At 34.6% G+C, this 72089-nt stretch overlaps 1 protein-coding gene and 1 pseudogene across 1 annotated transcript; both read right to left on the bottom strand.

Moving 5' to 3' along the window:
• Positions 1 to 35546: 35546 nt before the first annotated feature.
• On the bottom strand, positions 35547 to 37628 carry LOC116111645 (pentatricopeptide repeat-containing protein At4g21065). The gene has a single exon (XM_031397802.1). The coding sequence runs from the start codon at positions 37541 to 37543 to the stop codon at positions 35744 to 35746; it is 1800 nt and encodes a 599-aa protein (XP_031253662.1). The 5' UTR covers positions 37544 to 37628; the 3' UTR covers positions 35547 to 35743.
• A 7647-nt stretch (positions 37629 to 45275) lies between these two features.
• LOC116111642 lies at positions 45276 to 46107 on the bottom strand (annotated as a pseudogene).
• Positions 46108 to 72089: the final 25982 nt, after the last annotated feature.

Raw genomic sequence — 72089 nt, 5'->3', positions numbered from 1 at the left:
TGTCCGTTTGGAAACTAGCATCACTGTATCCTCTACAGAGCCATCTTCCCCCCATAAACCAGAAACTTATCCTTAGTCCTCTTCAGGTACTTAAGATAATTCTTGATAGCCATCCAGTGATGCTTACCTGGATCCAATTGATATCTACTACCAGTGCTCAAGGCACATGAGACATCAATCCGAGTACATAGCTTGGCATACATGATGGATCCAAACTGATGCATATGGGATCCTCTTCATCCTATCTCTCTCATCTTGTGTTCTAGGATAAATTTTCTTGAGAGATAAACACCATTTGACATTGAAGAAATCCCTTCTTGGATTCTTCCATACTGAATCTTTTCAGTACTTTGTCAATATATGCACTCTGACTTAGGCCAAGTAACCTATGCGATCTATCACGATAGATCTTTATTCCAAGGATGAAAGCTGCTTCCCCGAAGTCCTTCATGGAGAAGTACTTGGATAACAAAGTCTTTACTGACTGCAGTTCGGTGTATCATCTCCCATCAGAGTAGATCATCGACATACAACACTAGGAATGCCACTGCGCTCCCACTCACTTCTTGTAAACTAAGGCTCATCTTCATTCTGATAAAACCGAATTCTTTTACGGCTTCATCAAAATGAATGTTCCAGCTCCTTGAAGCTTGCTTGAGTCCATATATGGATCTCTGTAACTTGCATACCCTACGAGCTTGCCTATCAAGAACGAAACCATCAGGTTGTGTCATATACACATCCTCCTCAAGGTTTCTATTAGAAATCTGTTTTGACATCCATTGGCCAAATCTCATAGTCATGATATTAGCAATCGCAAGCATAACCGGATGGATTTAATCATGGCAACTGCGAAAAGGTTTCTTCATAGTCATGCCATGAATTTGTTTGAAACCTTTGGCAACCAGTCATGCTTTATAAGTATGCACCTTGCCATCCATGTCAGTCTTCTTCTTGAAGACCCTTTACACCCTATGGGTTTTACCCCTTAGGTGGTTCCACCAGAGACCACACTTGGTGCTAGTACATGGTCCAATTCAGATTTCAAGGCTTCAAGCCATTTATGGAATCTAGATCCATATAGCGTCTTCGTAGGTTCTGGGTTCATCGTCTTGGTAGACTAGTACGTCACCACTTAGTCACGAGATAACCGTATCTCTCGGGCTCATGGCATACTCCCCAGATCTACGTAGCTCCTATGCTACCTGAGGTGGTTCACTTTGATCCACAAGTTGTGGAGTAACCTCCTCTTGATGTTTAACCACTTCCTATGGCACATCATCTCATCCTTCGTCTAGTATATCTTGTGGTTCTAAAACTTCATCAAGTTCTACTTTTCTCCCACTAGTACTTCTTAGAAAATATTCCTTTTCTAGGAAGACACTAGATCGAGCAACAAAATTTTGCGCTCTCTGTTGGTAGAAGTAGTATTCTTTGGTCTACTTTGGATACCCCACAAATATACATTTACAGGATTTTGGGCCTAGCTTGTTCGAAGTCAATTTCTTAACATAAGCTTCGCAACCCCAAATCCAAGATAGACAAGCTGGGCTTTCGCCCACTCCATAGCTCTATGGAGTCTTATCTACAGACTTTGACAGCACACAGTTCAAAACGTGAGTTGCAGTTTCTAACGCATAACCCCCAACAAGCATGTAAATCATGAAAACTCATCATGGCCTACCATGTCAGTAGGGTCCTCTTCCTCCTTTCTGATACTCTATTGTGTTAGGGTGTATAAGGAGAGGTGAGTTGTGATACTATCCACTATTCCTCCAGTACTCTGAAAACCCTGAGCTTAAGTATTCATCTCCTCGATCTGACCGAAGAGCTTTAATACTTTTGCCCAACATATCTTGTACCTCATTCCTGAATTCCTTGAATTTATCAAAGGCTTTAGATTTATGTCTCATATAGACATAACCATATCTACTAAATCATCAATAATGTGATGAAGTATGAATATCCACCTCTGGCTTCAACTATTAGTGACCACATACATCACTATGGATGATGCCTAACAGTTCAGTAGCCCTTTCACCTTGTCCTGTGAAAGGAACTTGGTCATCTTGCCTAACAAGCATGACTCACATACCTCAAATGACTGAAAGTCAAAGGGTCCAAAACTCCATCCCTTTCAAGTTTTGCAATGCGAGTTTTATTAACATGACATAATCTACATTGCCAGAGATATGTCTGGTTTTGATCACTATGTTCAACTTTCTTGTTTCAATATTGAGACATCTTTATTGTTTATCAAGACCATATAATCCATTATATAACCTTTTAATTCCAAATAGAATACCATTCAAACTAAAGGACAACAATCCATTAGATATCTCAAAATGATACCCCATATTATCCAAAGCGGATACTGAAATAATATTTCTAGAAATAGAAGGTATGTGATAACAGTTATGTAATTCGAACAACAAGCCCATAGGCAAACAACATAAATAAGTCCCTACAGCCATTCAGCCCATGTCTTTATTTCCAACTCGTTATCACCTCTCCCTTGGCGAGTTCTACTCTGCCTTTCCTTACACATCAGTACAAATGTGAGTACCAAATCCGTGTCAATGACCCAAGATGTTGAGGAGAGAAGTTAATATCAATCATAAACATACCTGAAGTCGTAGCATCTGACTTCTTCTTGCTTGCAAGAAGCCTTGTAGTGTTTCCATCAGTGGCCAGGCTTGCCACAAAAGAAGCAGACTACTTTGCCTTCCCTATGCCACTCTCAGGCCCAAGAGTAACCTGTCCTTTGGCTTGGGCTTGGGTTTGGCCTTAGCCTTACCCTTGCTGCTACCCTTTCCTTTACTGGGCACACCAGTAAAATAGGCTTGGACTTCTTTAAGTCTTGCTCTGCAGTCCTCGCAATGTTCAAAGTTCCAACAGGTTTTCACCATCGTGTTCATATTAAAATTCATTATGAACATGCATAAGAGTCAGCCAAGGATTGCAGAATCATATCCATTTGTAATTTAGCATCCAACTCAAATCCCAAGTCTCAAGTCTCTCTATATGCTCATTATCTTGAGCACATGAGGACCAACTTGGGCTCCCTCGGTTAGAGAACTCCCAAACAGTGCTTTCGACACCCTGTACCTCTCATGTCGAGCATTTCCTTCGAAAAGCTCCTTGAGGTGTAGAATAATGGAAGCAGCGTCCATATTCTCATGCTATTTTGTAGCACTGTGTCATCGATGCCAACATCAAGCATTGAACGCCATCAGCATCATCAAGGAAATTTTGATAAGTTCATTTACTTCCTGAGTGCGTCAGGATCGGGCTCCCCCAAGTATGCCTTTTCAAGATATACAATTTATTTTTCGACTTAAGTATAATCCGAAGATTACGATACCAGTTTGAGAAATTGGATCCATCCAACTTGTTTTCTTTCTAGTTATCGTTCACAGTTCATAATGCTCATTTTGGTGAATCTACAATTGCAGAAAAGATAAAGTCATTAAGTTCATTATTCTTCAATATGGTCTTTTATTAACAATGCTCCCACTATTTTACTCAAGTCAATAGCCCTCACTATTAACTCGGGAAAGCCCGTTGACTTCCTAGTGGACCGAGTCCCATCCTGCCCATTTCAAACCTTCGCTTTGGCGAACAAGCCAAATAGTTGATTAGGTAGGCCAACAAACTAATCCACACCAGTTGATAGCTCCTATTACAACCCATGTGAAAAAGCCACAAGCCAATCACACAATCCAATGGCTCTACACAATTGTCCTCAGTGTGATTCTCAGTATCAGTAGAGTGGACACTACATGTCACCACGTACACACATATGTGTACTGCTCTACTAGGCCTATGATGCGTTATCAACCTTCGCTTTGGCGAACAAGCAAAACCATCATTTTAAGTCGACCCATCACCATTAAGAAAACTCCAATGCATTTAACCTCCACTGGTAGAAGTGTACCCCTCGCTTTGGCGAACGAGGTTTCGACAAACAGTGGTTTGATTAAAACCATGGTGATGGAAGGCTTACGTGACTTAATATACTTTAATTGAGGGTTTGTTATTTAATGTTTCACCAGATATTATCTTTGTTAGAATGACATTGTTTAGCATGTTATTCAACTTCAACCTTAGCATGCATTCTAAACACATATTAAAATGTGCCAGTACATAGCCCAACTAAATTGATTCCTCGAGCCCAGAGGAATCAGTGGGTCTCCTAGAGGTCCTATAATAAATATCTTGAGTCTTCGAGTATGGTTCCCTCGTCCTTTGCTCCGTTTTTAAGTACATTACAAATACATCATTTCTAAATTTTACAATTTTACAATAAAATTAATATTAAACTAATTTTACATCAACAAATTTAGAAATCTCGATTTACATTCGAGGGGAATGAGATGAGAAGAGAATGTACATTGAGAAGAGGAGAAAGGCAAGACATGCATGCCCTATTTAATCAATTACAACCATACATACCCAAAATTTTTTTTTTTAAAACATTCACCATATGTTTAAGGCTTATGTACCGGGCACCATGCAATATACAAACAAGTACATAGCATACATTTAAAAAACAATCAATTTTTTAAATTGGTGGGTTAATTATTAATTACCCCCTGATAATTTACAGATCTGTATTTGCTCCAAAAGTTTTGAAAACTTTACAATCTAGCCCCTACACACTCGAAAGTGCCCCCGCTGCAGTGATGAGTTAGATCACTGTAGCGTGCGCTGGTTAACTTAACGTTCATGCTCTACGTGCAATCACCGCGGCGATGGATTATATCACTGTGGCAAGCGCTGATTTTGTAATCAATCAAATACATGTAATCAACCATCCATATAAAACTGTAAAATCTGGTACCCTAGGCTCTGATACCACTGTTAGGAAACTATCCATTGAGGCAGCGGAAAAAAAAAATTAATAACAACACAGATCATTCCATAAAACCAAGATCAAGGTACGAATTAACAGTTTATATCAAAATAAGAATCTGCAGAAATTAGTTTAGAGTTTTAAGGAATCATACGCACGTTTGGAGGCTCCTCCAAGTTGTTTATGAATGTATTTTTCTACCGACCCAAGTGTAGGATCGAACCAATGTAGTCCACACGAAGACAATCGCAAGGAACTAAAAAGGGATTTGCTAGATCCTCTTTAGCCTTAAGAACAAAGAAGAAAAATCAAAGAAATTTGATTTTAGGCAAAAACCATTCTGACGTGGGAGAGTGTTTAAGGGGCTGGAGGTTTTTCTCTTTTTCAATGAATGAGTGAAATGAAAAATCTTACCCTTTTTCAATTAACCTTTTTTTCTTTTAAGGGGCGTTTGGATGATATAATATTTTTTTTATCTTAGTAATAAGATTACCTTGTAGATTACCAGGTTTAAATTATTATTGTGCTTGGTTCAATTGGGATGTATTAATAATTAATGTGCTTGGTTGACAGTAATAACAGATGTCCTTAAATACCCTTTTACTATAATGCCCTTGCAATGATTACTTGTATTACTAATTAATTTGTTTGGTTTGCTGTAACAATAGATGTCTTGATTACATTTTACTAAAATGCCCTTTAGATGATTACTGGGTGTAAATAGTTAACATGTTTGGTTAATAAAAGAAATTATCAATTAACAAAATATTTTTTCTTGTATTTTAGGGTTGTATTTTATTGTTAAGTTATTTATTGACAAATTTTCACAGACTACTGAAACTCCAAAAAAACCTATTGTATTTTCTGTTGGATATACATTCAACACCTGATCCTGGTATTACAACAAATATAGTTGGCATCTCCAAACTTAAAACTCTATCTAAAACTCAGATTTTTGTATTACCATAAATTATAATTCATACATGTTTATTTCTACATTAATTCAATTGAAACCAATTTTTATTTTTCAAGGCAACAGAAAAATTTACTTTTTTTTTTTGGTTTACACCATGGCTGGAATTTAGAAACAATTTTGCATATTTGAAGAAATCTGTTAACTTTTTCCACTTATCCTGGGCCGAAACTATGTGAAAATTGTGAGAATTATTGGTGCATTTGTGATATCACATATTTCGGAGTACCTGTGCATTTACATTATGCTGAATCAAAGTAATGTTCCAATAAATTAACTAGAAGCTGAATAATGATGCTCTATAAACCTGTGAACCAATAATATTACATAATTTTGCACTTCGCAACAGTGAACATAATCACCACCATTTTTTACATGAAATCCATTTTACATCCACAACTAATTACAAATACTCAATACACAATAAATATACATAAATGAATAAAATGCAGGCTATGCTACTGAACTTCACACAACAGTTTGTCACGAAAGGCTATAAATTCAGCTTGTGTAAACCAATCATGCGTCATCTGTGGAGAATAAAAATCAACAACAATAACCCACATATTATAATTGAATAGAGACTAAACAAATCAACCTGATTAATTAAAAGACTGACTGCAGTACTTACAAAGTAAGGACACCCGTCATTGATTGAAAAATCTTCTAGGGCAGCTTCCACAAACTTCATTATATAATACAGTATGAAATATCCACAATCCATTTGGTTCCGTTGTTGAGGGACCTGGTGAGTGCATTTATCTGTCACAACAAATACATGAAATACTGAACATATCAACCACTAATTACCATCAACCAACACAATATGTTGTTTTATCACCTTAGGCACTACCAAAGGCAGTTTGTCAACCAATGCTGGATGCTGGGGCATTGTTCCTGATTCATAAATATCCCTCACAAATCTGCATAATTAAGCTTGGACAATTTGAAACCCATCCCAGTACCACATCTCCAACAATAGAATTTCATCATGTGCTAAAATGTGCTTGCAAATAATTGTGAAAAAATCAAAGTTTACCATCGAATCAGAGGTTGCAGCGTCTTTCCATTTTCTTATCCAAGCGAATCAAGCAGCACCATGCATAGAGTTTTAATTTCCAAGTTTACATCTCCACCAAAGTTGCACAAAATCAGTAAACCCCAATGACCCCTGTTAGCATAATTGTTGCATATTATCAATGTCAACTCTTAAGTAACCAAAATCAACTCATGTCTGCATTTGGTAAGTATAAAACCAATGCGTACAGCCACAATATGAAAAAACTCACCACAGGACTACAGGAATGAACACATATTTCCTTGAGAATATGTTCAATTTGTGAATCCACTTTAGCACATTGGTTTTGTCACTTCTTCTATGTACATAAAAAACCACATGCAATCTAGGGTGATGAAATTGTGCAAGTTGTCTACTTTCAAACTCCTCCACAAGTTCCTGCAGATCAGTACATATGCAGTCTCATCATATGAGGTAAACATATTATGTAAATATGACATGAAGCCCACTCACCTTGCAATTCCAAATAGAATACCATTCAAACTAAAGGACAACAATCTGTTAGATATCTCAAAATGATACCCCATATTATCCAAAGCGGATACTGAAATAATATTTCTAGAAATAGAAGGTACGTGATAACAGTTATGTAGCTCCAATGACAAGCCCGTAGGCAAACATAAACAGTAAGTCCCTACAGCCAATGCAGCCACATGTGCTCCATTTCTAACTTGTAGGTCCACCTCTCCCTTGGTGAGCAATCTACTCTGCCTTAGTCCCTGCAAATCAGTACAAATGTGAGTACCATATCTTGTGTCAATGACCCAAGATGTTGAGGGAGAGAAGTTAATCTCAATCATAAACATACCTGAAGTCGTAGCATCTGACTTCTTCTTGCTTGCGAGGAAAGCCTTGTAGTGTTTTCTCCATTAGCTAGGCTTGCCACAATAGAAGCAACCTACTTTGCCCTTCCCAATGCCACTCTCAAGCCTAAGAGCAACCTGTCATTTGGGCTTGGGCTTGGGTTTTGCCTTGGCCTTACCCTTGTCATTACCCTTTCCTTTACTGGCAACAACCAGTAAGATAGACTTGGACTTCTTCAAGTCCTGCTCTGCAGTCCTCAACATATTCTCATGCCGCTTTTGCAGCACTGGTGTCATCGATGTTAACATCAAGCATTGAACGCCATCAGTGTCATCAAGGAACTTTTGATAAGTATCCTTTACTTCCTGAGTGGCATCAGGATCAGGCTCAGCCATGTATGGCTTTTTAAGAATATACAATTTCATTTTCGACTTGAGTATAATCCGAAGATTACGATACCAGTCTGAGAAATTGGATGTTTATAATGCTCATTTTGGTGAATCTACAATTACAAAAAAGATAAAGTCATTATAAAGTTCATTATTATTTAATATGGTCTTATATTAAACGATGCTCCCACTATTTTCCTCAAGTCAATAGCCCTCACTATTAACTCGGGAAAGCCTGTTGGCTTTCCTAGTGGACTGAGATCCCATCCAGCCCATTTTAAACCTTTGCTTTGGCAAACAAGCCAAAATGAGTTGATTAGGTAGGTTAACAAACTTAATCCACACTAGTTGATAGCTTCAACTATCAACCTCAAATGTGAAGAAGCCAACAAACCAACACACAATCCAATGGCCCCAACCATTGTCCTCAAGTGTGATTCTCAGTATCAGTAGAGTGGACACTACATGCCACCACATACACACAATATGTGTACTTCTCTACTATGCCTATAACGCGTTTATCAACCTTCGCTTTGGCTAACAAGCAAAACCATCATTTTAAGTCAACCTATCACCATTAAGGAAAACTCCAATGAATTTTAACCTCCCACTGGTAGAAGTGTACCCTTCGCTTTGGCGAACAAGGTTCCGACGAACAGTGGTTTGATTAAAACCATGGTGATGGAAGGCATATGTGACTTAATATACTTTAATTGAGGATATATTATTTAATTTCTCATCAGTTTATTATCTTCGTTAGAATGACATTGTTTGGCATGTTATTGATCATTCAACCTTAGCATGCATTCTAAACAAAATATTAAAACATGCCGGTACATGGCCCAACTAAAACTGATTTCCTCAAGCCTAGAGGAATTGGTGGGTCACCTAGGGGTCCTGTAATAAAAACTTGAGTCTTCAAGTATGATCGTCTCTTTCTCTGCTCCACTTCAAGTACATTACAAAAACACCATACTAAATTTACAATAAAATTAATCTTAAAGTAATTTTACATCAATAAATTTAGAAACCTCGATTTACATTCGAGGGGAATGAGATGAGAAGAGAATGTACATCAAGAAGGGGAAGGAAGGTAGGACACGCAGGCCCTATTTTTTAAAACTTACAACCATACATACCCAAAAATAATTTAAAACATTCACCATAGGTCATAGGGCTCATGTACCCGGCACCATGCAATATACAAACAAGTACATAGCATACATTTCAAAAACAATCAATTTTTGAATTGGGTGGGTTTATTAATTAATTACCGTCTTATATGTGCAGAATGGTTATTGGCTTTATAGGTTATTAAAAACTGCAGTTTGGTCCCTTCACGAAAAATACAGAATTGGAATAGTTCTAGTAAGTACTTTGCCGCGGCGCAGTCTAGAAATCCCAAAATGCACAGTTCGTGTTTTTGCAATTTTTCATGTAATAACACAAATCCAAATCAAATCGAATGCACAAACATTCGACCAGGATACCAACCAACCAATTCATCAACACATTATTAAACCAATTTATCAATTGAATCATTCATTCAACTGTAGATTTTTCAGATTTAACAAAATAACATGCTTTCATGGCAGATTTTGTGCAAATTCATCAAGGCAACATGTTATCAATTAAATACATGTAATCAACCATTCAAAAAAACTGTAAAATATGGTACCCTAGGCTCGATACACTGTTAGGAAATGATCCAGTTACACAGCGGAAAAACAAAAATATTTACAACAACGGATCGTTCCTTAGAACCAAGATCAGGGTACAAATTTACAATTTATTCAATAAATAAGAAGCTGTAGATTTTTAGTTTAAAGTTTAAGAAATCATACGCTCCTTTGGAGGCTCGTCCAACTTGTCTCTGAATGTATTTCGCTACGGACCCAAGTGTAGGATCGAATCGGTGTATTCCATACGAAGATAACCTCAATGAACTAAAGAGGGATTTGCTAGATCCTCTTTAGCCTTTAAGAACCAAGAAGAAATCAAAGTGTATTTGATTTTTAGCAAAAGCAAAACTGGTGTGAGAAGAGAAAAGGGGCTGGAAAATCTTTCTTTCAATGATTGAATGAGTTAATTAAATATTTCACAAAGTGTGCACTTATATAGTGCACACTATACCCTATTCCATCATGGAATGGGCTTGGGCTCCAACCCAAACACCCCTTGTATCTAAACATCCCCTTTAAGATATTTTAATTTTAATTTATCATTATCTCAATTAAATACAATTAATATATATATATACATATTAATATTTAACAATAATGATAATTTATTTAAATATATGCAAACACATATTTAAATGTAATCTCACCTATTTAATTTTAATATCAAATTAAATAAAGGCTACGAGCTCAACAAATTTAATAACATTGTGAAATTACCAAAATACCCTTTCACCTAAAAAGACGAAAACGCCCTTTTTCTAAGTTGGCTTTTAAATTATCTTCTATGTGTGTGACCCATAGGCTTCTCATCATACCGGTAGTGTGTAGTATCGCAATTAACACTAATTAATCGTCTCACTGCACACAGACCAAGATTGGCCCCTAGCAAGGCATCATGGCCACCCGATAGATTCGGATTCAGTGAAGCAGTTACCTGTCAACGATATGGTTACCGTATAATCCAATCCTTTCATCATCTGTTATCTCAACGAGAAGGAGGCATAGAAATAGTGTCAACCTTCAGTTACTCTCAATATTGTGTATTCAGTTACTAGACCAATGACCTGCATTATAAACTGGATAGAGCAACAACTCAATCCCACTGTGGTCACAGTTTTAGTGTCATTGCAATTTATTGAATTGCGCCGTGAGATAACTTCTCCCATACCGGGGAGTGATGAATACTTTGTCTATCCACCATAGTCCTGATACACTCATTGATGTAGCCAATCACCACCATATTGACAGCTCTGAACAGAACTGTGTTAGGCTAGTGTCAAACTACACCAATCAGTGCACAAGGCACTCTGGTGATCTCAAGTCTAAGGATCACATGCACCACCATTCGTTAGAGGATTTGTTCCGCAGACACTAGGGTTACCATCCATATGGAATCCTCTAGTGGGCTAGTCTAGTGAACTTGCCTACAGTAAGCACCCATGTGTTGCACTAGGTATTCACCAAACAACCTTGACAAGTGAGATCAGTAACTGCCTGTAACACCCCACTTGAAATATGTAGCCATTGTTTATGGTATGGCCTAAAGGATTACTGAATTGCCCCTAAAATTTTTAAAATTTACCTCGTAATACTCCCCTATCCAATAACCCAATACTATCCCTAAAATCCTATCCAAAATACTAAACCAAACGCACCCTAAGATTCTCTAATTTTGTTTGTAAACAATAAAATACTACGAAATATTTTTTATTATAAATAATATTTATTATTGATAATATAAAATGCGTTTAAATCATATAATGTTTTATTATATGAATGTTATATTAATGAAAAGATGAATTACTTTAAAGATTATTGAAAATGTTTAGTGAAATGTATTTGGTTGGTTCGAATAAATTGGTGAGTATGTTATATTTATATATTTGGTTGACAGGATAAATAGGTGGGTATGTTATATAGATTACTAAATTGTCGTCCTTTTTAAATATTAATATAACATTATTTTTTAAATCGTTTTTTAACCCTTTACATTTGAAATTTTGCTAAAAACACCCTAGCCATACAAAACTTTAATTTATAGCAAAGTCATCCTCACCCTCACCCACCCCAAGCTACTGTCAATAGCTAGCCACCACCGCTGGTTGCCACCAACAGTTGATGGAACGGCACAAGACTGGCCGTATATGGCCGGTCGTGCGTCGGCAAAGTCATTTTCGGCCATGGATCACAGATCCATGACTGTTTCACGACCATAGAAACGGCTTTATCGGCCCATGACCGGCCAAATCTCGCTGGTCATGTGCCATTACGGCGACTGTCGTTGGCAGCCGATGGTGGTCTTGGGTGATTGGGGGTATTTTGTTAACTTTTAAACTTTTTTTGTGGCTTGGGTGTTTTAGTTAAATTCTCAAATATAGGAGGGCTAGGGTTATAAGTAATTGATCAACCGTACGCAGCGGAAAAACAAAAATTCAATCGGAAAGTCAATTACCTTTTCGTCAAGATCCAGGTATAGATTATATCGTTTACATGTTGAAATAAAATATGTATAAAACCAAACACATACAAGGATTCAGAATACGTTACCAACGTTTGGAGGCTCCTTCAAATATCTCTGATTTTGATCTCGCTTCTCGATTCAATGTAAAATTGAACTCACGACATCCACATAAAGACAATTCGTAAAACCTTTGATCTATTTTGCTAGAATAATCAAAGGCTTTAAGAATCCAAAAGAATCAAAGAATAAAAATTCTTTGATTCAATCTATGAAAAACGTGAGAGAGGGAGAGAAAGAAAGGGTGGCTAGGGTTTTCTTTAAATTAAATAAGCTATAATGCAATTTAATTAAAACCTTATTCCACCTAGGAATAGTCATGGACTCCAACCCTAATCCACCCTTGCAACCAAACACCCCTTAATAATATTTTTAAATTTAATTAATTAATTATTATTATTATTATTAAAATCAATATATATTAAAAATATATTAACATTTAATTAACAATAATTATCCATTTAAATATATGCGCACATATATTTAAATAAAATCTCACTAATTTTAATTTCAATATTAAATTGAATACGGACAATAACCTCAGCAAATTTAATTGCACTGTGAGATTACCAAAATACCCTTTAGTCTTAAAGACGAAAATACCTCTTTTACAAACTAATTCTTAAATTATCTTCTAAGTGTGTGACTCGTAGGCTTCTTATCTTATCGGTAGTGAGTAGTATCGCGATTAATACCAATTAATCATCTCATTATACATAGACCAACATTGGCCCATAGCAAGGCATCATGGCCACTCGATAGATTCAGATTCAGCGAAATAGCTATCTATCAATGATATAGTTACCGTGCAATCAAATCTTTTTATCATTCGTTATCACATCAAGGTTGAGGTACAGAAACAGTGTCAACCTTCGTTATCCTCGATATATTTGTATTCAGTTACTAGACTAATGATCGGAGTAATAAATTGGATTAAGCAACAACTAAATCCCATTATGGCCACAGATTTTGTGTCATTGTCATTTACTGAATTGTGCAGTGAAATAACTTCTCCTGTACCCGAGAGTGATGAATCATTTGTCGATCTACCATAGTCTTGATACACTTCTCGATGTAGCTAATCACTACCGTTCTGATAGTCTTGAATAGGATAACGTCAGGCTAGTGTCAAACTACACCAATTGGTGCACAAGGCGCTCCGGTGATCTCAAGTCTAAGGATCACATGCACCATCATCCGTTAGAGGATTTATTCCATAGACACTACGGTTATCATCCATATGGAATCCTCTAGTGGGTTTGTCCAGTGAACTTGTCCACAACAAGCACCCATGTGTTGCACCAGGTTATCGATAAACAACCTTGACAAGTGAGATCAATCACTGTCTTTCGACATGATCATTCAACACTATGATATCTTTACCGTATTATCTATGTCCTTGGTTAAAATAATATTAGGGCTACAGACATTTCTAGAATGGCCACCATATGTGATCATAGGGTTCTTACTATCAAGATTTGAAACACTTGATACCCTTGTCACAGTTTTACCATCCTAAGGACATATATCAATACATATAACTATGATTTATATGATATAGTAGAATACCTTTTATTGATAAATAAAAATTATTATAAAGAGTCAATATTACAATAATTGATTGGCTTTAGGGCACCTACTCTAACAGGGTAATGGTTATTTGGTAGACATTTGAAAGTAATTGTGTCCGAAATGATATTTAATTAAGGGAAAAATAGTATAAAAATCAGATTACTTAGAGGGAGTTTGGATCATATAATGTTTTTTTATCTTAGTAATAAGATTACCAGAAAGAAAGATTATATTGTAGATTACTGGGTTTAAATTATTATTGTGCTTGGTTCAATTGGGATGTATTAATAATTAATGTGCTTGGTTGACAGTAATAACAGATGTCCTTAAATACCCTTTTACTAGAATGCCCTTGCAATGATTACTTGTAATACTAATTAATCTGTTTGGTTTGTTGTAACAGCAGATGTCTTGATTACATTTTACTAAAACGCTCTTTAGATGATTACTGGGTGTAAATAATTAACATGTTTGGTTAATAAAGGAAATTATCACTTAACAAAATATATTTTAGCCAAGTATTTTATTGTTAAGTTATTTATTGACAAATTTACACAGACTATTGAAACTCCAAAAAAAAAACCTATTGTATTTTCTGTTGGATATACATTCAACACCTAATCCTGGTATTGCAACAAATATAGTTGGCATCTCCGAATTTAAAACTTTATCTAAAACTCTGATTTTTGTATTACCACAAATTATAATTCGTACATGTTTATTTCTACTTTAATTCAATTGAAACCATTTTTTTTTTCAAGGCAACAGAAAAATTAACTTTTTTTTTTTTGTTTACACCATGTTTGGAATTTAGAAACAAGTTTGCATATTTAAGGAAATTTGTTAACTTTTTTCACTTATCCTGGGGCGAAACTATGTGTGAAAATTGTTAGAATTATTGGTGCATTTGTCATATCACATATTTCGGAGTACCTGTGCATTTACATTATGCTGAATCCATGTAATGTTCCAATAAATTAACTAGAAGCTGAATAATGATGCTCTTTAAACCTGTGAACCAATAATATTACATAATTTTGCACTTCGCAACAGTGAACATAATCACCACCATTTTTTAAATGAAATCCATTTTACATCCGCAACAACTAATTACACAATACTCAATACACAATAATTATACATAAATGAATAAAATGTAGGCTATGCTACTGAACTTCACACAACAGTTTGTCATGGAAGGCTATAAATTTAGCTTGTGTAAACCAATCATGCATCATCTGTGAAGAATAAAAATCAACAACAATAACCCACATATTATAATTGAATAGAGACTAAACAAATTAACTTGATCAATTAAAAGACTGTAGTACTTACAAAGTAAGGACACCCGTCATTGATTGAAAAATCTTCTAGGGCAGCTTCCACAAACTTCATTATATAATACAGTACGAAATATCCGTAATCCATCTAGTTTTGTTGTTGAGGCACCTGGTGAGTGCATTTATCGGTCACAACAAATTCATGAAATATGAACATATCAACCACTAATTACCATCAACCAACACAATATGCTGTTTTATCACCTTAGGCACTAGCAAAGGTAGTTTGTCAACCAATGCTGGGGCATTGTTCCTGATTCATAAATATCCCTCACAAACCTGCATAATTAAGCTTGGACAATTTGAAACCCATCCCAGTACCACATCTACAACAATACAATTTCATCATGTGCTGAAATGTGCTTGAAAATAATTGTGAAATAATCAAAGTTTACCGTCGAATTAGAGGTTGCAACGTTTTTTCGTTTTCTGATCCAAGCGAATCAAGCAGCACCATGCATTGAGTTTTAATTTCCAAGTTTACATCTCCACCAAAGTTGCACAAAATCAGTAAACTCCAATGACCCCTGTCAGCATAATTGTTGCATATTATCAATGTCAACTCTTAAGCAACCAAAATCACTCATGTCCGCGTTTGGTAAGTATAAAACCAATGCGTACAGCCACAATATCAAAAAACTCACCACAGGACTACAGGAATGAACACATATTTCCTTGAGAATATGTTCAATTCGTGAATCCACTTTAGCACGTTCCTTTTGTACACTTCTTTTGTGTACATAAAAAACCACATGCAGTCCAGGGTGACGAAATTGTGCAAGTTGTCTCCTTTCAAACTCCTCCACAAGTTCCTGCAGATCAGTACATATGCAGTCCCATCATATGAGGTAAACATATTATGTAAATATGACGTGAAGCATGTCAATTGCAAAACAGTTTTGTACCCCATGTGGAGGTCAAACATACTGCTGCTCAACATGCCCCCTCATCTTCTATTTGCCAATCGCCTACTTGACCTTCGTTGATTTATGGCACCTACATATATTCATCATTCATTTACATTAGCAAACCATTCCATACATCTTTCATAACTGAAAGCATTAGTCGGTTTAAGAGTTGCAAGGCTGGGTACCTTTGCATTTGCTGCCCTTTAAGGCTAAAGGCATCTCCTCATTTTCTTCATGTACCGAATGACTGGTCCCACCTACACCTGCACATCAATCAATTATGAGCTACGTTAATAAGCAGTATTCCCAACCGTACAACAAATTGACTCCATAACTATCCAATTGTAATACCTTTGACATTGCTATCTATACAAACTGTGTGGCTCTCTTGACATTGTTCACAAACTTTTGTGCTTTCTGTCATCACAACTGGGCAACGTGGTGGTTCTCCCATCGTTCCTGCAAACCAACCCACAAAACAAAGGACATCAAAGAGGGAAAGAAAACAAAAATTCTTGAAATGACAGTTTATAAATGCTAGAATACCTTCATCGTAATTTCCTAGGAACCTAAATGTTAGTTTCCATAAGTAAATGAAAATGCCACATTCAATATACTAAGACAACAAACATTAAACGCACATACATGTACACATCCTTTTATACTTCACTACCAAAGTTATAAAGTTTTTTACATTCCATATTAGTGATTCGTATCTTCCCGTAGTAACTACAATCATAGACCATTACCATCTAATTACTAGACAGACCTGGTTTCACAAAAAAATAACAAAAGACATCATCTTGTATGCTGTTAGAATATAGGCAAAATACAACTACGGGAATACAACCACTGTGTCAGATATCTAATAACCCTTTGCACAAAAAAGCAAAGCCTTTACAAGACTTCACTAGAAATCAAATGTTGGTCGGTACACATTACTTGCTCCAAGCTGCATCTTCACAAATTCTCTCTGCACGTGCATTGGTAACCCCAGCAAGATATCTATCTTGCGAGGTTCCTTGCAAATCTCCGTGGTCGCTGTCAGCATCTCAGTAACTGTGAATCCATCCAATTCAGAAATGATGGAATACACTTGCCCTTTACGGTCTTTCTCTTGGGTCTCCTTCTTGAAGTAGTCAGCAATACGCTTCAGCTCTGCTCGGGTCGCAGCCAAGGCAGTTTCAAACCTGCCCAATGTGGCATGCCAGTCTGTTACTTTTCCAGAATCTTTTTTCCTCCTTTTATTGCTGACCGTAACTCTGCTTTGACTAGCAACGACCACTTTACAAGTAGAATCAACCACATCATCCTTTGGTGGGGCCTTGGTGTACCCCTCGACATCGACCTCTACATCGGCATCGATGCCCATTTGTTCATCATTGTTCTTAGCACTATCATTATCTAAATCCTTAACAGCATCAGCTGCTGTCTCTGCACTAGCTCCATTGGCCCTGTCTTTGCCGTAGATTCTGACAAAGGAATCATAATGCACCCACGGTTTGTGTCACAGTGCTCTTGCAAAAGGATGACTCTACAAAATTTTAATCATCATAAGATATGCTGCATCTGTATCAGTACATATAAACGTGCAGTTTAGAGTTTAGAATTTACACAAATAAACCAATAGAAGCATACTTACCCGGACCCAGTCATCAAAGACATCCTTGGTACATGTAATGCATTTCTCCTCATCATTCCACCCGAAGCCGCTACCTTTCTCAAGCATCTTGTTGATTGTATTATATTGCCTCCTTAACATCTTTACCCTCGAGTCGATATGTGGTTGTGCCTTCAGACCGCAATGAGGAAGCTTTTCCCACATCATCTTTCCGACCTCAGCTAAGTAACCGCACTTGAACCCCTGTTCAGTTCTCCAAAGTGGCTGCTCTTTCAGCTCCAGCAAACACTCCACCAACACAGCGTCCTCCTTTTTTGTCCACTGTCGCTTACTTCCTTTAGCCTTTGCCCTACCTTTTCTGCCCCTTTTCATAGGCACAAGGTCGTCCTGCATGCTAATGATCCTGTAGGACTCATGGGACCGCGATGCTGACCTATTCATATTGCTGAAACAAAACAAAAAAAAGTAGATTAGTGATATTGTACAAAAAAGATCAGGTTACAACTTCGTTTATACACAGTGTCTGACCTACTGATATGTGCGAGTTGAATATTTTAAGTCAATCAGGACGAATAATACATGAACGGGATCACTTAACATTCAACCATCCACATTACGACAAATGTAAGTCAATGTACAAGTCCCCTAACAAAGGCAGATTAGTGTTTGGGTTCATTCATACATGGCAAATCAGAAAAGACATAAATTTAAAAAGTCACAATAGTACAAATAAACTAAACACAAGCACAATCATTCATTCCGCACAGCCATCCAAGTATTAACATTTCAACCGCCAAATTGTCTCTAAATGCAGTCCACGCGGCACTAGGCTCAACGTGCCTGATAAATTCTCCTTCGTCATCCTCTTGCCTTTCATCGTTCACCTCTTCCTGAAGCTTCGCTTCAACCAGGTCAATGGGCAACTCAGACCTTATGAAATTGTGCAAAAGACAAGATGCAATAATGATTCTACATTGAGTTTTGACGGGGTAGTAAGATGTGTCCTTCAATATTCCCCATCGAGCTTTTAGGATGTCGAAACATTGCTCAATACAATTTCTTGCTTGAGAGTGTTTCATGTTGAAAAATTCTTGTGGTGATGTCGGTTGGTGACCTTGTCGCCATTCACTCAAATGATATCGTTGTGCTCGATAAGGGGCCAAAAACCGTTCCCCGTTAGTGTATCCAGCATCGCACAAATAGTAATGCCCTAAAATAAACAATTTCAAGTCAATAACAATTACTACGTGCACTATTATGGCAGACCCTAACATTAAAAATACAATCTTTTTGTTATATTACCTTGGGCGACCTTTAATCCATTTCTCCTAGTAATGACATCCCTAAGAACTCTAACATCTGCAGCGGAATCTTCCCACCCAGCGAGGACATATATAAACTGCATGTCAGGTGTGCATACACCAAGGACATTAGTTGCGATTTCACTTTTCCTTGACCGATACCTAGGTATATCGTCAGCCGGCACGTGAACCTTTATGTATGTTCCATCTAAGGCTCCCAAACAGTTCTAACACAGAAGAACAACAACAATATTTTAGAGAAAAGACTAACTTTGATTTTAATAAGGTACTGAACTACATGTGCATTGTAAACCTAGTGATTACACTGTACCTTGGACCATTTCCACCGCTCATCGATTGAGTTCTCGGGAATGGCCTCTGGTTGTTTAAACAGTAGGGTATGCAACCTTAACACGACGTTCAGGACTAAGTGAAAATTGTGGCTTACCGTCTCAGTGGATCTACGCATTTGACGTTTCATTACTCTGGTCTTTTGGTTATGGGCAAGGATGTGAAGAAAGGTCCCAACTAATTCTTCTACGGATGAATGACGGGTTGATTTTAAGTTGCCATGCAGAGTAAGTAAATTACATAATTTGTGAAATACAACCCTATTCATCCTACAGCTCTCAAAACATAACTCATCACTTTGGAAAAGCATGGTGTGTAAATTGGGCGACCTAACCTTAAACCTAGACACAGACTCACTAGTATATGATATAGCAGCCCTACGTCTACCCCGTATATTAAGTGCATTAGCCAACCCAAGAAGGACGAGCATGGTGTACATGGTTTCCAACATGTCCAAATGGAAGACTAGAAGGGCAACCAAGTGCATCTTATGCCTGACTGTTAAACAGGCCATAGCTGTTTCACATAATTCATGGGTCAAAGCATAATGAAGTCAATCAAGCAGGTACAACAAAGAGAAATTGACTGTGAAGGGTACATTCAGAAATGATAGCATATGTTTTTACAGATACTCTTCAGCAAATTAAATAATTTCCTTCCTTATCATATCAGGGAAAGTGCAGATAGAACGGGTAGAAATAGAAGATAAAGAGAAAGTTGGACAGGATACATTCTCTCATGCATTAAATTAAAAGCCAACAATTATAGCATAACAATGTATTAAGGTCACATAACATCCAAACAAGTTAACCAGTTAACCCATAGCACAAATTGGTTTACCTCTTGAGTTCGGTTTCAAAGGGACTAAAAATACAAAGTAATTTGATATATGAAAACAATGCAACTCATACAGCTCAATCTTAAAATTAATATAAAGGATACATAAAAGGACACACGCACAACAAATACGAAAAGGTAGCCAAGAAAAGGTTGACACCATTGAGAAACTTAAGATGATGACACTTCAACAGATATATAAAATATCTGATAGAAATGCAGGGAATGGATTAGCTTCGAATGGGTTAATTCCATTACAAAGAATTACTACTTGGTGACAAAGTATTTTTCAAGCATAAAGTTTTCACTATCAAAACAAGCAGGAGATGTATAAAACAAAATATGAAGTCCAAGAGTGTCTGAACAGGATGAAATTGAACATATTGATAGGTAATAAAATTTCACCACTGGAGGTGCCATATTCCCATAAAAAATTTCAAGACCCATCCTAATTGTTCTTAACCATTTTACTTCACACCTAGTTTACTCAAAAGGCAAACATAAATCAGTGAAACCAAAAAAGATCACCAAGTTAGACATCAAAATCTTTCACAGAATTTTGTAGACCATGTATAGACACATAAAGATCCAATTGACCAATATTCCTATCACTCCATAACCCATAAACTAATGTATTCCTATACCAAACATATAAACTCTAAAGAATTGCAAGACACACCCCACTATACTAATAAGCTCCCTTAAACTAGACTACACTAACTAGATCAGTACTGTATACTAATATGCTCCCTTAAACTAGACAATACTAAAGCATATCAGTCCACTTATACTAATATGCTCCCGTAAACTAAACTATATACCAGATTTATAAAATTCAAAACAGTAGCATATTATCTTCATTATTTGTACTTTGTCATTCAAATCTTAATACCACAATAGCAAAGGATAGCCACTTACAGTCTCAACAACATAATAGCAAAAGCAACAACTTGGAATCTCAACAACGAGCAGAAATAGAGCATCAAAGACAGCAACTTAGAACCTTAGCAAAAAACAGCCTTAAAATCTTAGCAACAGAACAACCAAAACATCCTTAAAATCTTAGCAACGGAACAGCAAAAACATCCTTAAAAACTCAGCAACAGAACAACAAAAACAGCCTTAAAATCTTAGCAACAGAATAGCAAAAACATCCTTAAAAACTCAGCAACAGAACAACAAAAAACAGCCTTAAAATCTTAGCAACAGAACAGCAAAAACATCCTTAAAAACTCAGCAACAGAATAGGCACACAGCAACAGAACAGGTGGCGAGGCACTTATGAAGCAAATGGCGGAGATGGTGGACCAACGACAGACGGAAAATTTCAAAGTTAGGGTTTACGGTTGCAATCGAAACAAATAATGCTACATTCAAAGAAAAGAGGGCAAACCACATACTAGAAATAGCGATCGGACTGACGAACAAGATTGTAGAGCTATTTTTCTCCACTGGCGGCGAATGAGTTTAGCGCAGAGATCTGAGAACGAAATCGTGCCTGTTGTGCGATTTAGGAAAAAAAATTTCTTTTATCTTGTAGTATTATTGAAGTTAAAGGGCATATTGGTCACAATATGCAAAAATCTGAGGATAATATGGGTACACAAATCAGCGTGGCATTTCTGAAATAAATGATAAAAATCTGGGTAGTTTCGTCCGAAAACAAAAAAACTGAGGACATATACGTCTGTTTATACAAATTGGCTATTTTGTAATTATTAATAAACCAAAGGATATTTTCGTCAGCATAATATACTGTTTAGGGGCAAGATTGGACATAAATTATGATTACCCAGGTAACGTTTTAACACCAGCCCCCCATGAGGTACAAATATTCCTGACAATTTACCCCCCTTTGAGCACTGTTTGTCATCTTATTTTCCCGTAATATTTTTTTACAAAAATGCCAAACACGGTAATCTGCTCAATTAAACAAATATTACCCTTGTTAAAAAATTTAAACCCGATCCAAACGGGCCCTTAGTAATCTTTTAATAACACCTCCTGGGGAAGGTATTGGATTACCCCTTTCATTACCAACAATAAACATTATTTGCAATAAAAGATACCCGTAATATTTTATTACTTGCAAACCAAACAACGAAATCTTGCAAAATAAATAAAGATTACCCCTATTATCTTATATGACCCCGATCTAAACGTACCCATAGGGGGTAATGAGATTACCCCCAGGAGGTGTTATTAAAAGATTACCGAGATAATCTGATTTTTATAACTATTTTGCCTTTAATTAAATACCATTTTGGACAAAATTACCGTCAAATCTCTACCAAACAACCATTACCCAAACTCCTTACATTTGAGAATCTAGCTAAAACACCCCAGCCATAAAAAAGTTTAAATGTTAACAAAATATCCCCAACCAACCAAGACCACTGCCAGTCACCGGCGGTAGTCGCTGTAATGGCGCACAACCAGAAACAACCTTATTGGGGCACGATTGGCCAGATCCTGTCGGTCGTGCGCCATTATGGCAACTGCCAACAACTGCCGACGATGGTGGCTAGCTGTTGGTAGTAGGTGGGGGTGACTTTGCTACAAATTAAAGTTTTATATGTTTGGGGTGTTTTAAAAAAATTTCAAATGTAGGTGGTTAAAGGAAATAATTCAAAAAATAATAATAAAAATAATATTTAAAAAGGAGGGCAATTTAGTAATCTATATAACATACTCACCCATTTATCCTCTTAGCCAAACATATCAATATAACATACTCACCAGTTTATTCCAACCAATCAAACTCATTTCCCTAAACATTCTTAGTAATCTTTAAGGTGATCTATCTTTCCATTAATATAGTATCCCCTATAATAAAACATTATATGAACCAAATGCATCCCAAGTATTAAGAGGTTATGTTAATGCTGCGTTTGGTTAGGGCCTTGGAATATTACTTTGTTAAATTAGAGTGGGCGTTGACCCACCTTGTCGGAGCCCCGCCTTGCCCCACCCCGCCAACAATGGGTTAGGGGCGGAGGCAGGTCTAAAAAACACTCGTCCTAAAGGGCGAGACGGGGGTGGGAATGGCCCTGGACCGGCCTGGTGGGAATGGCCCTGGACCGGCCTGACCTACCCTGCCCCGTCTTAGGCCGGTACTTGGTTTGCCTTTGGCCCCATTATCACCCTGCCCTGCCTCATTCCCGGTTCTTAAAAACATAGTGTACTAATACTATAGTTCTAATTAGAGGTGGGAAAGGCTTGGGCCCAATCGGTCTTGGGCTTGGGCCATCAAGGTCTAGGCCCAAATTAGGCCCAGTCCTTGAGGGCTTCGGCCCAAATAATCATGGACCGATCCTAGGCCCATGAGATTTCTCACGGCCTGGATCGGTCCTTAGGACTGGTCATAGGCCCATAGGACCGGTCCTAGGATTGGTCCTATAGGCCTAGAAAATTACATTTAGCCTCCCTAATTTTTTATATCTTTTGGGCTAAATAAAAAATTATGTAGAGGGTTTATGTAATTTTCCAAGGGTGCTTTGTAAAGTTTTTAATTAATTAGTAAATAAATATAAATCAACGGTTAATTGGTTATAAATTTATATGGTTTTAATTTAAAGAGATAATTTAATTTTAGCATAAATATAATTTAAACTTAAACAAATAAACAATTAAATAAATTTGTTTCTTATTAAATTATTAATTTACATCCTCTAAATTTACAACGCTCTTTCTGAAGAAGATGAGTACTTCGGGATCTTCAGGATGGTGCTATAGTCTTCTATCTACATGAGTCCAATCCTGTAAGCATGTAATGATTTCAACCATCTCATTGGTTAAAAAGCATCTTCTGTCTTCAATAATCTGACCACTAATTAAGAATGCTGACTTGGATGCAATCGTGGAAACTGGCACATATAAAATGTCACGTGCCATTTGGGCTACAATAGTAAATTGACTTGCATTTTGGTTCCACCATTGAAGCACATCCATCTCGTGTTTCTCCCTCTTGGTCATGTAGGACATGTCCATTTACGGATACCATTGTAGCTCACTTGGTCTATGTCTGTACGCGCTGGAGCTGCTACATCCACCACCACTAGTACTAAGTTTCATATATGTCTAGATGCTCGATCCTTGTTGATGAATGTCTTCATCAACTTCTTACTGCTTGTCTCTGATAGGCGTTCTAATGTACCTATTCTGATACAAAGAAAAAAGACTTTCCAATTTTCTATTAAATTCTATCAAATAAGAACTGTAGTTATAATCTGAATGTTGGCCTATCTCATTAATTATACAAGTAAATACGTTTAATCTAAACCTAGGATCTACAATAAGACCGAATCCATACAAGAATGAAATATCTAACCAATATTGCCAATATTTTGTTTCCATTTGTGAAACAATGTGGCTTAAATCTTCATTATATCTATGTCTAGCAAAAGTTTTACAAATTTGAAGTAAAATATCTAATGCTAAATTAGTAGTAGGATAATAAATATCACTAAATGTATTAATGAAATCGTAAAAAACTTTAAGAAATGAAAGAAATATACTACAAACCATCCAATCATCATCGTTGACGACTTCGTCCGGTAGTTCTTCCAATTGATGAAATATGTAATTTGTCTTACGGTTGGAATAAATTTTTGCAACATCAAGTACGTTGAGTTCCAACGGACAGGCATATCGCAACATAGCTTCTTCGGTTGAACTCGTGGCTCCTCTTGGCGACAAAATTTGACATACTCATTCCATCTTGTATTGCTACTGGCAATGAATCTGATAGTCACGCGCACCTTATCAATCATCGCATGTATAGTTTCTAAACCTGCTTTAACAATCAAATTGATGATGTGGCAAGCACATCTCTGGTTAAAAAAATTGCCTTCACCAAGCGGATCCAATCTTTTGAAATAAAGAAATTGTCGCGGTGTTAGCAGCTGCATTATCAAGCGTTAGCGCTACAACTCTCTGAGTTAATAAATAATCTTGCAAAACTTCAATAATTGTAAAATAAATAGTGTTAGCACTATGTTTAGCATATAATGGTTTAAAACCTATCAATTTTTTTTTTCTTTTGTAAAGCCCAATTATGATCTAGGTAATGTATTGTGACACTCAAAAATATGTTTTTGATCTAGCAGCCCATATGTTGAAAGTAAGTGCAATAGAAATATATAAAAATTTTCAAATTCTTTTTTAAGTTTAGCACTTATTTTAGTATAAAGTTTTTCTATATCCTTTCTAGTTGTAACTCTACTAACAGGTCTATATTGTGGACAAAAAGCCTTTTTAATCATATCAACAAAAATTACATTTTCAGATAAAGAAAGGGGAGAGTTCGTGGCAACTATGTATTTTGCTACTTCCTCTCGTGCAATCTATGCATTGAATTGCCAGTTTGAGAGAGTTGAGGTTTGTGGATTAAAATTAAGTTAAGTTTGTACTTGCTTATCGGTTGAAGTTGAAGTTGAACCTTGAGGCTTGCTTGTGTTTGATTGGACATAGTCCCGACCATCTCTGGATTTGGAATTGCTACGTCTGGAAAAGGTGAAAATGGATCGAACCATTCCATTTCTCGGGTGTATGGAGGAAGTGGAACATAATACTCATTTGAGGATGATGATCATCTGAATACATAAATTAAGGAATCCATTATGATAAAATAACAAATAAATAAAACGGATGAAATTGAATAATAGATGATATTGAAAAATGAAAGAAATTGAATAATATAAATAATAAAATGAATAATAGAAGATATTGAAAAATGAAAGAAATTGAATAATATAAATAATAATATGAATAATAGATGAATAAATATAAATATAAATTGAAGAGAGTTTGGGTAGAGAGAATGAGAGATTGAGAGTTGTGAGGAAAATGGGTGGAAAAAAGGGGTTATTTGTAGTTTAGGTTTTTTTGGGGTGGGGAATGATATAAAATAAAACCTTCCCCCCCCCCCCCCCCCCCCATTTGACTGTTGCTCAATGTTGAGTAGACCATTGGCACTGACTGTTAAGGCAATGGTCCAATTTTTTTTTTTTTTTTGTAAAATTTTATTTTAACCTCTATATTTATTATCAATTCATATAAAATATGGGGGTTATAGATATTTGTCAGGGGTTTAAATGTACTTGGGGAGGAGGTTTGGACTCGGGCTTGGGGCCGGTCCCTCCTCCTGGGGCTTGGTCCGGTTCTAGGCCCAGGCCTTATAGGACCAATCCTTGGGTGGACTGGTCCTATAACAGGTTTTTTGGGCCCGGGCTAAAATTCCCACCTCTAGTTCTAATTAAGTTTTTCAATGTAAAATTTGCTTGTTTGAAAATTTTCATAGAATTAATCATCTGGTAAAATTAGTTCATATTTTTGTAACAACTATTATGGTCAAACTGTTTACCGTAAAAAAAAAAATGTGAATAATTGAAAAGTTGCCTTCCCAACCTAATCCATATTTAATTTGTATAATCATGTTATTGCAACAACTTAAATTGATTCTTTTATTTCAAATATGTGAATATATATTTTTTGACTCGTTTAACTTCAAAATTCGTTAAAAACTATATACTTAATTATTCAATAATTACCACCATCAAAGATGGTATTTTAAAAATTTATTAATAATTTGTTTAATTTAAATAATGAGCATGACATCATTACATGCTGATTGTACTTTTTAATATAGTACATCATTGTTAACAATATGAGTTAACGACTTAATGTTACTTTCTCACCCATACACTTTTAAAATATTATTTTATTATACAAGTTTAAATTCTGACAGCAAACAGAGAGCAAACTTGGTCCAGATTGTTGGAGCTTTTGAAGAGGGGAGGCCGATGAGTCTTTTGGTAGTGGAAGGTTGGGTATTGGTGGTTGGGATTGATCGAAATTTAACTTGGGAGGGGTGGTTGCACATACCCTAATTGCTCGATTGCCAGCGATTGGCTAGGTCGGCTGGAGTAGGGTTTGAGTGGTTTTAGTGAGTGATGATCGGGGAAAAGAATGGTGGTGGTGTAGGATTCGGAATCAGAAACAAAATATAAATTTGGATAGTAAAATAGTATTTTAAAAGTTTGTGGGTGGAAAAGTGTCATTAAACCATTTTTTGGGTGGGAAAAAGTTGTTTACTGTAACTATATTGAGATATAGAATTGAATCAATTGATATCTCAACTTTATATAGGTAATATTACATTGTACATAAGGTGCTTTTGTTTGGGGAAATTCTTTATCATTGAAAATATAGGATTACTATTGAGATAGATTACCTTGAAGATTAATGGGAGAATGTTATACTAATATGTTTGGTTAGATTGGTGAGCATAAATAATTAGAATAATACTACACCAACAACCCTCTCTCACAACCCCAATGTGGTAGCTCGCAATTGGTCAGTTTACAACAGGTCCTATATGGGTCCCACTAATTAATTACAAACTGACCAATTGCAAAATGCCATACTAGGGTTGTGAGAGAGGATTGTTGGTATAATATTACTCAAATAATTAATATGTCAATAACACTACACATACAATACTCCCTTACAACATCCTTTTACAATTTGGCATAGCATCTGACATGGCAGTTGCCACCCCATCTGCCATTTCACCTAGAAGCCACGTCATTCCCCCCAAAAAACAAAAATCCTACCCCAAATTTCACGGCGCTGCCGTAGACCTCCAGCCATGACATCCACACCACTACACATGGTGGTGCTTAAGGTTTCATCCAATATTCTCTGATTTCAACAAAAATCAGATCCAACACAATAGATTTTCCATAATTCCCAAACACAACAATCCAGGTTTCATTTCAATTAATCCAAATAAAAATAAATTAAAACAAAACCCTAAACATGTAATATCAAATCACATACTTCCAGCATATAATCAAAACACCAAAAACTCATACAAGAGGCTCTGATACCGTTGCTAGTGTTTTAATTGATCAAAGAACGATGCAGTGGAAAACAAAATTTTACCAATTAAACACTATTAAGCCTCGAAACACAAATGTGAGTATGACAATGTTCATATGCTATAAAATAAACAAGACCCATGAAAGAATCAAAACCATACCCATGTTTGGAGGCTCCACCACTTTTTCAGGATCCGGATGAAAAATGCTCATGATCCAAGTATAGGATCGAACCACCGGTATCCACACAAAGGGAAGGATCAACACAAGAGATTGACTAGATCTTGATTGTGAGGACTAAAGAAGATGTGAAATTTGGGTTGAAAGAAATTCTCTCAATGAACCAAGAGCTCTCCATGGCCAAGAGAGGAAAATGAGAGACTAACATTTGATTTTAGGGAAAAATGCACTTTATAGGGTTGCCCTAAAATCCCTTGAAGGTATATTTACAAAAATACCCTTCCACAAAATATTTCATTAGTTTCCATGATTCCGGAACAAAATCATATCTCGGGTATTTCCCCTTTATTATTTTTATCCATTAATAACGTTCTTTCAATATTTAAAACATATGTACACCGATATATATTTTTAATATTCATAGTTTATTTATTTACAATATATATATGACAATATATATATTTAAAAAAATAACCAATCTTACTTATTAAATCCAATACAGGATTAGATCCAAGCAACAACCTTTCCAGCAAATTTAATTGCTCCGTAAGATTTACCAAAATACCACTTCGTCAATAAATGATGAAAATGCCCCTCACATAATCTCTTATTTAGTTTGTCTTTTATGTGTGTGATCCGAAGGCTCCTTATCATGCCGGTAGTGTATGATATCGCATCGACACCTAATCAATCGTCTTATTATACACAGACCATGATTGGCCTCTAGTAAGACATCAAGGCCACCCGATAGATTCAAATTCATTGTAATTCACTACCTGTCAACAATATGGTTAGCGTGTAGTCAAATCCTTTCATCATCTATTGTCTCATCAAGGTTTGAAGCATAGAAGTAATGTCGGCTTCAAGTATAAGCCACCTTGACCTATTTAGATTCGGTTATAGACCAATAGACCAATCAAGCTACAACTCGATTCCATTGTGGCATTAGATTCCAAGGTCGTTGTCCTTCATCGGAATCTCACTGGGATAATATTTCTTGTACATAGGAGTGATGAATCCTTTGTCGATCCACCATAGTCACGACATACTTCTCGATGTAGCCAATCACTCCCATACTGATAACCCTATTAGGATTACTTTTGGTAAGTGTCAAACTACACCAATAGGTACACACGACGTTCTGGTGATCTCAAGTCTAAGGACATCTGTTAGAGGATGTATACTATGGACATTGGTATTACCATCTATATGGAATCCTCTGATGGGTCAGTCCGGTGAACTCATGAATTACAAGCACCTATGTGCCGCACCAAGTAGTCACCAAACAACCTTGACATGTGAGATCAATCACTACCTTCTGGTAGGGTCGTTCAACGCTATGATAGCCTTGCCGTATTATCTATGCCCTAGGTTAGGATAATACTCCAGCTACGAATATTTCTAGAATGGTCACCTGAAGTGATCATAGGGATCTCACAATCAAGACTTATCACTGCTTGATTCCCTTGTCATGGTTCAACCACTCTAAGGGCATATATTAATACATACATATGAAATATGCTTTACATAATATAATTAATGCCTTTTATGTATTGTATATCCATGATCCATAGAGTCAACATACAACAATATGATTGGCTCAGGAGCACCTACTCTAACATGTACTGGTGGTGGTGGAGATTTTTAATCCACTCACTAAAAATCCTGGTTACTTCCCTGATACTAAGTTATAATATATTGTTCAGAGGTGTCAGGTGTCCAAGTGTGAAAGTAGCAAAGGGTTTGTGGTTGGAGGTTTACTGAAACTCTTAATCTCGGAGGTTGACTTCCACTCCTAAGAATCATTCAGGGCACAGAATCAGACATTGACTGGCACTGTGGACAGCTCACAACAGGACAGCTAACACCGTTACGTGAGTGGTTCACAACTGATTTGATTCCCAATTAGAAACCGGAATCAGAACCGCACAGTATCGGTTCCAAAAAATTGGAACCGGAACCTATCTGCACAATACTGGTTCCGGTTCTACCCCCCGGTTCTGATTCTACTTGCTACCCGTGCTCACCTCTAAGTCCACGCGTGGCAAAAAGTAATTGCTAAAGTCGGTTGCATTTAATGCGATGTGTCCGTTTGGAAATTACCCTTGTGCCCTTCATCTCAAATTTCAAATTCAGCAGCATTGCAATAAGAGGCTAAGTTCAGGTATGTTGGGTGCAGCTAAGGTCAAGTGCTGAAGCTCAGATAATCTCAGCGACCTATGTGCGAGTTACACTAGAACAAAGGAGTTTCGATCTAAGAGGCAAATCAAGCACTTCAGTCTTCAAAGCTCTATACAACCTCTGAAAACTGGCAGGCAGATGTTGTGTGTGATTTTGCCATAAGAGCTCGCAGATCTCAGAAGCTCGAAAAGAGATAGTTCGACCCAAAATCAGCTCGACCTAGAATCAATTCGATTCAGAGTAAGCTCAACCTAGGTGAAGCTCATCACAACTACCAATCCAAATAGTTGTTCAACGAAATCAAAGATAAACTTCAATCTTGGATATTTCAGAAGGGATAAGATCAACATCACTGACAATGCAATCTCAACCCTTAATCACGAAGATCATGGGATTGCAAATCAACTCTGATTGCAATCCCAAACTTATCTCTCTTTCCATTAATTACAACTTGTATAAAAACTCCCTCAAACGATGAGAAAGGGTTAGCAAATTTATTTAGGTATATGGTATTGTTATTGTAAGCCCTCAAAAGTAATAATATAACAGTGGACGTAGGCTCAAGTTCTGACTTGCTGAACCACTTTAAAAATCCTCTTGTGTTCTTTACATTATTGCATCTTTTACATTCAATTGCTAGTTTATCTTAAATCATGCACACATTAGTTCTGATTTCATCCAGGTCAATCAGTTTTCTCAGGTTGATGCAATTTTCGTATCAACATCTATAATAAGAAAAAATTAAGAGATTTCATTAGTTATCTCATTGGAATTCATAAAAAATAATTTTCAATTTAGACAAAATAAATAATTTTAATAATATTACATAATCATCAGCTTTCATTTTGGAAATTCGACATTAAAGAACAAACCATCAACCAAACATAGTTTACTTGCCAAAATATTGATTTATAAGGAGTGGCAAGAACACTCTTTTTCACTGTCTTCTCATCCTCTCTCTCTCTCTCTCACTAATCATGTAATACATGTATAAAAAAGACAAAATAAAAAGGAAGTAGTAATTTATTACTTACCTTTTTATCTTTTGTACACATGTCAAATGTGAGTGAGGGAATGCAAAAGAGTATTCTTAACACTCCTCTTGATTTATTGATTTGTATGAATGTACTAAATTGGTCACTTGAATTCTTTGCATGTTTTCTGTTAGGAAACGATCCACATACGCAGAGAAAAACAAAATCATAATACAAGGATCGTTCCAAAGAGCCAAGATCAAAGGTATGATTTTACAGTTTATATTAAAGTAGAAATTTGTAGAATTATTAATCATGAGTTTAGAAAACATATGCACGTTTGGAGGCTCCTCCAAATTTGTCGTTGAACGTTTTTGCTACCAACCCAAGTGTAGGATCAAACTAACGTAGTCCACATGAAGATAATCACAAAGAATTAAGGAGGGATTTGCTAGATCCTCCTTAGCCTTGAGAATCAAAGAAGAAACGAAGAGAAATTAATTTTAGGCACAAATCAATTCTGGTGTGAGAGTGAAATGAGGGGCTGTGTGTTTTCTTTTCAATGAAAATAAGTGTAATGAAAAACTCTTACATTTTACAAAGAAACCTTTTCTTTTATAGTGATGTTTTTAATTGCCCTATTCCCATATGGAATAGGATTGGGCTTCAACCCAAACACCCAATGTTTCCAAACACTCCCAATTAGATATTTATTTTAATTCATCATTATCTTCAATTAAAATAAAGTTAATAAATATAGATATTAGATATATATATATCTTATATATATATATGTATATATATAATATATATATTAACATTTAACAATAATGATAATTTATTTAAATATATGCTAATACATTTTTAAATGTAATTTCACTTATTTAATTTTTCTAATAAATTAAATAAAAGGCTACGACCTCAGCAAATTTAATTGCACCGTGAAATTACCAAAATACCCTTTTGCCCAAAAGGACAAAAACGCCCTTCTTTCTTCTTGAGTCTTAAATTATCTTCTATGTGTGTGACCTATAGGCTCCTCATCATACCAGTAGTGTATAGTATCACGATTAACACCAATTAATCATCTCACTAATACACAGACCAAGATTGGCCCCTAGGAAGACATCATGACCACCCGATAGATTCAGATTCAGCAAAGTAGCTACTTGTCAACGATATGGTTACCGTACAATTCGATTCTTTCATCATACGTTATCTCGATGAGATGAAGACATAGAAATAGTGTCAACCTTCGGTTACTCTCGATATTATGTATTCAGTTTCTGAACCAATGACCTGTATTATAAACTTGATAGAGCAACAACTCAATCCCACTGTGGCCATAGTTTTAGTGTCATTGCCATATACTGAATTGCGCCATGAGATAACTTCTTCCGTACCCAGGAGTGATGAATCCTCTGTCTATCCACCATAGTCTTGATACACTCCTTGATGCAGCCAATCACCACCGTATTGACAGCTCTGAATAGAATTGCGTTAGGCTAGTGTCAAACTGCACCAATCGGTGCACAAGGCGCTCCGGTAATCTCAAGTCTAAGGATCACATGCACCACCATTCGCTAGAGGATTTGTTCCATAGACACTGGGGTTACCATCCATATGGAATCCTCTGGTGGGTCAGTCCAGTGAACTTGCTGCGGTGTATTCGCCTACAGCAAGCACCCATATGTTGCACCAGGTTGTCACCAAACAACCTTGACAAGTGAGATCAGTCACTGCCATTCAACAGGGTCGTTCAACACTATGATAGCCTTACCGTATTATCTGTGCCCTTACTTTAGAATAATACTGGGTCTACGGACGTTTCTAGAATGACCACCATATGTGCTCATAGGGTTCTTACTATCAAGATTTGAAACACTTGATACCCTCGTCACGGTTCTACCATTTTAAGGATATATATCAATACATATTGCAATAATAATGATTTACGCGATATAGAATAAAATGCCTTTTATTATTGATTAATGAATGGCGTGCTGTCGTAGGCATTAAAACCTAAAAAATACATGTAGTAGTGTGAGTCAGGATCATTCCCATGGAGAGTGTCTAGCCGAATTTAATGTTATGTGAACCAGTATGGGGGGGTTTTGAGTTAAACAGAAACAATTTTGGGAAAACGACAATTCAAATTAATCAATCAATCAAAATAACAAACCTTTGTCTAAGTCAACATCCACCATCGGAATCTTTCAACTGATCATCGATACCAAAATAAATCAATTCATACCCTGAATATTCACTGTTGGAACTATTTTCCTATCTATCCTTAGTTTAATTCATTAAGAAACAAGCGATCTAATTAACCTTACTATTAAACAACCCTAGACAAGCGCTAAAGATTTAATCTAGTGGCAGCCTTAAGACATAGAGAGATCAATGAAGCTAAAAAACACAAACTCAAGCGGTTGCATTTAATTTAGTCGAGTGTTCTTCTTAAGAATTACTAATTCCTGACGCAGCAAATTATTAACCCTAATTGCTTCACAAGTTAGAGGAATCAAACAATTACGGATTTGATATCTAACTTAGCAGTAGATTGCAACAATTAATAAACTAGTAGGCCTCCTAGTAATTAAACGCAACAATCATGAAAATATGCATGGAAGAACATTCAATACTCAAACATAAATTGAACACTTAAAGAAAAAAAAAACCAGATTGATCTCACAGTTTATTGATTCCGAGGTCTTGTTTCCTTCGACCAAGTTATAAAAATTAGCCACTCATGGCCATCACAAAAATTCCAAGGAAAAACGAAAATCCACCAAAGAGAGAAGAGAGAGGCGTGTGTGATCTCCTTAATCCCTAATCTGATCTCCCTTTAAAAATATCTAATTCGAATTCTAATTCTACTCAATCTAAATCTCCTAAAAATATTCTAAAATCCCAAAATAACCTTTATCCTAATATGAGTAATTGAAAATAAAATAAAGTCTTAATACAAAATAGGAAAATGGTGTTTCCAACTGTAATTTGCGTGCAACAGGTTTTCAAAACTTCTTGTAATAATTTGTCTATTTGAATTGCATGACAAGGCGGAATGTTCCAGAACGTCGGCAATGCAGGTGCATCAATTTCAAGCTCGATTACAACCTTTATGCAGCAAGTATCTCTCCAAACTCAAAACATAAAAGTTGTAGATATATTTCTTAGCGTTCCACAGCATTTTGAATCATCTCAATCGGAGCTCGGATGAGAGAGTTATGCCCAGATTACGAAACGACGTTGAAACTGTCCGAATTCACTTAATTAGTTCCTTATTGCAATTAATGCCTCAATTTGCATCCTAAATCAAAATAGAATAATAATGAGTATATTTAGGCGGCAAATAAGTATAAAAGACTAGACATTAAGGGGGTTAAATATGACATTTTACATTCTCATCAATGAACATTATTACAAATAGTCAATTCTATAATAATTGATTGGCTCTACGGTATCTACTCTAACATTTTCCCAGTTGACTTCTTGGATCCCAATTTTTCTGGGGAAACATTTTCTCTTCTTTGAATAAAGCAACATTGTTCTCACAGTTCCATTTAATTTGTTAGATTTTATGTCATTGTGTCACTGTACAATTATGATTAGACTAATTCATATTTTATTGTTTATTAGAATTCTATGTTGATTAGGATTTGGTTTTAGATTTTCTATTTTTAAGACTGTGGAATTTATCTTTGGGGGCCAAAGTGTATTTTTTAATATATGAGGGACATCCAAGTATCAAAATTTTATTAAACAAGGCGCATCTAAGGGGGACAAAGTATAACTCAACAAGTAAGATACAACTATTAAAAGATAATATTTTATATATAAAATTTACAGCCTTAAGGATAAGGGCGGTCCGCCACTGACTTTGAACATGACTACAAAAACATAAAATTTTTTTTTTTTTTTTTTTTTTTTCCGGCTACAATACAAAATTAATATTTATAGCATACATATAACCAATAACATCTTATTATCTCTGTATTAATACATATAATGAAACCTTTTTTAGCTACTCAAAACACTTTTAACTTTTACAAAACAAAACAGTAAATAACTTTTTTATTTTTAATTGAAGCTCTTATTATATAAATACAAGTTTCATAAACTACTTGAAGGAATTTCAACAGAAACCAATAAGGAAAAAGATTAGGCAAGAAATGGACAAACTTTACAATAAGATTCAAAGCTTCAACCATTTCATCTCATCTTTTCCAAGTGAAAAAATTCTCTATAATCTGAAATGAACCAATCAAAGTCAATTGCCAACTCTTCCACAATTTACCAGTAATCCCTACAAGAACAGTCACCATCTTTAAAATGGTGAAACCGGCTACGGTCCCTCACAACAATCTCCCTATTAAAAACTTTTGATGTAAGTTTAATTACTAAATGGCAATCTGCACATACTCTTAGATTCTTGATGACCCTAATTGGAGTTCTTGGTGGTGTGTTAATAAGCATAAAAGCAATAGCAATCTTCTCGCTATGATACGACAAAGCATTCTCCTTTTCTTCTTCTTCTATATCCATAAGCACATTTTCTGTACGCGGCACATAACCTTCCTGCTTCAACTTCTTTGTGATCTCTACCAGCATTGCATATATTTCCTCATTTTGAGGATGGGATCTATCACCCATGTAAAATTCATGGACATGATTTCCCAACTCGACAAAGCTATGCCCCGGAATCTTCTTCACCCTTTCACCAACCATTGTCCTCCTAACTCTTTGCACATCTAACCAACGTTGCTTGGATGCATACAAGTTTGACAGGAGCACAAAATCCCCACTGTGTTTAGGCTCCAATTGCAAGAGTTTTGTTCTTGCAATATCTGCTAAACCCGAATGGCCATGTGTTGTGCATGCTCCTAACAATGTTCTCCAAATAACAGCACTTGGTAGCATTGGCATGTTTTGGATATATTCATATGCTTCTTTCACCAAGCCCGCCCGACCCAATAAATCAACCATGCAACCGAAGTGTTCTATCTTGGGCACAATTTTATACTCATTTGTCATCCTTCTAAAATAATTGTACCCCTCATCTACCATCCCACAATGACTACAAGCATACAGAACACCTACAAAAGTGGCTTCACCAGGCATGAATCCCTCTCTCTCCATCTCCTTGAAACATTCAAGAGCTTCCTTACCAAACCCATTAACAGCCAACCCCACTATCAAAGAACTCCAAGAAACCATATTCCTCTCTTCCATATCATCAAACACTTTCTTCGCCTCTCTAATGCTCCCGCATTTGGCATAAAAATCCAAAAGAGCGTTATTAACATTAATGTTCTCACTCAACCCAATCTTGGACATATAAACATGAGCCCTCCTCCCCAAAGCTAAAGCACCAAGCTCAGCACACGCAGAGAAAAGACCAACCATGGTGAACCCATCAGGTGAAACACCCTCAAAACACATTTCCCTTAAGAGGGTTAAAGCCTCGTTGGGTCTCCCATTAGAAGCAAACCCATTAATCACAGAATTCCAAGCCACAAGATCCTTCTCACACATTAAGTCAAACACTTTATAAGCATCTTCAGCGTGACCAAAACTAGCATACATATGAACCAAACCGTTTTGGACAAAGAGCAAGGACTCAAACCCATTTCTTACGGCAACCGAATGTATCATTTCACCTAATCTAACATCCGCCAATTTAGCTATAGCTTTCAAAAGGAAAGGGTAAGTATGCGTGTCAGGTTTAATGGAAGAATAATGCATTTTGTTATACAATTCAGAAGCTGGGCTCGGGTTTTCACTCTCGGCGTATCCTCTGATCATTGTATTCCAGGTGAAAATATTTGGGTCTTGAATGAAAGAAAAGATTTTATGAGCGTACGACATTGAAGCTGAGAGTGTAACGATACCGTATATAAGATGTTTACCGAAGTCTGGGTTGGATAGAGGGACGCCATGCTTGATGGAGAAAGCATGGACTTGCTTCAGTTGGAGTTTGGAGGAGACGCAGATTTGCAGGAGAGTGACGCATTTTTTGATTATATTGGCTATTGAATTTTGTGGGGCAGTTGACGAGGGTGTTGCTAAGGGAGTGGACTGCTTTGAGTGCATAGGGAGGGAAACATTGAGCAATTGATGAGATGAGACTAAAACTTGTGAATTTCACAACTAAATGTTAGTAACCGTAGCCGATGGAAAGCATGGGTGATTCAAAAATGACAGTCCGTGGACGCGATTGTTTTTTTATTTTTTATTTTAATTTTCTGCGGGCTCTTGTTAATATACACGAATTCTATGATCCATGTTTCTACCACTTTTCACTGGTCGAAGTCTTTTGATTTTTTTTTTTTTAAATTATCACTCATATTTAGATATAATCACTTAATAGAAACAGTTGAAATCTACGACTTATATCGAAGTTTTACTTAAAAATTGTAAGAAACACATGAAATAAATTACCTAGTATACTTTTATGCATTTATATATTTATATAAAAATATTTAATAAGGTCTAAAAAATTTTAAGTGATAATATATATATAACTAAAAATAATTGTGTATAATCTAATATCAATCGATAAAAAATATAAACTTTTATTTTTTTAAAGTGAATATAACTAAAGGATTGTCTTTAACAATTGTTGATTTTTGTTGTAAGGAATTATTGCAAGATGCACAGTAGAATATAATTTAAAATTTTTAATAATTCCTTATTTCCCACTAGTCTCGGGATTTGATTATTATGTTTACATGTTAAAATAATATAAAATTCATTCAAGAATTTAGAAAACATATCAACGTAGTCGGCTTCTCCTTGATTTGATTTCTTTGCTTTTCAATTCAAGAACGAATTGCACGAATGGTTATCCATACAAGGAGATGCCAGAACGATCAAGGAACAACTCAATTGCTAGATTGAGTATGGAATTTGTCTAGGAAAAGCTTATGAACGGCTAGGGCTTTGGAATAAAATGATGCGCACAAGTTTTACACTCTCTCAAAGTGGCGCACAAACCAAAAATCAAGTGTGACCCTAATCCATTTTAGAATATAATTAATTGATTTTATTTATTTAATATAGTTATTGTAATTTTGCTTATCTAGATTTCATGAAGAAATAGACATCTGCGACAACTAGCAAAATTACCCAAGTACTATTTCCCTATGAAAAGACCAAAATACCAATTTTCTTGCTAAAATAACAAAATACCCTTTTGACCTAAAACCAATGTTCTAAAATCCGACGCGAGGGTGCCACTTGGCCAAGGGGTCGGGTCCAGGGTTGACCAGTCTAACCAATTAAACCAACGGTCTAACCCGTGACCCAAAAGTTTGAAATCTTGCAAAAACACCCTTGAAAAATACAAATCAATCCCTATAGGTTTGAAATCTTATAAACACACCCTTGTGACAGTTAGGGTTTTGGTTTCTTTGGCCACATTCTGGTTGATTTTGATTGCCAAAATTCAATCTAACACCACCACCTGAACCACCGGCCTCCACTCTACAAAACCCCTTTACTCTAAGCACTTGGTAGCCCCTCGTTCGTCGGTCGTGACTTGCGTACTGGGTTGATTTTTTCAGCAAATTTCAGTTAATTTCAAGGTCCAAAATTCAATCCGACACCACCCGTTGAACTACCGGCCTCCACTTTACAAAACCCCTCTAACTCCGACACTTGATAGCCCCTCGTACATCGACAGTCAAATTAGGGATTTGGTGAACAATTGAAAATAGTTAACCAAACCGGAGAGGGCACTAGTCACCGGCCAATCTAGTTCGATTTTTAGAACATTGCCAAAAAGTACTTCCTTGATCAAATATATGTTTCGGAGTTCAACTAGTCTTATGTGTGTGACCCATAGGCTCCCTATCATGTTGGTAGTGACTAGTGAGTAGTATCGTGATTGACCACCAATCAATCGTCTTACTACACACGAACTAAGATTGACCTTTAGCAAAACATCATGGCCACCCGACATGTAGAGATCAACAAAGAACTTATACTTGTCAACAATATGGTTACCGTGCAATATAATCATATCATCATCCGTAATCTCATCAAGGCTAAGGTATAGAAATAGTGTCATCCTCATATTACATCCTTGATATTTTGGTGTTTGGTTATCAGACAAACGGTCAAACTAAAATTGGATTTGAGCAACAACTCAATTCCACTGGAGCCATAGATTTGTAGTCATTGCCAATTAGCCAAACTGCTCAGTGAGATAATAACTCCAGTAACTAAGAGTGATGAATCATTTATCGATCTACCATAGCCATAGTGTACTTCATAATGTAGCCAAACACTACCATATTGATAACCTTAAAAAGGACTAGGTTAGGCTAGTGTCAAACTACACAAATAGGCACACACGACATTCTAGTGATCTCAATTCTAAGGATCACATGCACCACCATCCATAAGAAGATTTGTTCCATAGACACTGGGGTTACCATCTACAGTAAACTTGCTAATCAACAAGCACCCACGCGTTGCACCAGGTTATCACTAAACAACCTTGACATGTGAGATTTGTCACTACCTTTCAGTAGGTTCATTCAATGCTGATGTGAATTGGCCAATTAATCTTCACGTGGACTTAGAAAATTGCAAAAGAGAAACTACTCCAAGGTTTGGGAGCAATTCGGCCCATCTTGAAGCCAAAATGCAAAACAATTTCAAGCTCTCCAACAATTCGCCCTAAGTCATGAAGATAGAGCAAAGTGAGTCCTCTTGACTCAATGCAAGTCCAATCCGTCCAAATCACTTATTAGTTGAATTCTTGAGCCCTAATCCATTATTTGGGCATAATGTGATCACACGTTCAAGAAAGGAAAAAGAATTCAAATGTTAGTCACTTATTAGCACACAGGAACAACTAATTCAAGGAGACAAAGTTTTTTTTTTACCAAGGTATTCAGGCTAGTTTTTACACATCTCAACTAATTCTCGGAGCCTATTGAATACTATACAAACTCAATATTTCAAAATAAGTTACAAATGTAATAAGTGGTCCCAAAGTTCGAATTTAAGAAGTCAATGAAGGGAGTAAACATTCTTAATTGTCAGACAAACCCATTGCAGTTCAAAGAGACAACGTTATGATATAGGTGGCTTAAGACTTTTCAAATTCGGAAAAGACAAAGTTGTTTATGTTGGGCGGCTCCTCGTCCCCTTCTACTTATCAATTATATAATTCTCCTTTTGTTTAGTGTAATGAATCTAGGATAACCTTTTATTATAACCCATGTGACCTGGTAATGTGTATTTTGACTTGTAATTTCTTTTGGAAGCCACATGTAACACTTTCATTGTATCTCTTTTGTTCTGCACCTTTGTAACAGTAAGGATGAGCACGGGTAGCGGGTAGAATCAGAACTTGGGGGTAGAACCAGAATCAGAACCGGAACCTACCCGGAACCGACACTATGCGGGCAGGTTCCGGTTCCAATTTTTTGGAACTGACACTGTGCGGTTCTGGTTCCAGTTCTTGTGTGTGGAGGAACCGGAACCGGAACCTGGAAAAAAAAACCTAAAAAGGGTATCCTGTTTGGAACCTGTAACGGGTACCCGGTTTAGAACCGATTTTGAAACCTATTTGGAACCTGTTTTGGATACTGTTTTGAAACCTGTTTTGGAACCTGAACTGCAATGAAATATTTGTGAAATGTGAATAATGGGGGGTTTCTATTATTTTACATATAAAAAAATTTAAAATAGAAAAAATTAAATTTTTAGAATAACCTAATTAAATAAATATACTAATATAATTATACTTATTACATATAAATTATACTATATTAAAAATTTTAATATATTAATATTAAAGTTTTCATTAATTAAGTGAATAATTGAAATTATGGTCCAATTAAAAGTGTTTTAAATTTTTAATATTACCCAGAAACTATTTTTGAATAAAATAGTATATTTGATGAATAATAATATATTTAGTTATTACTTCAATTATCAAGTTCTAAGTTATTTATAGTAAATTAGCAATTAATTAATTATATATGATAGATGATAAATATTAATAAATTTAATTACTAGTTAAATATCATACTTAATCAATTATAAGTTTATAACATTACATTATAGTTAAATGGTTATTTAATTAATTATAATTTTATAACATTATTAATGATTATAGCAAATTAATATAGCATTACATTATGGTTAGTACTTAATTATGACTTATAAATTATAATATTTAGATATTACTTAATTAAATAATTAGAAATTATTTATTATGTATTACATTATAGATTTATAGTAATTACTTAATCAATTATAACATTCATTATAAACATTGGTACAAACTTAATTAATTAAATTACATTAAGATTTAGTAGTAGATCTTAATTCACTTAACATTACATTATAGTATGATTACATAATTAATATAACATACTGCATTAGTGCATTACATAATTAAATGGTTACTTAATTAGTATGATATTATATTATAAAATATAGTAATACTAATTATTATATAAACATTGTAATTTAGTATAATACTTAATTAAATTATTAGAAATTTAATTAATTACAACATTACATTATAAATTTATAGTACGATTACGTAATAATTTTAACATTACATTATAATTAAATGATTTCTTAATTAATTATAATATTCTATTTAAAAAAATTAATTATAATATTATATTAAAGATTTATAGTATGATTACTTAATTCATTATAACATTTCAATATTTTATTATAATGTGATTAGTTGATTACATAATTAATTATAAATATTACATAATTAGATGAATTAATGATTATGACATTATATTATAAACATTAATTATAACATACATTATCAACAAATGATTAATTAATTAAATAATTAGAAAATTAATTAATTAAATATTACATTATAGTTAAAAATTACTTAATAAATTATACATTATTACATTACATTAAATTATGATCACTTAATTAATTATAGTATTACATAGTTAAATGATACTTAATAGTTTAAATTTATAACATTACATTAAAACATTAGTAATATTACATTATTTTTATTACATTACTTAATTAAATGATTAAAAATTTAATTAATTATAATTTACATTAAGAGTTATTAATATGATTATTATTCACTATAACAATACATTATTGTATGATCAAATAATATTATAACATACATAGTTAAATAATACTTATTGATTATGAATTATGTATTAATATAACATTAGTAATTACTAATTTACATATAAATATAGCACATACTTAATTAAATGATTAAAAATTTAATTAATATAAAAATACCTTATAAACATTAATTAAGCATTACATTATAGTTAAATAATTACTCAATTAAATTATAATTTATTATTACATTATATTATAATCATTTACTTAATTATAACATTACATAGTTAAATGGTTACATAATTAGTTATGAATTATAACACTTATATTATAAACATTAGTAATACACTATTATTACATTACTTAATTAAACGATTAAAAACTAATTATAACATTACCTTATATTTTATAATATGATTACTTAATCATTATAACATTCCATTAATATATAATTAAATGATTAGAAATTTAATTAATTATAATATTAAATTATAGATATAGTGATTACTAATTCATTATAATATTAACATTACATTATACTATTATAGTATGATCATATAATTAATATAAAATTACATAATTAAAATATTAATGATTACTATTAATTATGACGTTATTTATAAAACATTAGTAATTTACTAATTTACGCAATACTTAATTAAATGATTAGAATTTTATTAATTTAACATTACATTATAAATTTATAGTATGATTACTTAATTAATTATAACATTCTATTATAACAATATTACAATACTTAATTAAGATTAACAATTTAATTAATTATATATACATTATAATTAAATAGTATATTACTTAATAATTACAACATTACAATTTACATTATAGTATGATCACTTAATTAATTATAACATTACACAATTAAATGATACTTAATTAATTATGACATATATTATAAACATTAAACAAAGTAATTAATTAAATTATTAGAAATTAATTGATTATAACATTACATTATTGTAATATAACTACTTAAATAATATAAGTATTATAACATCACAGTATGGTATGATCACTTAATTAATTATAACATTACATTATAATTTTGAATTGTGATGAATAATTGTTTGTGTTTTGGTTTTGATTGACGAATTTTATGTGAATTGTGATGAATTGATTGAATTCAAGTGTTGCCTAGAGATTACAGGTTATGAGTTACATTGGACACAAATGAATGAATAATAAAAAATTATTAGGGGTGTATTTATAAACTTTTAAAGTATTTTTGTCATTTTTTAAACTAATAGGGGGTAATTGATTTTTTATAGGGTGCCCGGGAAAGGAACCGGAACCTGCATTTTAGGTTCCGGTTCCTTGAATTGAAGAACCTACATTGTATAGTTCCAGTTCCGGTTCCTTCGAAAAGTGCAAGGTACCCGGAACCGCTCACCCCTATTTGTTAGGCCATATATAAGGCCGAATTTTCCATTGTAATGGTTTATTTTGTACGAATGAAAACGAAGTCTCTTAAGAGAGCTTTTACCATATCCTTTATCCAAGTTTTAGCCTAGATTGGTTGTAGAAATCCAAACTGGTGGTGTTGCCTTTTAAGTTTGGAACTCTTGGCGGGTGACATTGCCTTTTAAGCCTAGAGGTTGGCTGTTTGTGTTTGCTTATTTGTATTGTTGGATTTGTGATTGTTGTGTTTGGTTGAAGTATTGTAGGAGTGATTTTATTATGTTGTTGAAGTAGTTAGGTGCTTATTGTTTGTGAAGTTTCAGCTTGTTGCAAGATTAAAGTGTTGTGTTATTTGTGTAGTTTGTGTTTGGCGCCAATTTAACTCACTCTTGTTTGGTGCAAATTGATCAAACACTATGATAGTTTTATCGTATTATCTGCATTTTTGGTCAGAATAATACTTATAATATGAATGTTTCTAGAATGACCATCATAAATGCTTATAAGTTTCTCATTATCAAGATTTAAAACACTTGATTTTTTTGTCATAATTCTATTATCCTAAAGATATATATTATAACATATAATTAAATACGAATGATACGATATAATAAAATTGCCTTCATTAATTAACAAGCATGATACAAATTACAAAAGAGTCAAATTATAACAAATGGATTGGCTTCTGTGCACTTGTTACTAAAATAACACAAAAGTAATAGTGATGGAAGTGGTCACAAGCTTACTCGAACTACAGGTTAACTCTTTAAACAAAGAAAATCAATTTATTTTAAAGAAAAAATTATATTAAGTGATTTTAAATGAGTCATAAAAATAAAAAAACCATTTTAAAATCAATATAATAATTTCAATAAATTAAAAAAAAAAACTCATTCGTTGAATGCAAATTTCACAATCCTTTGTTACAAGAAAATTTTAATTCATATTAATATTTATCTAAAATATATATTCATAGATATCAAAAAAAAATATATATATATATATTTTGTTTCATCCTTTCCTAACATTAGAATTTTTGTTTTGTCACCATCACCCTCTAACAAAGAAAAATAATAAATTTATATATGATAAAACAACTACAATTTGTTACATTTTTACTCAATTAATAAAATATCTTGAGTAAAATTTTTGTTATTTCGTAATACCTCGAGACATTAATCTTTAAATTAATGGTAATTTTTTCCTCATTTTACTCGGTTTCCCAGTCCAATCTTAATCATTAAAAAAAAGAAAAAAGAAAAAAAAAGCAAAGGAGGAATGGAGCAATTCAGCAAATAAAAATGGCAGACAGAAGTTACTAATTAATTAGGTTCAAACACGTAGAAAGATTTTTACAGAGCACCATGTTCTTGAGGCCAAGAAACAACCCCAACCCAATGATGTGACCAACAGAACCACAAGCCAAGGTGTCAGCCAGTGTGAACCCGGCCGGGTCTCCAGTTTGCAGCCCTGAATCCCTCACTTCAAGCTTCACTCTGCTGTCGACTTCCTGTTTGCCGATGGTGCCAACCCAAATCTTCCCGCAAATAGCATTAGGCTGTAGATGTCACCATAATCTATTCACAAAACCAAACAATCGACACTTTCTAAACTTAAATTACTCAAACAACTTCATATTACCAAATATTGTTACCAAGTTTGGGGTGAGCCATGAAGTCACAGCGAGCCCCCAAAGCTCCTTCCTTCTGCCGCATTGGTTGAAAATGCCACTACACAATCACAATTAATTGAGCCTCTCGAATGATAAAAAAATCGCATCAACTAGCTTCATTGTTTCCGCTTCTCGAAGATTGCGGGGTTTGGTGGAAGCAAGTGCGGGGATTTCTGGATTCCTTAAAAAAAAAAAAAAAAGCGCTGAGCAAGTAAAGAGAAGAAGCACTGACCAGACTTTGTACTGGGGCGGGTGAGACTTGGGGTCTTAGCCCACTGAATTGGGGAAGAGTGGTCATAACAGAAGCGGCCATTTTCTGTTCTAAGGAGAATTGATCAAAGAAGAAATGTGATGGATTCACAACGTTTTACTTTTAGTGGGAATATAAAAAAGATGAGTAAGGAGATTTGCATGGTGTCCACATGAGCAATTTGTGGCTTCAGGATGCTAGAATGGATACACTTGGATTCTTGTTCCTGACTTGGCATTTTGTCATTGGGTTTCTTGGTGGATAAGGTTTTGGGTGTTTCTATAATATTTGCTGTGGATTGATGGTTTGGGCTGGATCGTAGGGTTTTATGGGCTTTTTGTTAAACTTGGTAGGTCCAATACTCTATTTACATGCTACTACTCAAGATCTTGTAAGAAAATTAAAAAGATTTATGAAAATCAATCTTATGAAAGGATCTTAAGTTCTCATTAGGGATGGAAACAAAATCATTTGGGTTGGGTTCACCCTAATCCCAAGTGAATTAGGTTGATATGGGGTAAACTCATTGGGATGATAATGGGCATGGAGTGGATTGGGGTACTCATTTGTAAAATCATTCACTTTTAAATTATTAATAAAACATATCATTATTTTTGTTTTAATAAATTTAACATAAGTTAACAAATAAACCACCACCATATCACAGTTGCCGTCTAGATGTGGCAAGACTCATGTTAAAATGACTTCGCGTTGATTATTTATCGTGTTATCAAGATTAATCCATTAAAAACTTTTCCCAATTTTTGTTTTCTTTTTTAGGCTCGTTTGGATTGAGAGTTTAAAATCCATAGATTTGTACAATCCATGATATAAAATCCATGTATTTGATAAATTTCATTGATTGGTTTAAATTAAAATCTATGGATGTTGATCAAATTTCATACACTCAGTGTTTGGTTAAATGAAAACAATTTATGGATTTGATAAATAATTTCTAACTTACTCTCAATATTCAAAAACAAATTAAAAAAATTTCAATTTAATTCTATTAAAAAAAAGGTAAAATTATTTTTGAAGGGAAAGTCAATTTAAAAAAAAAGGTTTTTTTTTTTTTTTTGTGATTTGGTAAAAAAAAAAAAAAAAAGAATTCCAAGCTAATATACTATATTATCAACTATCTTCGTTCATGATAACTTCAATAGTTGAATAATTTTATATTAAAACATATAACATAACCATACCTATATAGAAAATTAGTGTCAATATAATGTACTAACGCCATATCCAAAAACATACCAAACTTGCGGGAACGTTAGCAAATTTCATCATAGCATATTAGTGTCATAAAGTACTAAACATTACAAAATAATAAGTAGTAAAAAAGCATAATCAATTGCTAGTCATGCAAATCAAAAAAAGCCAAAACATGTATTCTTTGCTTCATCATCTAAGCCTAAGAGAAATCAATTTCATATTGGCATTTGACTATCTTTCTTGTCACAACCAATCATTGAATTTCAGCTTAGATTATGAAGATAGAACTAGAGTTTATAGAGGTGCCTAACTATATAATATATAAATCACAAGCATGTATAGCACAAGAAAACTCATAGACGAAATTGTAAGATAAAATCAAAGTTTGTCTCTAATATAGATATTGTGGGACTCATTGCTTTGCAAAAGGACCTATATATATAACAAACTTAAGGGCTATTTGCAATAACGTCGTTGATTTAATATTTCATGAAAAACAAAAAGTCACCACCAATAAGTTCTTAACCAGATAACAAAAAGAATCACCATAAGAAATTGAAATAATAAAAAAAACCTTTTGCAAGTAAGAAGTTAAAAATAATTAATTACAGGAATGGAAACTCACAAGTAGATTATTTCTCTAATATGTTCTGAAGATGCTAATGATGTAAAGGTGAAGAGCTTAAAAAGAGAGAACAACAAATATATTTCTTTTATTAAAACTGATGGGTTTGACAAAATCCCACTTATCAGGTGAGATTTTAAAACCCTAAAAAATGAAAGATTCTAAGGGTGGTGGATTTTTCAAAATCCATGAATTTCAACTTAAAAAAAAAAAAAAAAAAAAACCAAATGAAGGATTTTATCAAATCCATGGATTTAATGAAATTAATTATTTAGAATCCCTAAATCCAAACGAGGCCTTAAATTCTTCTAAACATACAATGAATATAAACATGATCGAACTCTTATAAATAATTTTATAGTAAAATATTAAACTATTTTCCTAAACACATAAACATTAAAATCTGTAAAAACTTCAAAATTATCTAGTCCGACACATTGTTATTAATTTTTTTTTCTTACAATACAATTAATGTAAGAAAATTCAATATTAAAGTCTCCTTCTCAAATTTCAATATGTTATTTAAAATATAATTTATTTTTTTATTTTTTTATAAAGTTTATACAAATATAGAAAAAGCATGATCCCATCACATCGTACAGTTAAAAATTGATAAATTTATAAGTAAAGATTATAAAGCAATATTACCTATATTGAATTTGAATATAATGACAAGGAGACAAGAGATGATACGTGTTTTTTGACATTGAAGAATAATAAAAATTAGGAAGAATACTAGAATAACTAGGTTAATTTTTTTTTAAAAATGAAATAAATAATCAAAATACTACATTTTATTTATTATACTTTTTTAAATACTTTATTACTAAAATTATATAATATATTTAATTAAAAAGTCAAGCTGATCAAATGGGTCAAATGTTTTTTAACACTAAAAATGGGCACAACCCATCATGAAACGGGTTACCAATGGGTTGACTCTAGCCTTTTATGAACCAAACCAATAAGTCAAACCCAAACATGCTTTCAACAAATTGGTTTGTGTCTAGATATCGACTTGTGTCCAATTTTGCCAAGCCTATAGTCGTCAGTGGGTCATGTCATACCTAAAACTTTAAGCTTGTCGTGTTGTGCCAAGATTCGCAGAAATTCGTGTCTTGTCGTGCTATGTCGGCCCACCAAATCTGAAGGTCTATGACACAGCTCACTATATAGCATGCTGTGTCACGGGCCTAGCATGTTGGCCGGCCCACAATTTTTTTTAATATTTAATTTTTAATATTTTAGTTTGCAAATATTAAAAATTAAATATTCAAAGTAAATGATTGATCAATTTTTTTGATCAGTCATTTACATCTCCATTAGAAATACAAGTATACAAATAAAATGCAACTATCTCAACTTTGATTCTAGTTTACAAATATTTAAAGTAAATTATTGATAAAAAAAATTATCATACATCTTCATTTTCCTTAATTTCTAAATTCTTAAAATTTTCAAATATATCTTCAACAACACAATTTTGAAGTTTGAAGTCTACCGCCATCCAATCTTTTATACACATAAGGGTTTCAATAGCACTTGGATATAAACTTGATATTCTTTTGTCCAATACACATCCACATGTACTAAAAGCTGATTTTGATGCTATAGTAGAAACTAGAGGCATTAGTAAATTACAAGCGATGGTGAAAAGTATAGGATAAATATTTTGATGTGCTTTCCTCCAACGAATAATATCAAATTGATCATTTTGAATGATAATTTCGGCCAAAGGATCCATGGTTAAATAATTTGTAAGTTCACCATATGAAGAGCTTGCACCTCTACCAATTGTTTACCTTTAATGATGATAGACCAAATACGCTCTTTACCTCTAGAAGAACTTGAACTTGATGGTGGTTGTATATTTGTCGTGTTTCCACATTTGACTTCATAATTTGAATACATTTGAAATAATAAATCTCTAACAGTACGTAAACAAATTTTTAAAGGGGTCTTTAGATTTGTTGAAATTTCTTCTATCATATTATTTACTCATGATAATTTTACCCTAGGATCTATGAAAATAGCTAAAGCAAACAGTATAGGCATTTTTCCCAATATTTTCTAATTTTTTTCCTTTTTTTTTTTTTTCTTTTTGTAATATCTCCAAAACCTGCATGATTTCTATATTCTTTAAAAATAAAACTAATTTTCACTATACTATATAAGACTAAACAAGTTGTAGAATAATAAATACCATAACATTGTTTAGTAGCATTATTTAAAGGTTCTAAATTTTTCATTAAGGATAAACCAAGTTTCCAATGATTTTTAGTCAATTGATGATTATGTTGTTTTATATTAAAAAATTGTGTAATAGCATTTTCATACGATTCACAAGATTTTAACATTAAATATGTGGAGTTCCAATAAGTCCTAGCAACAGTTTTCAATTTTTTCTTTTCTAACCCGTTTGCTTACACAAACTATGGTATTATTGTAAACGTGAAGGAGATGATGAAATAAATGAAATTGCATGCCTAATTAAAGATATTTCATTTTCAATTGATTTTAATCTATCTTGTGCAATTAAATTTATTATGTGACAAACACATCTAATATGGAATAATTGAACTTCATAAGGCGGATTTAATTGTTTTGATAAAAAATCAATAACTCTATCATTTGATGATGTATTATCAAATGTGATAGAAATTTTTTTATCATTTATTTCATATTCACTAAAATTTTTAGTTAATTCTTCATAAATAGTTACGCTAGTTTGTGGATAGTCTAATACACAAAATACAAGAATTTTCTTTTCTAGTTGCCAATCTAAATTAATAAAATGACCCGTTGCACAAATATATCATAAATCTTGGTTAGTGATCAACTAAATAACTCTATTAAATTTCCTAAGTGTATTTTTAATATTTATTTTCATTTCATTGTAAATTTTACAAATATCAGCTTTTAAAACATTTTTAGGAAGTCTCCTAAAAGCAGGTTGTATACTACTTTGCATATACCATTCTAAAATTTGTTCATCACCATATGAAAAAGATTGATCGATTGCGACAACATACCTGGCCATATAGTCTTTCGTGTTTTGTTAACTATATGTGAAGCTAGAAATCTCGCCCATTATAGTATTTGATTGACTAGCAGATGAATCACATACCGATGCATGTACCCTTATAAATGAAATTTGTTGTTGCCATTTTAAATGTTGAGGCTTTTTTTTTTTTTTTTTTTTTTGGCAATGCTCGTTTATATACCTCTAAAGATGCCCAATGCCACCCATACTCCTACCGGCCAAACTAGAACCACAATATTTGCACACAGCGCGTCCCACAATTTCACCACGAGTTGTTTCTTATGTTTGAGTAAAATGCTCCCAAACCGTTGACTTTTGCTTTCTTTTCTTTTTTGGGGTTGGCAGTTGCGACTATGATAGATTTTGTGGTTGTTGTGATGACGATTCATTATCAAAATAATCAAAAGGATTAAATTCATTTGAATTTGAATCCATTTTGAAATTTGACTAAAAATTAAAATAAATTCGACCAAAAAAATAATTGAAAATTTGAGAGAGATCTTGGGCTTATAAATGGGGGGAGTCCCTCCACCTAATAGGTTAGCCTTTTGAGTGTGAAACTCCTAGCCGTTGACAAGTGGTATCAAAGCAAACCCGATCTGTCTTTCAATGTTCCACCAAGCGCTCATACATAGCCGTCCACGTGTGATTGTGGGTCCACACGAGAGTGAGGTGGACGGGTAGGCAGGGGGTCCCACCTGTGACGAGGGTGTCATAGGATTGGGTGGGGGAGAATGTAACGAATTTCACATCGAAAGCATATTAGGGAGGTCTTGGGCTTATAAATGGGAGGAGTCCCTCCACCTAATATGTTAGCTTTTTGGGTGTGAAACTCCTAACCCGTGACATATGGCCCATATAGGAATTTTATTTTAGGCAAAAGTTTAACGGTTGTGTAGCTTAGTATGTCCTAATTCATCTTGTGTAGGTGGCAACAATTCCACGGTCGTCAATTTGCTATTTGTTTTTTATTTAATTTCTAATATAATTAGTCTTAACATATCTATGAAATAATTTTACAGTTTAAAAAGTAAATATTATATATATTTTAACTCAATTATGTAAAATATTTTATATTACAAAAAATTTGAATGAATAACCCATTACTCCATTACGGCATTACTAGATAAACCCACCATATCCAACCAATTCTCAAACTTTAGGAAGTGTTTTTGTAGCCCCACATAATTGATTAGGTATCCTCATTTTTTATTTTTTAGTTTTAGTTTTGTCAAGTTTAACTTTAAATTAATTTACTATAAAAGACAATATAAGTTCTAAGAGCACATGTACTTTATTTTATATGTTTTTTAAATCTTAAACTTTTACATAAACCATAACTGCAAATATTCTAATCCATTGAAAATTTTTATTCTATCTCAAATCTTTATATGTTTGATAAATGTATATTACATCTAAAACTTAATTTTTTTTTCTTCATATCACAATCAATTAACGGAAGCGTATAAATAATTGGTATACCTAAAGCCATCAACCAAACAAAGAAAACCCAAATTCAAATCTTAGAAAATAATCTGGAAAAAGAAACATACTCCAACTTGCTTGTACTAACCATCAAACTAGTGCAATTCTCAATTCTCATTGTTTTGGTTGTTCCTGTAAGGGTGAGTTTGAAATTGATGTAGCTTCTACTACAATTCACTTATTTTATAATCTAAAACCAAAAGTGTGTTTGGTAAAACATTTCAAACTTCGTCCATAATCTATTTTATTGAAGGATTTAAAAAGTATGTATTTCTAGCTTTTAGATTTTAAAATTAGCTATTAGAAGATTCAATTACTAAAATGCCCCAAAATTAAACATAACTCTAATTTTTTATAATTAAAATTTTAATTAAATTAATAATATAATTGAAAATATTTAAATATAGAAATATAAATTAAATTAAAAAGTTAATTTAAAAAATCTAGAAAACGAAAGGCAGTGCTGTTGACTGGCAACCGCCATTTATGATGAAGGTAGTAATAGGTAAATATATAAAAGTTTGAGGCATTTAGTAATAGTAGTTGTTTTCTGCAAGGTTTTAAAACTCGGCCCAACCTGGCTAGTTCAACAGGGACTCGGGGGCTTCACTAGGCCAGGTTACAAAATTCAACTATTCTCAAAATCCCTAACTTGACTGGCAAACAAGAGGCTACCAAGTGTCGGGGTTAAAGGGCTTTTGTAGAGTGGAGGTTGGTGGTTCAAGGGGTGGTGTCAGAGTGAATTTTGGACACTAGAATCAACTGAAATTTTGGCAAAAAAAATCATATCGCGACTGTATACATGAGTCAAGGTCGGCGAACATGAGGCTACCAAATGCCGAGGTTAAAAGGGTTTTGTAGAGTGGAGGCTGGTGGTTTAAGTGGTGTTGTCGGATTGAATTTCGGCTGCCAGGATCACCCAGAATTTGTTCGGAAAAATCAAAGCCTAACTGTCGCATGTGTATGTTTACTAATTTTCAAACCTATAGGGACTGATTCATAATTTTTAGGGGATGTTTTCAAGATTTCAAACTTCCTGGATCATCGGTCAGATCGTCGGTTTAAATGGTCGGTCTTGTCATCAACCCAGGACCCGACCCTTTGGTTAGGTGACACCCTAAGCCAGGTTCCAAAACCTTGGTTTTGTGGGGTAGTAGTTCTATATTTCTCTTTGAAAGTGAGTTTTAAATAAATATTTTGTAGTGGCTTCCTTGAGAAGCCATGGTCTTACTATAAAAGAGGCTGTTGGGCTAGAAGCTAAGGAGTTTATAAAGAATCAGATTGGAGACCTTTGTGGCTAGGGTTAATTAGTTTTGGAAGATTAGGTTTTGAGGAGTCGACCCAGTGGTAGCTTTCGATCCCTCTCCTACTGCTGTAAGCACAAAAGGTTAGTCTACTATCCCCTTATCTCCATTCACTGCTCATTTCAATTCCTATAGTTGTCAGGGATTCGAGTACTCTATAGTATTAGCCATAATCTAAATTTTTATCACTATTTTACTGGTAGTTGTGAAGTATTTGATTAAATATTGTTGAGTCTTCATGTGTTTTGATGTGACAAAACTAATCAAAAGATTGTTTAAAGAACTAACAAATGTGCAAAGGTATGACATAAGTCATAACCAAAATGAAAATGCAGTTTTCTAAGTGGAATGACCGTTCACACAAATAGAACACTTGTTCCAGTCAGTTGTTTCTGGAAAATAACTCTCAGTCAAGCCATTCCAAATGGGAACGACATGTTCCATGATGCCATTAATAATTTTGTCCAAAATGAAGCAAGCATCCAGTTGAGCTGAAACTCACATCTAAAAAGAACGACCAAACCAAACGACTGTTCCATCAAGCTGTTCCAAACATCTAAAGACTTATTTGAAGAGGCAAACACACATTCGTGAACTAGACATTCTTTGTAACCCAAAGAAGGAACAACCAAGCAGAACGACCGTTCCTCTAGCCCGTTCCACATGAACGACATTGTTCCATCACATTGTTCATGGTTTAGGAATCTTGACTCTCTTTGCGACTGAAAAGGAAAGCCCGTTCCATGAGAGGAATGACCGTTCCAAGTTTAAGTCAGATATTGGGCTTAGAAGATTTGAGCTCAAGTCAAGGTTATGGAAAATTCAAGTCAAGCAAGAATGACCTTGATGAATGCTTGTTCTCAAAAGTTCTTCAAGTCGTTCCAAGAAGGAACGACACCATTCAGGGAAGTTGTTCAAAACTTTGGAATTTCTGGACCTTAAGAGACCCAAGATGGAATGTCCGTTTGTGATATAGGAATGCTTGTTCGCGATAGGGGAATGACCATTCCATGTAGGGAACAACCTTTCCAAACCCTAAAATTCAAAGAAAAGTGACCATTGGTCTCAGGAACGCCTATTCCCAATATTGGAATGCCCGTTCCTCTGGGTTATGCAATTTTGTAGAATGCTGTAGAGTGCATTAAATGAAGCAACAACTTTAATTTATTTCAAGAGTTGGTGAAGACATAAATAGGGCAATTTATTGCATGAGAAGCAGAATGAAGAGAAGAGAGAGAATAGTACAACATTCAACAATCAATCTTGCAAATCCTAGAGCTCAAATCATTCTCTCATTTGTACTCAAAATCATATCCTTAGAGAGAAACTAAAAACCTATTGTGTATTAGCCTAGCTTAGAAGAAATCATTTAAAAAAACAATTGATTTATCTTTGTGGCCGAAATCTTGTAAAACTAGAGGTGAAGTCCTGTCAAACTATTGTAGAGTTGAAATCCTATGAAAACTATTGTATTGGCGAATTCCGATTCTAGTGGAACTTCAAGAAGGTTGCCTTGAAAAAGTGGACGTAAGAAGCTCGTGATCAAAGTTGTGAAACTTTAAATCTCTGAGTATTTCTCATCGAATCACTTCTCAGCCTCATCATGTTCAACACATTATTTGAAAAAAAACCCAACATTCAAATGCATTAAAAACGGAGATAAACACTTAATCAAGCCAATAGAATTCAAAATAACATGGATATCATAGATTAAGTCATTAAAAACATGGATCCATCAAAACCCTAACTAAAACGAATTAGTTCATACTGAAAATAGGAAAAATCAAATACAAAGAAAGAAATTAAGAGTTCATCATGAAATTAAAGCAAAAGACACAAGAAATGTTCTCTATTTCCCCTTGAATCTTCAAGTTTTCTTCCTTCTTCAAAGCCTTCTCTCCATAAACGACTCTCTCTCTAAAAACTTAACATTTCTTTTATAGTCGCATGAAACCCTGGACAAATCACTCTTTGGATGAAATGATACATTTTATTTTTATGTGTTTTTCCAGTTTCACCGCGATGAAGGTTTTTCTTCACTGTAGCAAAGTCAAGTCTGTCCGATATTCCAGTAGCTTCCTTGTCGTGGAGAAGATAAAACCTTACCACGACGAAGTTTTGTTTTTCTGGATGAACTTACAAAATTGCCCTCCAACTTGCTATTTCTCTTGAATCTTCATTCTTCCTTGTTTCCAGCCTGATCAAAGTTCAAGAGTGCTTCCAATCAACCTTAAAACTTCTCCAATCTTTTGATTTCTAATCTTCTTTGAGTCAAATAGCTCAACATTAGTACGTTTCACTCCAGTAACACACTTAGGCCTGAGACTTAGAATAAACTGAATTTAGTACCAATCAAGCCAAAATCGAATGAGAAGTATTCAAAATCCTAATAAAATCCAATGAAAAAAAATAAAAACTTAGGATTATCAGATACCCCCAAACTTGAAGTTTGCTCATCCTCGAGCAAAAAGAAACAAAATGAAATAACACAGAAGTATCCAGCAAAAACGAAATAAAAACTAAACATAAGATGAAATGCTCAAATTGGATTGTAATGAGAGTCTCAAAAATTGTTAAGACTTTATTACAAGAAAATGCTTAGTACTCCAAAAAGTCAAATTATGAATTGACTAACTTTCTCTATTGGCCCCTAAGTAGGTATTCCCCACTTCTCTATTGAACTGAGTTATCGCCAATCAAGCAAAGCGAGCGTCAAAGGATTGGGAGAAGAGAAATCGAAATTCCATACCCTAGCAAAGAGAAAGCGAGAGAGAGATGGGTAAAAGTATGGAAGATGAAGATTCAAAGAGAGTGGGGGTTAAATTGATAATAAAAAACTTGGGTTTATTAATTTTTAAGGCTTCCCGATGCCATGTTGACGTCACCAATCTGACCTGCCAGTTGGACCAATTAGATTGGTCAATCCGGGACCCAAGCCCTTGACCAAGTCAAGGCCCGGATTGGGTGTTAAAACATTGATTATTTCATGGTTCTCATGAAGTCTTTAGCCGAGCCAGTTGGATGGAAACCAAAGCCATATACCAAATCCGGAACAAGGAAGAGAGAATTAAGGGATTTCCAGTGTTGTGTGAAGCTGCGCATCAACATATGTCATCCAAAATTCAAGTATTTACATATTCCATTATTAATTTGCACAACAGGAAAATCTCCTTTTTGCTGTAAGAAATTAGATGTGCTTCTTAAAAAGGTATTGTACAAAGATAATATTTAGTTAATTAACTCAATTACTTTAGAAGTGGGATTTATTTGTTGCCATTTTATTACTGTAAAATTATTGGTATATAGCTGCTTCTTTGTGTGCTGAGTTCTTTTTCTAGCAAATTACAATATCAAATGAAACAAGTAGCTAGCTTGAATGCTTTATTTTTCAGATGACTTTTGAGGAGCCATTTGGATTGCCCAAATGGTTGCTAGCGGTCAAGTAGCTCAACAATTTGTGTCTTGGTCGTTCGAGACGTATATATTAATTAAATAAGATTACTAAACATATAACTAAAATGCTAAATATATATTGATAATAATACGGAACCAGTTCTGATAACAACAAGATTGATATTGCAGTTTGTTCATTTTGTGTGATGGAACCTAATTCCCAACTCCTAAGCAATAAGAACACAATTATAAACATATAGTTGCAAAAAGAATAATGGTATAAATTAATTGAGAAAACAGAAACAACCATCTGTATTTCAACTGGAAATGCATGATATAGTTTCAGCTTCAATTCTTATCGATGGAAAGCATTCAAAAGAAATCAAGTAGAGCTCAACAATTAATGTAACAGATACACTGGTAACCCTCCTTGAGATTTGATAAACAGACTCCATTTCCATTCTTCTGTTGAAGGCAACGTTGCTTGCAAGATAGAAGATTACATCCATTTGGGTCCATCACTATGAGGCACCTCCCACTGTCCTCTGTTGTCCTCACCTGTTGCTGTTGCAGCTCCTTCATCTCCACTGCTTTATAATTATTCACATGCATATTCATCCATGCAGTAATTAAACCAAGTTAAAATCTATGAGAAAAAAGCTTAATTATACAGTAAAAATTACTATGCCATATCACTAATATTAAGTTTAAAACCTTGAATGTGTTTAAAGTATATTTTATACATAAATGATGACATGTCGTACTCATAACTTAATTTAATGGGTTTTAGTACCTGGAGATGCCAAGAGCAGGAGAGCGATGACAAAAGAAGAATAGTAAAGCTTCATCGTTGAAACAAGATCAACCAACTAAATATAATTCAAACTGTCTTATTATAATTTGCTATACATCAGAAGCAGTGCCTGCATTGGTACTTATATGCGTTGGAAACACAAAAGACAAATAGTAATTTAAGTGGGGCTTAGAAATCCATTTCCTGTCGATAAGAAATCATATAACTTATGCCCACCTGGTTTCTTTTTAGAGTAATAATAACCTTACAAAGACGCATACAAATAGTTAAATCTAGTCTTTGAAGGAAGGAAAAAAGAGAGAGAGAAAGAGGCAATCATGAATTCTAACGTCCTTCCACCAGATTTTCCCCCCTTTTTATTTTTTCATTTTTTAATTAATTTTGTTTAGGAGGATTTTTTTTTTTTTATTTCCAATAAGATTGACATATCGTAAATTAGAATAAACATACATTTGTAAATTGTCTTATTTATTAATCATTTATAATATATATAAGTTTACTGTTTATATTATTTCGAGTGAGATGAATATACCATGTTTTGTTTTAACAGATACTTAATTTTCTACTTTATTTGCTTAAATATTACTGTGATTGATAGTTCATTGAATTATTATGGAGGTATAACTGGTTTATTAAAAGTGAAAACAATATTATTAAATTGCTCTCTATTTGACCGATTGAACCAATTTGATTGGGAACCAGCCTTTAAGCTGAGTTGGGTTGGCATAAAACCCAAGGGGGTTATTTCACCCGGAATAACCCATGGTTAGACTTGGGGAACTGTAGCAACCTGTCGATCCAATCGGTTTTTGGGAAAATTGGGTCAACCATTACCCACTTTTTTATTTACTAAAAATCCAAATTTTTTACCGATTTTCCCTAAATTTTCATTCCATCGAATCCCAACCCATATTTTCACTCTCCCATTTCTTCATTTCTTCATTTCACCATCAATCTCTTCATTCCATCTCTCTTAACTTCTTCATTTCTTAACTCTTTAACTCTTGGGTCTTTCTGTCAACTCTTTTGGAAATGCGAAGCTCCTTTTGCAAGAGTTACTGTCCTGTGTTGGTGGCGTTTGATCACATGCTTACTTAGGCTTATCTTGTTGTTTTTTTCTCACCGCTTGGGTTGGGATATGGTTGGCAAAGTTTTGAAAGGTTGGCTTTTATTGTCTTGTAGTGTTCTTGTTTTGCCAGGTTGCTGGTTCTTGTAAAGGATGTGTAAGGGTTGTTGGTTTTGTGAAGGTTGTTGGTTCTTTCATACAATTACCATTAGGGGTGGACGGCTCCGGGTACCCGCCCAAGATCAAAGAAACCAAATTGAAACCGGAATCGGAACTGGCCGATTCCTATGATTTGGAACCGTCGGTTCTAATTCTTAAAAACTTTGAACTGGAACCTATGTTATAGGTTCCAGTTCTGGTTCTGGGTACCCTAAAAAATATCAATTACCCCCTTATTTAAAAAAAAATGACAAATAACCCTTATAATTACAATTACACCCCTAACAATTAAGTGCAAAACATTAAATAATATATTTGTTTATATTTACTTGATGTTTGATGCTTGATTATAAGTATTTAATTGTTTGTTTTGACCGATAATAAACATTTAAAAGCTATTATTTAACGTAAATGTCTTAATGTATATCAATTTCTTAATCAAGTAATAAGTGAAACTTAAATATTAATAAGAATATTTTTGAAAAACTGATATTTTAATAAAAATTTTGACACTAAGATAAAAAAACCAAAATTTTCTTATATATTTATATGATATGCAAAATATTAAAAAAACCCCCTATTCTTTAATATTATACCAATTTAGTCTTGATTCCCGGTTTCGGTTCCTTTGATTTGGAATTGGAACCAGAACCGCACACAAGCTCCAATTTTTTGGAATCGGAACCCACCCTGTTACGGCCAGTTTCGGGTAAGAACTGACACCCGGGTATCTGTCGGTTCCGGTTCTACCCTAAAATTTTTCCCACCCCTAATTACCATGATTACCACAAAAAAAAAAAAAAAAAAAAATCCAAACCCTAGCACAAAGAAAGCTAAGGAGAAGGCGATAGAAGGCTGGAAGAGAAGATTGAAAGAGAGTGGGGGTTAAATTGATAATAAAAAATTGGATTTATAAATGTTTTAGATTCGTTGATATGGTGTTGACGTCAGCACTGATCAGACTTGTCAATTGGACCGGTTAATCCAGGACGGTCAAGGGTCGGGTTGGGTCTTAAAACATTCTATTTGCTTAGGATTCGAACGTGAGATCATGCGCTTAAATCACGTATCTCAACGCTCGTTTTACCACTTGAACTACCCAAAGATAAGTAAGGTACAAATCCTTATTTCACACAATAAGTTCTAAAAAAAGAAATTAAATAAAAAAACTTATAATTAATTTAAAAATTAAAATGGCAAGTTGAAGTTTGTTAATTAACAAAAAAGGAAAAAAAAAGAGCGCTTAGAGGAAGCATGCAAAACCAAAACAAATAAAAGTAAGCTTTAATATAGTTGACATTCCACTATGGCTTAATTGAATGCAAGTAAGTTTGTTATAAGAAGACGATTTTCGTATTTGCTAATAAAAGTAAGTTCGTTAATTAAGAGCCACTTGAAATCATCGTCTTCTTGTTCACCTTCACCGATTAGTGCATTTGGCACGCCAACGTGATTCACCTGTTTTATCAATTGATTGGATTGACATCTATTTGAATATATTTATCATAAATATTTTAGATTTTAAAATTTCAATAAACTCTAATTTTTATAATAATTTTAGAATTGATTAAATATAAATATATAGCACGACTAAATGTAGCTCCAATATTACGATTTGAGTCTCAGACAAAAATGTTTTTTTCATTGAAAATTATAATTAAAATCTGAATAANTCCAGAGAGTTTCCCCGTGGTTTCAACACATCTTCGCCGCGGCGAAGATTCTCCTTCGCCCCGGCGAAGCTTGGCACACTAAACTTCTTCTATTTTCAACCAATTTCAGGGCAAGCATTCAACACAACACTCAATCAAACAATATTACCAAAACCAACTCAAATAAGAGCGAAAGAAGCAACAATAACTACGTACCTCATGTGGGGCGTTACAAACATTTCATGTAGGCCCCTGCGCACTTGAAAGTACGCTTTCCGCAGTGATGGTTTATATCACTATGGCATGCGCTGATTATCATTCAGCATGCATGCACAGGTGCGATTGCTATGGCGATGGTTTATATCGTCGTGGTGTGCGCTTATTTTCAATCAGCGAGCACGTTTAATAGCGATCGCCGCGGCAATGGTTTATATCACCGTGGTGAGCGCAAACTGATTTGTAGCAGATCAGTTTAATCAGCAACAAAGAAAACCAAAGGATTTTGCAATCAATCTCAACATCCGATCTCGACAAAAAATCCTCATCACATTATACCAATTTTGTAGATCATCAACAAATTAAATATTATCAAGTGTAATGAGTCAATCAATTACTCAAAACATGCCATTAACACAGAATTTTTACAGATTTAAAAATTAGTTTCTCAAATAACATGTTATCAATCAAATACATGTTAGAAAACACAGATTAAACAATATAATCTGGTACCCAAGGCTCTGATACCACTGTTAGAATTGATCTACCTAACACATCAGAAAAACAAAAATAAAAAAGGATGAATCGATTCCTTTTATGCTAAGATCCAGGTATAGATTATAATTTACATGTTAAAACAAAATTCTGCACAAAATAGTATCAATTCATTCAAGGATCGGAGATCTTATGCACATTTGGAGGCTCCTTCAAGTGTTTCTGAATTTTCTTCGCTATTGATTCAAAGTAGAACCGCGCAAACGGTGATCCACACGAAGACAATCTGAAGAACCAATCCTTGTTTCGCTATAACAATAGGATGGCTTCAAGAATCAAGTTCAATCAAAGAAATAAAATTCTTTGATTCACACCAAGGGAGAACATGAGAGATATGGAGTAAAGGGTGGCTCAATTTTAATGGAATAAATTATCTTAACTCAAGTTGCACTTATATAGTGCAAGAGTTAAAACCCTATTCCTATAAGGAATAGACATAGGCTCCAACCCTAATCCACCCTTGTAACCAAACATCCTTGTTTTGGTATTTTAAATTTTAATAATTATAATTAAAATCAATTGATATATACATACCTACATACATACATACATACATATATATATATAACCAATCTTACATATTAAATTCAATACAGGATTGGATCTAGGCAATGACCTTTCCAGCAAATTTAATTGCTTCGTAAGATTTATCAAAATACCTCTTTGTCCATAAATGACGAAAATGCACCTCACTCGTTATCTTCTTTAAATTGCCTTTTTAAGTATGTGACCCATAGGCTTCTCATAGGGCTGTAAGCGAAACGAACCGAGCTGAGCCGAACAACGTTTGCATGAATTCGGCTCATGAAATATGTACTGAGTTCGAGTTCAACGAGCTTCGAAAACCAAGTTCGAATTCGATTTCGTGGGAGGATAGGAAGTTCGAATTTAGTTTGAGTTAGGCTTGTACGTAAATCTAGCTCGAGGTTAGACTCGATTGTGGAGCTCGATTCGTGAGAGAAAAGAGATGGCTGAAAATGAAATTTTGAAGAGAAAAGAGAAAAGAGAAAGAAAATGCTACAGACACCGAACATGAAATCTGGAAGAGAAAATAGAAGGTTCATGGCTTTAGGCGCTTAGCCATGAAGAACCCAACTAGATCTACATTAACTTTTTGCGATTGCTTCTTAAAAGAGAGAGATGAATCAAATAATGGTCTTCACTTGTGATTTGGGGGGTTGGATGAACGACAGTGATGACGGTGATTGATTGGTGACGGTGGTGGTTGACTGGAAGTAGAATGGGAGGTGACTATTGAGTGTTGCGTTTGGTGATTAGTGAGTGTTGAGTTTAGTGACGGCGACCTAGAATAAAAATTAGGGGAGGGTTTTTTCTTTTTTGGCGCGATCCTATTTAGGCTCGAGAACACAGTTCGAGCTCGAAAGCTCGGTGAGATCGTGAGCCAAAAAAAGCTCATGAACTCACGAGCCAAGTACCAGCAAGTTTGGTACTCGATTTGTGAACATATCAAACAGTTTGATTTCGAGTTCGGCTCGAACTGAGCTGAATCAAATTCTAACATCATTCGAGCCGATCCTGAACAATTCTCAAACAGTTCTGATCAGTTACGGCCGTAACTCCTCATCATGTTGATAGTGAGTAATATCGTGATCAACACCTTATTAATTGTCTCATTACACATAGACCAAGATTGACCTCTAGCAAGGCATCATGGTCACTCGACAGATTCAGATTCAGCGTATTCGCTATCTGTCAACAGTATGGTTACCATGCAATCAAATCCTTTCATCATCTATTTTCTCGTCAAGGTTTAAAGCATAGAAATAATGTCAGCTTCAAGTATAAAAAATTCAGTTATCGAACCAATGGATCAACCGAGCATCAACTTGATTCCACTGTGCCATAGATTCAAGGTCGTTGTCCTTTACCAAAAATCTCATCGTGATAATTTCTCTTGCACCCAAGAGTGATGAATCCTTTGTCGATCTACTATAGCCATGGTGTACTTCTCAATATAGTCAATCACTACCATACTGATAAGCCTAAACAAGATTACGTTTGGCTGATGTCAAACTACCTCAATAGTTACACACGACACTCTAATGATATCAAGTCTAAGGACTACAAGCACCACCATCTGTTAGAGGATGTATTCCATGGACATTGGGTTGGCATCTATATGGAATCCTTTGATGGGCCAGTCTGGTGAACTCATGAATAACAAGCACCTATGCATCACACCAAGTTGTCACCAAACAATCTTGACATGTGAGATCTGTCACTACCTTCCGATAGGGTTGTTCAACACTATGATAGCCTTATCATATTATCTGTGCCCTTGGTGAGGATAGTACTGGGGCTGCGGGTGTTTCTAAAATGGCCACCATAAATGATCATAGGGATCTCAAAATCAAGACTTATCATTGCTTGATTCCCTTGTCACGGTTCAACCACTCTAAGGGCATATATTAATATATACATATGGAATATGCTTTACATAATATAAACAATGCTTTTTATAGATTGAATAATCATGATCCATAAAGTCAACATACAACAATATGATTGGTTCTTGGGCACCTACTTCTAACAATCTCCCACTTGCACCTATAGCCAATCATTTACGTATCTAATACCAAATGAAGCCAAGTGTCTATCATGCTTCTGCTATGATAGAGCTTTTGTAAGCAGATATGAGATGTTGTCATTGGTAGGTGCTCTGCTTATTTGCACATCTCCCCTCTGAACAACTCAAAGTCAAAACTCAAAGTTCAAAATTGGAATGATCATTCCTTATGGTGGAATGACAGTTCGTATTTGAATAGTTTTGCACAACATCGTTCCAAGAGGTTGTTCACTTCTCTAAAAAGTTAAGAAGATTTGGAAGAGCATTTGGATGTGTTCGTTTTGTGTGGTAGAATGACCGTGTGTGTCCTTGCATGATCATACGGTGTGGTGGAATGACTGTTCCAATTAACCTAGATCTGAGAAAAATAACTGTTGTGTCAGGAACAATCATTTGTGATTATGGAATGATCGTTCCTTTGGATTTTATAGAATTTATCAAAACTACATTAAATGATGCAATGGCTAATCTTTTTAGGGTTATAAGAGCTCGAGGTCTTTAGGGAAAAAGAGAGAGAAGAGTCATACTAAATTAGAATGCATTCTCATATAATTCCTAGAGCTCAAGATCCAAATCAAATACTCTCACTTGTACTCATTTTGTAAACCTTTGAGAGTTCATTTGTTCTTATTGTGTGTATAAGCCTACTTTGAAGAGGAAATCATTCACAAAGAACTTTGAATCATTCCTTAGTGGCGAAATCTATAATACTAGGTGCAATCCTGTAAATTTAAGTGTGTGAGACGAAAATCGTTATGAAAACTATTGTAGTGGCACAACCTGATTCTAGTGGAACTTCAAGGAGGTTGCCTTGAAGAAGTGGAAGTAGGAGGCTTGTGGATATAGCTCTGAACCACCAAAAATCCTTGAGCTCTCTCCCTCTCAACTCTTTATCATTCATTGCATAGTGTGTTGGTTGAACATCATTTATTTCACTTGTTCATGCATTCATTGTTCATATTTATTGCCTACAAGTTGATTGCTTTTATTATTCTCTTTTGATTTCATTTATTTCTCATTTGCACTATCATTAACTCTATCATACTTTGATTGTTGAGTTTAGTCATTGAACATTATTTTGATAAACTCATCATTTGCTTTAACTTTTATTGATAAGTTTTATTCTGCGAATATTTTTATTGATTCCAATTCACAACACCCCCCCCCCCCCCTGGTTTAACAAAAATGAATGGTTATATTTAGAAATCACGAGGCACGGTCGTAGGTCATCGATCGAGCACAATCGTTCTCCAAACTCTAAACGACTAAGGTTAGGTCAACTTGACTATGAAATGTCATACACGAAGAGGGTACGACCGTGCTTAGGTTTTTAAACCTAAACAAATGACAGTTACAAGGCACAAACGTTCTAAGGGCTTGAACACTCATACGACATGGAACAACCATTGAGAACGATTGTTCCAACTAGAACAAATTTAAAGATTTTGACTTTTAGGCACATTGATCAAAATGTCATCAAACAAACATGTCCTAAATATTTCAATCACTTGGGGAATTCCATTTACAACAAATTGTATCAAATTGATGGCAACTACAAGATTTTATCAACTTGACATTTCTTTAACCAAATTTAAGCACAATACAATACATACATGAATTCATCAAAGTATGTCCCATATATGCCAAGTTACAAACAAATCTTACATAATGAACTGAATAAGTTCTCCATTTTCGTGAGAAGACTTGTCACTTGGTGATTTTTAAATCCATCATCTAATGTACCTTATCGGTCTCATTTAGGGGTTCATGTATAGATTTCTCTATACGGGTTGTTGCAAAAGCAGATTTTGAGCACCAACTCATAACCCCAATCTTTTTACCTTGCAATCCGATGGATATAATCACTAATGGGTTATGTAAGAGTTATTGCACTTTGATTTATGCAAAGACAATCATACAATCAATGTTTAAAGCATGTTGTCACAATCAACTCAAACATATTCTTAATATGCACATAAAACACATTATCTCAATCAATTTCACATGTTAAACAATCATATAAGATGATAAATCATACATGGTTTGTATCAATCATTCATAGCTCTCTTCGAATAGTAAGAATCTTTCTTTTTCAAGAGGTTTAGTGAAAATATCAACCAATTGGTGATTAGTATAAGCAAATTCAAGCACAATATAACCCTTGCTAACATGATCATATAGGAAATGATGTCTAATATCTATATGCTTTGTTCTAGAATAATACACAAGATTTTTAGACAAATTTAATAGCACTTGTATTATCACACTGAATAGGAATGCTATGCATTTAAAACTAAAATCTTCAAGTTGTTGCTTCATCCGTAGAAGTTGTGCACAACAACTCGCTACTGACACATATTCGGCTTCTGTGGTAGAAGTAGCAACTGAATTTTGTTTCTTTGAAAACCATGAAACTAGCATGCTTCTTAAGAATTGACATGTTCCACTAGTGCTCTTCCTATCTATCCTACAACCTCCAAAATCAACACCTAAATATCCTATAAGACTAAAAGAAGATCCTTTGGGATACCCTAAACTAATGTTTGGAGTTCCTTTCAACTACCCAAGAATTCTTTTGATAGCATTCAAATGAGATTCTTTAGGACAAGATTGGAAACGTGCAAACATGCTACACTAAATAGAATGTCTAGCCTAGATGCAGTTAAATACAAAAGTGCACCTATCATGCTTCTATAAAGCTTAGTATCAACATTTTTACCTCCCTCGTTGGCTTCCAATTTGTGTGATGTGCTCATGGGAGTAGGTTGATCTTTTTTCTCATTCATCTTAAAGCGCTTGAGGAGATCATGAATCTATTTGGATTGTTTCAACAAGATCCCTTCCTTTTGTTGCTTGATTTGTAATCCAAGAAAATAATTTAGTTCTCCCATCATACTCATCTCGAATTCACCCTATATCATCTTAGAAAATCCTTGTAAAGGATTTCATCAGTAGTACCAAAGATGACATCATCAACATAGATTTGAATTGATAAGAGCTTGAAAATACACAATTACTTAGTGGCTTATGGGGACTATTTGGGAGAAATTTTGTTTAAATTGGTAAATTTGCTTAATATTTTCATAAATGTCTTTTATAGGATTTAGGGTGTGTTTGAGTGTTTTTAGGGTATCTATGCTAAATGTTATGCTAGAATGAAGAATCATGTTAGCAACGGAATGAGTGATGAGTAGAAACAAATGGATCAAGAATCGGAGTTGAATTGGAGAAGTTATGGAGTTTTGAAGTTAAAGAGGAGATTCTAGATTACGCTTCAGTTTGAACATGCTTCGGTGTTTCAACAATAACTCAAGCTGTAGATCTCAGATTAAGACAATTCTTAGACTCTTAGAAACCTAATTTAAAGGGCTACATTTCATATGTCTACCACTTTTCTAGGTTCCATCTTTATTTTGCTAAAAACTCACTATCTCTGGAGTGCTGAGAAATGATATGAGGTTTGAACTGTAACGCCCCACATGAGGTACGTTGTCATTGTTTCCTCTTCCGCTCTTATTTGAAATTGGTTTTGGTAATATCGTTTGATTGAATGTGGTGTTGAATGTTTGCCCTGAAATTGGTTGAGAATAGAAGAAGTTTAGTGTACCAAGCTTCGCCGATTCGCGGCGAAGATGTGTTGAGACCACCGGAAACTCTCTGGACGGTTTCGCCGCGGGGATAGAAACTTCTTCGCCGCGGCGACGGGCCGATTAGAATGTTTGTTGAGTTTTAGATATTTTCTTCCCTAAGGGCAATTTGACTATTCTACCCCTAATTAGCAGGAAAAGTGGGGAGTTAATTGTAAGGATTTTTCATGGAGAATATGTTGATATGGGGGTGAGTTTGTAATGAATCAAAGGATATGGATGGAATTTCCAAAGAAGAGTAAGGGCAAAATGGGAATGATTGTGTTTATATTTCATTAAAAGGAATTAGAATTAACAAACCCCTCTTTTCTTCTTCTCAAATGCAACTCTTCATTCTTCTTCCTCTCAACTTCTCTTCTCTTTTGATCAAGGAATTCCAAGGGGTTTTTGAAGTGATTTGAGGTAGAAAAGCAACCTAAGGCTTCCTAAGGTAAGAATCTCTACTTAAGTTGTGTGATTTGGGAGTTTTAACCCATATTGAAGTTTGAGGGTTTTCATTCTTTTGGTTAAGATTAGAGGGAAAGTCAAGCTAAACAAGTGAAAGGAAGAATTTGTGAAGTCTCTCCATAACAAGGTAAGTAAAACCCAACCCAAGTTGAGATTTATGAATTCTCTTGATTAGGGTTTTGATAGAAATGATGTATGTATGTGATGTACATGTAATATGCCATGTGTGAAGGCTTAAATAGAGATTTCTATGCTTTGTGAATGTTTACACCTTGCAAATATGAGAAATGAATTGTTGGGTTGGCAAGGTAGTTGAGATGGAATTGAAGGGGTGTTATGGAACCCTTTTTGGAAGTGTTTTGTTTGACAGGTTTTTATGGCTATGTGAAGGGGTTTTTCCCCATTTTGGATGGTTAGAAAAAGTTTTAGAATCATTGCTATAATAGAGTTTTATAGTGCACATGAGTTGTTTGATGAAATGCCTAATAGAGGTTTGAGTATGAGTAGTGAACCTTAATTCTTGCAACATTGCATGTTGGCATTTCATAAGTGCATTAGTGGAGATGAACCATCCATAGGCACTAATTGTGCATTGAAAAGTGACCTAAGAAAGTGTAGGAAACTTGTGTATGCAATTACCCTATGAGTAGAGAGCTTGGTGGATGCAACTACTCTAAGAGTAGAGAGAATGAAAAATGCTAGAATAGAGTGAATTAGAAGAGTAGTAGAGATGGGTTGATGCTTTGTGATCATCACCCGACAGTTATGGGAATCGGGTTGATGCTTTGTGATCACCACCCGAATAGCCCTTAGAGATGGGTCGATGCTTTGTGATCGTCACCCGATGAGTAGTAGAAATGGGTAGATGCTTTGTGACCACTACCCGGTTAGTTGTTAGATAAGTGGGTTGATGCTTTGTGATCATCATCCAACATTTAGTAGAAGCGGGTTGATGCTTTGTGATCATCACCCGACAGTGACTAGAGACGGGTTAATGCTTGGTGATCGTTACCCAAGAGTCATGAGAAACGGGTAGGTGCTAGGTGATCTCCACCCGATAGTTAGGAAAACCGAGTAAGTGCTTTGTGATCCCCACTCGGTAGTCACTAAGAACGGGTTGGTACTGTGTGAATTCCACCCGATAATCATGGAGAGTGAGATGGTGCTGTGTGAACGCCATCCGGCCGTACCTCCGGTAAGATGAGGCCATGATGTTTAGTAGAAACAGATATAGAAACAGAAATAGTAAAAGGAAATAATTACGTATGATACATACGGGGACAGACAGATAGAGGGTTTTACTTACTGAGCATTATTTTGTGCTCACCCCGTTATTTTCCTTTGTGGATGCAGGATCTAGGTGTTGATGCAGTCGGAGGGGCGTTGGCAAGCGAGGAGCAATAGCTACACTGTTTCCCCTGTTTTGTCTTTTAAAATGCATTTTTGTAAACAGTACTCTTTGTGTATAAAAGACATATGAATTGAAATGAAAAGAAAACTTTGGGCCCAATTTTACATTGTTATTATGCATGCATTGTACTAGTTTTCAGTGAGATGTTACATGAACTGAAGAAGAGGAATTTATCACCATGTCGTAGCACTGTGCTGTTATGTAATAGTCGCTTTCTACTCAAATACTCATAAAAAATATACATAATAAAATACATATAAAATAGTATAAAAAGTTGGGCCCACATTTTTCTTTCATTAAACATATACATTCTTTATACAAAATTCATATCATGTACAAAACTATCAAAAACAAGGTGGACAATGTTGGCATTTCCCTTCGCTTACCGACGCCCATCCAACCGTGTCCTCACCTAGATCATGTAAAATATAGGAAACAACGGGGTGAGCACTAAAACAATGCTTAGTAAGCAAATCCTCTACTCATCTAACCCCGTAACTCTCTCTCTAATTCTTTCCTTACAATGCTCATTTACTCTTTCTCTTATACTTCTCTCTATTTTCTCTTTCTCATAACTCTTTTCTAATAACTCTCTTTAGTAAGTCATGGACTCATCTTATCAGAGGCACGGCTAGGACTCGCTCCTGCTCTACGTGTCTTCTACTTGTTCTAGCCGATCAGACTCGGTTATGCATGGATTCGGAACCCTTGGCCATGTGAGTATATAATCTCTCTCTCGGGTATAGCCCTCATCCGCATGTACTCTCACGGGCTACACCACTTCTCTTTCTCATACTCATGCCGCTCTCTCAATGCGGCGTACATGCGGGAATACTCTACCCATTACTCATAGGTTCCCCATCGCACAACCTACTATGTCCTTTCGTTTAGCACTACTTTCTCTTTGTTCTCTAGTGCCCATTCTCTCTTTCTCTTTACTCTTAAAGTAGCTTATACTCAAATTCTCTACTATTTCTCAAGCTACTTCTTAAGTGCATAAATAATGCGTATGGATGGCTCATGCTCACTAATGCACTTATGAAATGCCAATATACAATGTTGCAAGAATTAAGGTTTACTAATCATACTCATACTTCTCTTAGGCATTTCATCAAACAACTCATGTGCATATAAAAACTCTACCATAATTACTACTCTACTTCGTTCTCTAGCCATCCAAAATGGGGGAAAACTCCCTCATATAGCCATAGTCCTAGTCAAGAAAAGCACTTCCAAAAAGGGTTTACACAAAATCTCTCAAACTTCATCTCAATTTCCATCTCTCAATACACATTAAAACACTTCTCATACATGAAGTGTATCCAACAACCATAAAATAGATACTCATCTCAACTCAATTTCTCAACAAGCATAATACATATTTATACATGCATACATCTCCACTCAATATCTACTCAAAGATTTGTTTTTCAAATCTCAACTTGGTTGGATTTACTTACTTTGTGAATAAGTGACTTCTCTAACACTTCTCCTTTCCCTTGCTGCCTTGTCTTCTCTCTATAACTTTAAACAATAACAATAACAATAACAACAATATAAGACTTCAATACAACTATAAGCAAACTCGCATCTAAAGCAAGAATCCTTATCTTAGGATGCTTTAGATTCAAGCTCTACTAAAATTACCCCAAAAGCTCCCTAAAACTCCTTAGAAATCTTGGAAAATTGAATGGAGGATTGAAAGGAAGTAGAGAATGAGAATGGTGGTGGAAATGGGTGAAATGAAGGGTTTATTACACTTAACCCTTTTTAGCTCATATTATAACCTCCTTTCCCATTTTGCCCTTACTCTTCCTTGAAAATTCCATCTATATCATTTGATTCATTACACTCACACCCCCACACTAACCTATTCTCCATGAAATTTCCTTATATTTCACTCCCCACTTATCCTGCTAATTAAGGGTAGAATGGTCATTTTGTCCCTATGGAGAATTCTCTAGAAACCTCTAGAAACGTTTCTGCCGTCCTGTCGCTGCGGCGAAGAAAGTTTCGTCGCCCCGGTGAAAAATTACAGAACCAACATTGCAACACAGAGTTGATGTCACCGCGGTGAAGACTGTAATACCAAGATTCCTCAAATCTCAACCAACTCAACATACCATTTCAACCAAAGACCAACCAACCAAAAATAACAACATACAAACTCAATTGAAGCTGGATCAATGAACATTTAAGTAATACAACAAATCTTAACTACGTACCTCAAGTGGGGCATTATACATGTTAGTCCAGAATTAACCATGTTGTAGCATAGTGCCAAAGCATAGTCACAATAGCTGGAAATTTATTTTCCCTTTTTGACTAGGAAAATAGGTTTAAGAGTCCTGAACTAAGTAGAATTAAGGAAAACAAAACCCTAACCCTTGTGAGATATAAATAGAAGTCTTTTAGCATTATTTTGGGGATTTTTTGAGAGATCAAAAGAAAAACTTTTAGAAGAAAAGAAACTAGCATTAGAATTTCTAGAGCTTTTGGAGCAAAATCATAGAGAAGTTTTTCCTTGTTTCTCCTTAAACTCATGGTTTTTGTTTTAACAAAGATGATTGTTTCTTTTATATTTGGTATGA

Source organism: Pistacia vera, unplaced genomic scaffold, assembly GCF_008641045.1.
Source record: "Pistacia vera cultivar Batoury unplaced genomic scaffold, PisVer_v2 Contig647, whole genome shotgun sequence".
NCBI classification, from domain to species: domain Eukaryota; kingdom Viridiplantae; phylum Streptophyta; class Magnoliopsida; order Sapindales; family Anacardiaceae; genus Pistacia; species Pistacia vera.
Note: the sequence above shows the minus strand (reverse complement) of the source record. Positions and strands in the feature narration are given on the sequence as shown.

Excerpts from the sequence above, each read along its gene's own strand:
- LOC116111645 (XM_031397802.1), bottom strand. The coding sequence starts at position 37,543 with ATGCACTCAAAGCAGTCCACTCCCTTAGCAACACCCTCGTCAACTGCC.